Raw genomic sequence first — 72089 nt, forward strand, 5'->3', positions numbered from 1 at the left:
CACACAATGGGCATAAATAGCATGAAATGTAATGTAAAACAATGTACTAAGTACGCACACAATGGGCATACATAGCATGAAATGTAATGTGAAACAATGTACTAAGTACGCACACAATGGGCATACATAGCATGAAATGTAATGTAAAGCAATGTACTAAGTACGCACACAATGGGCATACATAGCATGAAATGTAATGAAATCATGTACTATAATGTACTAATGAACATAGTAGGTATATGATGTGAAATATGGAAAGCATGAAAGTAACAAGTAGGCCCATGTGTTTCACCCCAAAACAGTTTAGAAAACAGTAAAAGATGGGGTTCAATGTACTCACCTGAGATTGCTTTGAAGTTCTTGTGTAATAATCACACAATACTAGAGATCACGGAATATCAAACGGCACCTAATAGGTAGCTAAACTAATATACCGGACCAAAATCGGAAGATTGGATAGAATGAGGGTTCGTAAACCAAATGAGTATGGAGACTCGTGTAATATGGTTTATCAAAGCCTACATTCTAAAATGAAACCTAACCTAAGTGCTTACGACCTATTACGACCCGTTTAGGTAGCTTATGCTACCTTAACGCGTCGTTCGCGTAGAACGCGTTTGGAACGCCTAACGTCGTGACCACAAGGTATAACCTCGGAAGGTTACAGCTATGGTCACCTAACCTAATGATCGACCAAATGGGTCGGGTTCGAAAGTATAAGTGATGGTTTAGATCGCTTACCTTACGACCCTATATAAGCACTAAACTAAAAGTGACGAGCTAAGCATGCTAACACATGCTTAACTAAGTTTAGAAAACAGGTTTGGCATCAAAACAAACGGTTTTGATGCTCACGAGTAGTTTGGTTACAAAACACGCAAGAATGCGCATTTTGGCCGAAACTACGACTCGTCACTTAGCCTAGATAACGTGGTAATCAGTAGGTATAGTCACTACGGACTATAACCATCGTGATCACGCTCACGTTATGAAGTTCCAACGAACTTCGTGTTGACCATAGGCTGGTCAACGCAGAAAGTCAAACAAAACTTTGACTTTCGGACTCGAAAAGCGAATAAAAGAACGAAAGAACACTTACGAAGGGTCCCCGAAAGCTAATCTAGATCCAGGAGCTCAGGTATGAAGCAAAGGCCTCAACTTAGAGCTTTAGATCAGATTTTGTGGGTTTTTAACCAAAAGGGGGGGGGGTATTTATAGGAAAAGCAAGACCGTTAGGATCGTTTCTTGAATATCGTGCCACGATCCAAGCCGTACACTTGTCGTAAAGTTGTGGTGCCTTATTTTGCCCCCACCATAGGAATTTGACACGTGTCGTTGCCCTTTGGGTGATCGAAAGGCCAATGCAAGTGGATCAAACCATTGAATCTGGTCTGCATGTCTGACGCGGCCCGCGTCAGGATACACACAAAACCCAGGCGGGCCGCCTGGCCTTGTCTGATCCGCACAAACTTTCAGCAATTACAGTTTTAGTCCCTGTTGTTTATTTAAGCCATTTCCGACACTTCTAAGGCCCGTAAAGCCAACTTTAAGGCCCTAAAACGATGCCTAAACATTGTGGACATGAAACATGCTCAAAAATATGTCGGATGTTGGTTCGTTTGGCCGTACGATCGCGATGTTCGGTTAATTACGACGGAATGCGCATAAGCGCGAAAATGATCCAAATGACGCGACGAATGGATTTTTCTCATGCCAAACACTAAGGCATAATATAAGGATGCTTACATAAATTTTTGGATGTCCGGATGTATTCAGAACGTAAGTTATGCGCGGAAGTGCAAACTTGTGCACTTTTTGACACTTTTAGCCCCTGAATGATCCAAAAGTTTATTTTAGCATACCAAACCCCTCAAAGCCAATTTCTAAGCTATGTAAAGGATATTTATGGTATGTTTAACTTATGGACATGTTCCGGAATGTTTGTTACAGTTCAAATTGGCATACTTTCGCAGTTTGTCAAGCTTAGTCCCTGTAAGCGAATTAACTTGTTTTTGCCATACCAAAGCCTTCAAAACTTATTTCTAAGTTATGTAAAGGTTATTTAAGGTATGTTGAGTATATGTTGATGTTCTGGAGTATTTATCGCATTAAACTGAGTACGTTTACGCACCAGTTTGCGTATAATTCTCTAGAAAGCGATGTAGAGTTTGAAATCGAACAAAAGTCAAAACATGAAAAATGTAAAACACAACCAAACAAACATTGGGATCAAATAACATTGTTTTATTGATAATTGAACTGTTCATAATGATTTGAGCACAAATGTTACAATCTCCCCTACTTGTGGAAATTTCGTCCCGAAATTTATTTAGAGGAAACTCGTGGAAAAAGATGTGGATATTTCGCCTTCATTTGATCTTCACGTTCCCAAGTAAACTCGGGTACACGTTTAGATTCCCAGCGAACCTTGACCAAAGGAATGCGCTTGCGTTTAAGCCACTTGACTTCACGTTCCATGATTTCTACCGGTTTCTCAACAAATTTCAGTGTTTTATCAACACGAATTTCGTCAAGCGGTATGTGGAGGTTCTCATCAGCTAAACACCTCTTGAGATTGGACACGTGAAAGGTTGGATGAACATTTCCAAGTTCAGGAGGTAACTCAAGTCTGTAGGCTACCTTACCGATTCTTTCGACGATCTTGAATGGTCCAACGTATCTAGGTGCAAGTTTTCCTTTCTTTCCAAATCTGATCACACCTTTCCAAGGTGAGACCTTAAGTAATACACGATCACCGACTTGAAAATCCAAGGGCTTGCGTTTTAGGTCCGCGTAACTCTTTTGACGGCTTCTAGCTATCTGAAGGTTATCACGAACTTTCTTAACCTTATCTGTTGTCTCTAAAATGAGGGCAGGTCCAGTAAGTTGGGCCTCGCCGATCTCATTCCAGCAGACTGGTGAACGACATTTTCGACCATAGAGAGCCTCGAAAGGAGCCATGTTGATGCTGGAGTGATAACTGTTGTTGTAGGAGAATTCAATCAACGGAAGATGTGAATCCCAACTACCACCAAAATCGATCACACAAGCTCTAAGCATATCCTCCAGTGTCTGGATTGTTCTTTCAGATTGACCATCCGTTTGCGGATGATAAGCTGTGCTCATATTAAGTTGGGACCCCATAGCAGATTGCATGGTTCTCCAAAAATGAGAAGTGAAACGAGCATCTCTGTCAGAAATGATGTTCAAAGGAACACCATGTCGAGCTACAATTTCATCCACGTAGATTTGAGCAAGTTTGTCAGCCGAAAAATCCTCACGGATTGGCAAGAAATGCGCTGATTTGGTAAGACGATCAACAACTACCCAGATGGCATCGTGACCTTTCTTTGTACGCGGGAGTTTAGTAATGAGATCCATGGTAATGTTTTCCCATTTCCAAACTGGGATCTCTGGTTGTTCCAATAAACCGGAAGGACGCTGATGTTCAGCCTTCACCTTAAGACAAGTAAGGCATTTTGATACATATAAGGCAATGTCTTTCTTCATACCAGGCCACCAATACTGAATACGAAGATCCTTATACATCTTATCTGAGCCAGGATGAATAGAATAACGAGACTTATGGGCTTCATCCATAAGCAAGGTACGAAGATTATCTTGGCTTGGGACCCACAAACGGTCCATGAAGTAATACGATCCATTGTCCTTTAGTTCAAGAGCAGGTGTTATGTGATAAGGAAATTCCTTATCCATCAAACCTTGCGAAACACAAGATTGTTGAGCCTGAGAAATACGGGTTTGGATATCAGTTTGCGCTTGAATAACAGATTGGACACGAACACAATGAAGCTTAGTACGTTCCTTGCGACTCAAAGCATCGGCCACGACATTCGCCTTACCAGGATGGTAGCGAATTTCGCAGTCATAGTCGTTGAGAAGTTCAACCCAACGTCGCTGTCTCATGTTTAGTTCTTTCTGATTGAAGATATGCTGGAGACTTTTGTGGTCTGTGAAAACCACACATTTTGTACCATACAAATAGTGTCTCCAGATTTTAAGAGCGAAGACAACTGCACCCAACTCCAGATCATGAGTGGTGTAGTTCTTCTCGTGTATCTTCAACTGCCTTGATGAGTATGCTATGACTTTGTTTCTTTGCATCAGGACGCAGCCAAGACCTAATTTAGACGCATCGCAATAAACGACGAAATCATCATTGCCCTCGGGCAAAGTTAGGACAGGCGCGTCACAAAGCTTTTGTTTCAAAGTCAGAAACGCTTCCTCTTGTTTGACTCCCCAATCAAATGGCTTGTTCTTCTGAGTTAGAGCAGTTAGAGGAACTGCAATCTTTGAGAAGTTCTCAATGAAGCGGCGGTAATAACCCGCTAGACCAAGAAAAGAACGAACTTCAGTAGGAGTAGTAGGTGTATCCCAATCCTTAATCGCACTGATCTTGGAGGGATCTACATGAATACCTTGTTCGTTGACAATATGTCCTAAGAATTGAACCTCTTTAAGCCAGAATTCACACTTGGAGAATTTGGCGAAAAGTTGCTCTTTCTTTAGGAGTTCCAAAGTAAGACGAAGATGTTGCTCATGATCAGTTCGCGTCTTAGAATAAATCAAGATGTCATCAATGAAAACAATGATGAACTTATCCAAATAAGGTTTGCAGACCCTATTCATCAAGTCCATGAAAACAGCAGGAGCATTAGTCAAACCGAATGGCATGACTGTGAACTCATAATGTCCATAACGAGTGCGGAACGCTGTCTTGGGAATATCTTCTTCATGCACACGAAGCTGATGATATCCAGATCGGAGATCAATCTTTGAAAAATAAGAAGCGCCTTGCAATTGATCAAAGGGATCATCAATGCGAGGTAGGGGATATCGATTCTTGATGGTAAGCTTGTTAAGCTCATGATAATCGATACACATCCTAAAAGATCCATCCTTCTTCTTGACAAAGAGAACGGGAGCACCCCAAGGTGAAAAGCTAGGACGGATAAAACCTTTGTCAGAGAGCTCCTGAAGCTGCTTAGACAACTCTTGCATCTCAGACGGTGCAAGACGATATGGAGCTCTGGCGATGGGATTTGCACCAGGTACGAGATCAATACGGAACTCGACTTGGCGTGCTGGGGGTAGACCAGGTAACTCTTCAGGAAAGATTTCAGAATAATCCCGAACGACAGGAATATCTGAAATAGACTTACCCTTGCCTTTATCTGCTGTAACATGTGCTAAGAAAGCCACATAGTTTTTCCGTAGATACTTTCGTGCTTTAAAACAAGACATGAGTTTGAGACCACCGGCAGGCTTCTCACCACGAACCTGTAGGATCTCGCCTGTCGACAGCGGCACACGAACAATCTTCTCAGAACAAACTATCTCTGCGCGATGCTTAGATAACCAATCCATACCAACTATAACGTCGAAGCTTTCAAGTTGCATTGGCGTGAGGTCAATAGGAAAAATATGGTCGTTAAGGTTCAACTGGTAGTTGCGGAGAACAGAATTTAGAACAATGGGTTCACCACTGGCAACCTCTACTGTCAAAGGTTTACCTAGTTTCGTTCTAGACACGCGAAGCATTGGCTCAAAAGACAATGACACAAAACTCTTGTCGGCACCCGAATCAAAAAGAACAGATGCAGGCTGATTATTAATAAAGAACGTACCGTTCACCACTTCATTGTCTGCTTGTGCCTCTTGAGCATTCATGTTGAAGACTCGCCCTCGAGCCTGAGCCTGATTCTGGTTTGCATTCTGATTCTGGTTGGCTAGTCTTGGGCACCGGTTTCTGTAATGGGTCAGATCCCCACAGTTATAACAAGCACCTGGTGGGTATTGTGGTCGTGCAACTTGACCATGTTGCTGAGCAGGAGGCTGAGCAACTTGTTGAGCAGGGTTCTGAACTGCGCGATTTTGAGCAAACCGACAAACATCGGCAAGATGACCTGACTTCCCACAGTTAGTACAGAAACGGCACTGATGTTGCGGCTGATTGTGACTGTTGCATCGATTGCACAAAGGTGCACTTCCTGAATAGGGTTTCTTTGCTGGAGGCTGTGCGGGTTGGTTGGGAGCTGCCTGGTTAGCTTGGGCAGTGACAGCATAGTTTTGGGAAGCCTTACGCTTCTTTGCCCTTTTCTATGAACCAGAATCCTTTCCATTCTTGTTTTGACCTTTCTTGCTATCTTCTTTGTCAGACGACTGTTTCTTGCCCTTGTCACCCTTCCTGTGTAATTTATTCTTTCGAATCTGCGACTCAGTCAGTGTCGCTGATAACTCGATTGCCTGACGGAGTGTGGTAGGGTTGCTACCAGTAATAATGTCTTGTACCGAGTCAGGCAGGCCGTCGATGTACCTTTTGATAGCCTTGTCGAGTGGGGCGACCATAGTCGGGCAAAGCAGACTCAACTCCTCAAACCTATCAGTATATGCCCTGTGCTCGCCACTATCTTGCTTCAAATCATCAAACTTTTTCTCCAGCGCTCGTTGCTCATGACGAGGACAAAACTCCCTCATCATAAGAGCTCTCAGTTCAGCCCATGTCTGTGCTAGAACAACATCTGCACCACGGTCTCTCATTACCCCATTCCACCATGTAAGAGCCCTCTTTTGAAACACGCTCGAAGAAAACTCGACCTTGCGATTATCCGGACACTGAACGTGGCGAAAAGTATTCTCAATGCTCTCGAACCATTGAAGAAGCCCAGTTGCTCCCTCATAACCACTAAACTTGAGTGGTTTAGCCGAGTTAAAATTCTTGAAATTGCATGTACCATTGTTGTTGTTGTTGGCTTGGTTCCATTGAGCAAAGAGATTTGGGAATTGAGCAGCCATCTGCTGCGCAATAATTTCTGCCAGCTCGGCAGTTGCTATCTGGTGTTCGCGTCGAGGAGGCAATCTAAAAGAGGAAAACATGAAAGGAAACGAGTGAGATGATTGGATGAAGAGAATGAGATGAAACAGAATCAACAAAAGCAAAGATGGTGGTTACGCATAGCAAAGCAAACAAGCGACACGAAATGTCTAGTCAAAGTAAGTGGGTCAAAAATAATGTATCACGAAGACATGTTCGCCTATAAGTGAACACTCACCCCAAGAGTTCCCAGGTAAGAGTGACTAGTCCGATTATGTGGATTTGTACGAACACTCTAGCCTTAGACAGAAAACTCAGGGTACAGGCATTCACTCTTCCAGTTCGCACGTGTTCACACTATTAAAACCCGAAAACCTTGACGAGATTTTTGAAAATCCAAAGGGGTTCAAAACCTTATAACAGAGGGTTCAAAACCTAGTAATCAATCATCCTCGAACAGACGATTAATTTTCAAAGCGGATTCGGAACTGACGTTCCCGTTGTGGTTATCACCTAAGGATAGGTGAAGTGCATGTTTTAAAATCTAAACACAAGATAACTTGTGTTAGGGTCCTAGAAAGTTATAGTCTAGGTCAAAGCATTACTAATAACCTAATTCCCTATAACCATTGGCTCTGATACCAACTCTTCTGTCACACCCCGGCGTTTCCGCCGCGGTTGCATGTTATACGCGGCCGGGGTGTGACATCCTCAGCTCGACGAACTTATTGTCAACATAAGGGACAATATATTTTAAGAGTAATCAGATATCATACCGTAATAGACTAACAGATGATCACAAAAGGATTGTCGGACCCATCATGAGAGACATGTAAATGGGAGTCCTTTCTCTTTATAACGGAAGGAAAATGTCTGTGTTACTTGACAAAATGTCATCATTGGTTATTTTATTGGTTTTTTATAAAATCAAAAATTTGTGTAACACATCAATCACTATTAATTCTTACAGCTTTAAATTTATAAAATCAAAAATTTGTATAAAACTATTAATTCTTACAGCTTTAAAGGATAAAAATACACTCAAATTGTATCTTTTATAACCCGTCTTTTCCATATATAGAAACATATATACATTATCACATAAAGTACTTTTAGTAAAAATAGGGGTTTTGATACGTTACATGTATGAGAATTTATTTGACATAATAATTTCATTAGCAACTACATATTTATCATGGAAACATTTCATATAAAAGATATATTGTCTTATCATAATTATATAAAAGATTTCATCATCTTTAATAATATTTTTTGTAAAGAAAAAACAAACATAATTGACAATTTGACAAACGAGCTAATAATAAGGGCCTTGAACTCCATAAACAATTTTGAAACATAAACATCATGAAGAAGCATCAACCATGGCCTGGTCATGACCACCTCTTCCCGGCCATTTATCGATCCACGTTTAACTTTAGTTAACGCGACGGCAAAGAGTAATTCCATCGCCAACAGGAAGCTGGCAGATCTCAACCCTCGTATCAGCAGCCAATGCTTTGTTAAGTTCCAACACGAAGTCTCTATAATACCGAACATATTTCCTAAGAGGTGCATCCGGTGGTGCCACCAACGATCCATTCCAAAGGGTGTTGTCATAGCCAATCACTCCACCAATCTTGACAAGATCAATTAATCTTTTGTGATAGTTAAGATAGTTGTCTTTATCAGCATCCACAAAAATAAAATCAAAACTCCCATGGAATTTTTCCTGTAATTAACAAAAACATAAATACAATTTGGTTCATAACAAATACATAGATATATTAAATAGGGGCACGTTCTTTTCAAAACCAGTATTATGTTACATGTAAATATACTTACATCTTTGATCATCTCGTCAAGAAGAGGAAGCGCAGGACCTTCTCTAAAATCGATCTTGTGAGCAACACCAGCCTTTTGAATGATGGGAAGACCGATTTCATAATTTTCACGGTTGATGTCCAAAGCCAATATCTAAAATACAATAAAAGAAACATATATTTAGCATTTAAAATATTATTATAAATAATATAAAAAATTAAAAATACATCATAAGTTCATAACTACTATCTTACAACCTTTCCATCATCAGGGAGAGCTAGAGCAGTGGACAAAAGTGAATAGCCGGTATAGACACCAATCTCCATGGTGTTCTTGGCATTGATGAGCTTAAGAAGCATGTTCAAAAATTGTCCTTCATCGGCTGATGTCGTCATAAGGTTCCTATTTCATATCACAAAGAAATAAAACCTTAAAAAATTCAAAAAATCATCATAAGGTAATTAAATAGGATACTTTAATTTATTAAAATTCTAAATTTATATAACCTCAAACCTTTTTACAACATTAGACTTGTATAATAATTAATCGCAAATGATAGAGTTAACCCAAATTAAGTATAATATAATTGAAAGAGTCTCAATTGACAAATATAACCCAAACCCTAAAACAATAAAATTTCCTTGTGTTTTGTGTGTGGGAGGCAACGTAAGAAACAGAACGTCACGGAATTACAATGTGCTAGAACGATTTCAAGCTATGAAAAAAAAAGAGGACAAATCTATTAGGTATTTGTTTTACTTTATTTATTATCGTTTTTTACTATTGTATGACTGCACGATAAAAAGTTTTTTTTTTTGGATACCTCTAAATTAATGAGTTTGTGTTTCTTACCACGGGTGTTTAGCGGTGACCTCGCGTAGCTCTTTCATGGGTTCGGGTTCTCTTGGGTAGACACTAGTCTCAAGAATGTATTGGTAAAGAGCATCACTTTGAAGAAGACTCTTGTGGCCAACTTCTTGGTGTTTTGCCGGTTGACTATCACTGCTGCTATTGACCGCCGCCATGTGATCGGATGTTTTGTAGCTTGAAATAAACAAACTTGTGTTAGAAAATGTGAAGTAGTGAGCCTGATATGAAAATAGAAGAGAAAATGTATTTATAAGAGGAGACTATGGAGCGGGTAGACAAAGGTTGGGTTGTTGGTTGGTGAAGTGGGAGGGACTTTCCTTTCTATGGTGGGCAAGAAGTTGGTGATACACCTTCCCTTTTTACTTACTTTGAACTATTCAACTATTCTATTTTATTTTGCTATTTTAACAAAAATATATACAATTTTATATTTTAGAAATAGTTTAAGTAAACATAACACGTATGTTACAAGGGTGGCTAAAACAAAATATCTTCGTTTTCATTGTTGACAAAAATATAATAATTTTATATACGTTAAAGTACTAACGCAAATATTAGAATACACCAATAATTTGAAATATATGAATATGCTACAATCACAATTCCTTAAAGATCTTTTTGTAAACCACATTAGTTGTTTTATCATTAGGTTTGTCGTTGTTGTCAGTTATTAGTAATTTGACTCCATCTCATATTTGTACCCTCCTATTTTGTTATTTAAACAAAATTAGAATATGTTTCTAACCACGAGAATCACTATGGGAAAATTCACAAGATATAATAACTATACCCTACTACACGGGATGAGGTAAATCATAGCTTGTGTTGTGCATATGATATTCAAGAGATCAAGGTAAGAAATCAGTGAAAACAAGATTGAGATCTTTGTAAAAGAGAATCAAATGTCTAGCATTGCATTACGCAGTTAGAACATATATACTTATAAATAATTACTTATTTAATTTGTACAAGAAAAAATGTAACATGTGTGTAAGTCATGAAGAAACAACTAATATTTGATAAGAAGTTGCATAAATTTGGCCTTTTTAGGAAGGGTGACGACTTGCATGTCATAAAAAGTTTTTTTTTTTTTTTTTTTAATGGCTTACAAAAAGATATAATAAGTGGGTTGTGGTTGGTGAAGGGCAATGAAAAAAGCAAGACAAAATGAACAACGTTTTTTATATGTTTTAAGGACCCGTTCACCAACTTTTATTCGCTGCCCCATGCGGTGACTTTCACCCGATTTCTGGATGGTTATTCTTGTTTTTATATAAAAGAATAATGAATATATTGATAGCAAGAAAAAACTTGTTTTCATAACTTTGTTTTTATGTAATTAAAAAAAACAAGTTTAATCTACTCGAAGACTGAAGCACATTTCTATTTAATGAGTCTCAAAAATAAAACAAGCTAGGAAGTGATTTTATATTATAAATGTATAAGATACGATATGATATAAGATAGGGACGTTCATTTTTACAAGGATTTATGATAAAACATAGAGAACACATATAATATATTAAAATCGAATATCATTTATTTGCATCTGTCATAAAACAATAACCTTCGAATACTCGGATTAACCCAGTGATTGGACAACCCTAAATCCTGGAATAGATGCTTCGAATCGGCAAGTGACAGGCCAGAATAGTCATGAAAAACCACCACTGAATGTATAAGGGGGTCAATGGCCAGAATTACCAAATCCCACAACCTGTGCCAGTGAAAGGAAGACTTCACCAACTACTTGATCGAACAAATGTAAGGCCCTAGATCACATTGAAATAAAAGTAATAAATAGGTTGAACGTCCATTTAGAGTGTTTGAAAGCCCTGAATCCTTACACTATGCGGAGCAGTAGGCGTTAGAGCCTCTATCCATACCGTACTACTTGCCTTGAGTAGGAAATAGTGTTATATCTACTTTTTAGCCGGTCATTGGTAGCGCGCGGGGTTGGCAATACAGTAGTGAACTTGTAACTGTTTACTTATAGGATTAGTATAGAGTAAATTGCACATATTTGTGACAAACAATGCTTTCCGGTAACTTTCGTACAATTAGATAATTGTTTATTTGTTGCAACTATGTGTTTTAAAAGTCAATATAGCATGTATGCATATCATACATTTAGAAATATTGCGAAATACATTTTAATTACACATGTCGTTTATTTTACTCGTCACATTTTGAAGCAATTGAAACAATGTGCCTAAACAACTAGTAAACTTACCGTTTAGACTAGCTGTGTCAGCACAACTCCGGTACTTAGCTAAACGATAGATTTAGGACCTAGATGTAAGTCCGGCATAAAAAATATATCAAATCCCAAGTGGTAAAACAAGGATATCGTTAACACTTTCCAATAAATAAACTAGCTTTAAAAGTCTCTAATTTGGACCATAACTAACAATTGTCCGCAAAAATTCAACATTTACTAGTTATACAATAATCAGAAATGATGTTAGACATCATGAACAACTTAAAAAGTATCGGGAATATCACTAAGACACAAGAATACGTCATACGATATAAGTTACACAACTAACCTTTTAACAAACCGACAACAAAACAAGCATCGAACAATATCCGAACTACATCCGAACATAAAATATGAACTAGTTAACCATACTTTGACATCATAAGACTAGTTTAAGTCATTAAACACCTTAACACACTTAAAAGTCCCTAATACACTTAACCCCCTAACTTAACACCCTAAATCCTAACCATGTAAACTAACTAGAATTGAAACTCAACCAAGACCCCCCTCCCCCACTAGTAGACGGTCAACACGAGGACCCCACAAGCCCTCATGTTGTCTAGATTATGTTGGATGTGGGTTCGTTGGATAAAAGGCCTGTTTGATGGTAGAAGGATTAGTATGTAGTTATAAAGAACCTTATCCCCCAACATCATCACTTCATTTTCCGACTCCGAAAATTCAAACATATCTCCCTTTATTCTTCCTCCCTACATTCGGCCACACCCCCACCCACATTCACCTCCATTCTTCTTTGATCTTACAAGTATTTCAAGCAATCCTTGTAACGCCCGGCTCTTTTGTACCTTCCATTTATAGAAAGTTTTGTTCGTATTTCTATTTTTGGAAACCTTGTATTCTTGCAATCGTTCCCTTCTTTGTAATCATTATCAAACCGAGACTTGGATCATTAATGAAGCTTGTATTTCGTTACATTTATGTTATACACATTCTATGTATGCTCGTATGTTCGACTTCGTGAATCAATCGATGTTTAATCGTTATTCTTGGAAACTATGTGCGAAACTTGTAATTAATCTAAACTTATGCATTGAACGTATTTTGAATGAGAACGACACTTGATTTGATACTTATACGCTTGATTATACTTGGTTTATACTCCTCATACTTGATCACATCTTAAACTATGCCTTTATGGCAAATATGGCCCTTAAAATACCTTAAACGCATCAAACACACAACTCCAGGGGCCAAATTGTAAAAAAATGAAACTTATCCGGAACCACAAAGGGCTCGCGACCCGCGTGGACTTAGCCTGATACCTCAGGTGGGCCGCATGGACCTCATGTCTGCAGAATAGTTGGACAGTCGCGACCAGCTTCGTTTTTGGGCGGGATTCTTTGGTTTAAACCGAGTTTTAGCACTAGTTAACCCCCCCAAATCAACCCTAATCACTCTCCTATAAGTACCCAAGGTCCTCCAAGCACTTGGACACTTTCAACACACTCAAATCTCTCAAAAACACTCTCAAGTTCCAGCAAGAATCTGCATTTTCGGACAGATTCATACCCTTGCACTAAACTTGGTATAACTTGCTCATTTATTAACGAAATTACTTGATTCTTCTTCCTACTTGCTTGGTTAATTATGGAGTTTGATTCCTTGACTTCTCCTTGGAGAAATCAGACCTGGAATTGCTCTGAAATTGACCAAAAACTTTCTGTTTTGTTACATACTTGTTTAAACTTCATCCAACTTGTGTCTAACACATCTCACACCAATGTCCTAATGCTTACAACCCCTCTTATGGTTGGTTAAGCTTAAAAACATGGTTAAGACACTTAAATCAGAGGATTAAACCTCATAAACTTTCTCTTTTGTTAGGGTATTTAACCCACAAGTCATGTCAAGCTTAGACTTTGATGAATGAGTGATTGTGGAACAACTTGGGTTGTTCCAACATAAAATCCTCACATGATTTGATGATTTCTTTTAGTTTAGATTATTTACATACTTGTATTAGTCCTAGTTCTTGACCCTCCTTGGTTGTCTTTACATCAAGTGAAGTGGTGAACATTCAAGGGGTCCCTAAATGGAAGCATGTTCTTCCTACCCCATACATGACATTCATGAATAACTCGAGGTGCCTAAACAAAGATCTTAATCTTCTACCTCCTACTTGAATTATTGAACTTAATAATATGTAATACTAAACTTAAATATATATATATATATACTCATTCGAACCTTTAATATTAAACTTGTGTTTATATGTTAAGGTAGTAGAATACCATCTAAGACTTAACACTCCAAGTATGATTCTAATGGGCATACTACCCATGAAATACAATATAACCCTAGTGGTTACGTAGTGTCATATAAGAGTGTAAGTTAAAGATGATTATTTTGATATCATACTTTATGTTATGTTAAACTCCAAATTTATAATCTTCCGTTGTACGCCAAACTCATACGCCTACGTTTCCTTGTGTAGAAGGACTAGGTGCTCCAACTTAATCCATCCACCAAACTCGCTCGCGGGATTTCAAGTGGGAAAGCTTGCAACCACTGTGAGTATACTCGATCCCTTTTTCCCCTTTACACTTTGGGATGCAACATGTATAATTATGCAAACATCTTTAAACTAAACTAAACATACTCAATCCTTGTACAAACATGAAATTAATGTGCTTTACTTATGATTCTTGTATGCTCTATTTGAACGATTTGGAACGTATATGCTCATTAACTTTGCTAGCCCACCTTAACAATTATAGCGCTATAGGATTTACGCACCGCCCGTTAGACTTGGGGTATTGTTAAGTTAAACATTTACCATCCTGCTATCAATTGTGATTTGGTTATTTTATGCGTTGGATTCTTGGGTTTGATCATAGTGTACGCCAAAAATTGCATACTAGTAATTCACATATTATGAATCATGTTGGATTTGAGCCTTTTATTCTATTATGCTATGTAAACAAACTTGTATACTCGCTCATGCTTTTGCATTGAAACTCTATTTTAATACATGTTTCAGGTTGATTATTGAAGTACGGATGAATGATGAAACAAGTTTAGGGTGGACTAGATACACACCTAGATTTATCTGTCTTTTGTTTGTTATGTTATTTGTTGAAACAATGTTGTTATTTCCTTTTGAATTTTTTGACATTTAGTTTTGAAATGAAATTTGAATTTAATTAAATATTGTCACATAGTGTTATGACGTCTCTAGCAATCTATACACACTTCGTCTCATCCCGATGTTTCCGCCATCGGTTGGGTGTGACAGATTGGTATCAGAGCCATAATTATAGGGAATTAGGAAAAATTGCCATGCTTTTGCCCTAATCTATAGTTCTAGGAATTTTGCCTCTTATTTGTTGTTTAAAACTTTTGTACTCTACCATGCATGCTTCCTAGCTATACTTCTTGTTGATTAAATTTATGTGCCTTTCCTAAGGCTAACACGAATACACTTATGCTACTTTTATGCTCTTGTAACACCAACGAGAAGAATTTACCAAAATAGGCGTGAAACCCACAATTTGGTAAACGACTCTCATTCTACCTTTAATCTATTTTGTCCGAAATTTCACCATTAAGCTAGGAGTGACATCCACAACTTAATGGTAATTTCCATTTCAACTCTAGTGGACCCTCGTCAAGGTGTCAAAATTTTATTTTGATCGACGAGTATCAACCACATTTAGGGTACGAAATCGTCAAGTTAGGGGTGAAACCCGCATCTCGTCGATTAAGTCCCATTCCTCGATTTTTATTCCCGCCAAAGTCCCGAATGTTTCAATCATTTAGAGATGTGTAGTAACCGGAAGGGTAAGATACCGTTAATCGCTTCTCGACGAGAGTATCTTACTTATAGGCCAAAGCACAATATCTCTAATTCGAAAGAACTTTCGACCCACTTTGGAATAGTCGACGTTTCTCTACCCGAAACAATCCAATGTTTTATTGAGCCTCTCTTTTATGTATCTCAATTTATATGTGATTTCATACTTGAACGTTCATTCATTTCCAAATGTCGTTTTAATCATTTCGCACGTTATCGCAATCACAAACAATAATAATCCCTCGTGAACAAACTAAATTTACAATGCTTTCGTTTATTCATGTTATGCTATGTGGAATTCATGACTATGCTATATGAAACGTTTAAACTTTTATGCTATGTAAATCAAGTTGAACCTTTTATGCTGTGTGAACCTTTATGCTATGTGATCAATTTCGTTTTCTTAAACAAACATTATGACCAAGTCTCACCTATTCGTTCTTTTGAATCTTAGATGTCTTCTCGTCACTCCAACGCGTCTAAGAAGTCAAAGTCTCGCTCCACAAAGAAGATGATGGCTTTCATGGCCGATTAATTTGCTTGCGTCGTCCCAAAGGTCATTTCCGAGATTCGAGCCTCTGAAACTCCTCACTCTTCCGTCGACTCTAAGGTTGAAGCACGCAAGCCCGTCTCGTTCAACTTCAAGCACTTTTCATCGTGCAATCCAAAGCCATTCACTGGAAATGATGGGGTGACCGCCATGCTCGAGTGGTTTGACAGCATAGAGGTCACATTCATCAATAGCGAGTACCCCGATGAGCTCAAGACGCGCAGCGCGACTGGGGTATTCCAAGCCCGAGCTCTCGAGTGGTGGACGAATGAAAGAAACATCCGTTCGAACGAGCTGGCATATGCTTTGACATGGGAAGAGACTAAGGCCCTGATGATGGATGAGTTTTGTCCTCCGCATGAGCAACGAAAGTTGGAGGAAGAATTTTGGGTATTAAAGCAGATTGGTGATGACAACCTAGCCTACACCACCCGTTTCAAACAACTCTGTTTCATTGTCCCTCACCTTGTCTCGACCCCTGATCGCAAGAAAAGCAAGTATATCAATGGTCTACCCCCTAGCATGCGTGATACGATCGAGGCAGCCAAACTCGATAGCATCGAAGACATTTACCGTTTGGCCGCGTCCTTGAACAACAACCGTGTTCGCGATAAGCAAGCCGCAAACCTCGTTCCTTCGAAGCCATCCCATCAAATCACCCAACAATCGAATAACAATAGGGGAAAGAAGCGAAAGCAATCCAACCCCGTTTGTAACGCGATTGTGCCGCCTGTTAACCCGAACCCTGTTGCTCCTGATAACACCCAAAAGTCGTACACTGGGATTCACCCCAAGTGTGCTACTTGTAACTACCATCATCCCGTCAATGCTAGGTGCCGTCGTTGTGACAATTGCAACCGTTATGGTCATACTATCAATTTTTGTCGCAATCAGCAACAATAAGCACCACCAGCTCAGCAAGCCCTACCTGCTCCTCAAAACGCAAGACCCGCTAGAGCTTGTTTCAAATGTGGGGATGCTAATCATCTTCGTCCTCAATGCCCACAATGGAATCAAGAGCAGCAACAACCTCCTCGTGGACGCGCCTTCAACCTGAACGCGAATCAAGCGCGCAACGACAATGATGTCGTTAACGGTACGTTTCTTGTTAACCATCTTTATGCTTCGATACTATTTGATACTGGTGCAGACAAAAGCTTTGTGTCCTTAGAATTCGAATCATTGTTAAATTGCACACGCTCTAAGCTACCTAAGTCGTTTTCCGTTGAAGTCGCCAATGGCAAGTCTATCTTAGTCGATTCCATTCTCCTCGATTGTCGTCTTACTCTTAACGAGCATGTTTTCTCTATCGATCTTATACCCATGCAATTGGGTAGTTTCGACGTCATCATAGGCATGGATTGGCTTCAAAAGAATCATGCTGAAATCGCTTATCACGAGAAATTCGTTCGCTTACCTCTTCCATCCGGAGACGTTTTGCACGTTTATGGAGACCGACCTTCAAAGGGACTAAAGTTGATGTCCTGCACACAAGCGAACAAGTACTTACGCAAACAGTACTTTGCCTTTTTAGCCCACGTTGTGGAAGAAAAGGGCAAGGGAAAAAGTTTAAGTGATGTTCCAGTGGTGCGCGACTTCCCTGACGTCTTTCCTGAAGATCTACCCGGTCCTCCTCCTCCTCGATCTGTTGATTTTCGTATTGACCTCGTACCTGGTGCGACTCCTGTTGCCAAGGCTCCTTATCATCTTGCACCTTCCGAGATGCAAGAATTGTCTTCTCAGCTTCAAGAACTCCTCGATAAGGGTTTCATTCGTCCAAGTACCTCTCCTTGGGGTGCTCCTGTGCTTTTCGTTAAAAAGAAAGATGGTTCTTTCCGCATGTGTATCGACTATCGTGAGCTCAACAAACTCACCGTTAAGAATCGTTATCCTCTTCCGCGTATCGACGACCTCTTTGATCAACTTCAAGGCGCTACCTGTTTCTCCAAAATCGATCTTCGTTCTGGTTATCACCAACTTCGAGTCCTCGAAGAGGACGTTCCCAAAACCGCTTTTCGCACACGCTATGGAGATTACGAGTTCGTGGTTATGCCTTTTGGCTAGACCAACGCACCCGCTGTGTTCATGGATCTCATGAATCGTATTTGTAAGCCTTACTTGGATCGCTTTGTGATCGTCTTCATTGATGATATTCTCATTTATTCTAAATCTCGAGCCGATCATGAGCGTCATCTCCGCCTTATACTCGAACTTTTGCGTGCTGAACGTTTATATGCTAAGTTTTCTAAATGCGAGTTTTGGATCAAAGAAGTTCAATTCCTTGGGCACGTTGTTAGTGAAAAAGGAATCCATGTCGACCCTTCAAAAATCGAAGCCGTGAAGAATTGGACCACGCCTAAATCTCCTTCTGAAATCCGTTCCTTCTTAGGATTGGCGGGTTATTACCGTCGATTCATCTCGAACTTTTCAAAAATCGCCGTTCCTCTCACTTCGTTGACTCAAAAGGAGAAACCTTTTGCTTGGGGTCCTGAGCAAGAGGAATCTTTTCAAACTCTCAAGGACTTGCTTTGCAACGCTCCTATCCTCGCTCTCCCTGATGGGAATGATGATTTCGTGGTGTATTGTGATGCATCGAACCGTGGTCTTGGTTGTGTGCTCATGCAACGAGACAAGGTCATCGCTTACGCCTCTCGCCAACTCAAAATACATGAGAAAAATTATACTACCCACGACCTCGAGCTTGGCGCAGTTGTTTTTGCGTTAAAGATTTGGAGACACTACCTATATGGTACTAAGTGTGTGGTTTTCACTGACCATAAGAGCCTACAACACATCTTTGACCAAAAAGAACTCAATATGCGACAGTGACGTTGGGTGGAGTTGCTCAACGACTACGACTGCGAGATTCGCTACCACCCTGGTAAGGCGAATGTCGTGGGCGATGCACTTAGTCGTAAGGCTCATGTAGATGTCATTCGTTGTTTTCATATCTCGAGCGATCTTCACAATCGCATTCGTGAAGCGTAGTACTCGTCTATCAATGAAGGTTCCATGGCTGTAGAAATACGTGGAGCATCTGAAAGTCAACTCGTTTCGAAACCTGATGGCCTCCTCTATTGTTGTGGTCGCGTCTGGATCCCAGATCGCGACAATCTTCGTGACCTTATCATGAATGAAGCACACAAATCTAGGTACTCAATTCATCCTGGCGCTGACAAGATGTACCATAATCTACGTACATCCTATTGGTGGCCCGGTATGAAGAAAGACATTGCTGTGTACGTTTCCAAGTGTCTTACCTGTTCGAAAGTCAAAGCCGAGCACCAACGACCTTCTGGTCTACTCGAACAACCTAAAATCCCCGTTTGGAAATGGGATAGCATTGCGATGGACTTTATAACTAAACTCCCACGTACACCTTCTGGTTACGATAGCATTTGGGTAGTCATTGATCGTTTGACTAAGTCCACACAATTCATTCCCATTCGCGAAGATTTCAAGGTTGAACGACTTGCTCGTATCTATACCAATGAAGTCATACGCCATCATGGTGTTCCTCTCGACATCATTTCTGATCGTGATGGTCGATTTACTTCGCGTCTCTGGCAAACTTTTCAGTCCGCTATGGGTACTCACTTGAATCTCAGTACGTCTTTTCATCCTCAAACGGATGGACAGACTGAACGTACTATCCAAACCCCAGAGGACATGCTCCGTTCTTGTGTCATCGACTTTGGTGGTAGTTGGGATGTGCATTTACCTTTGATCTAGTTCTCGTACAACAATAGCTATCACTCCAGTATTCAAATGGCTCCTTTCGAGGCATTGTATGGTCGCAAATGCCGATCTCCCTTAAGCTGGCACGAGATTGGTGACAAACATTTTACTGGCCCTGAGATCATACAAGAAGCAACAGATAAGATTCTTCAAATCCGTGACAATCTACTCAAGGCTCGAAGTCGTCAAAAGAGCTACGCTGACAAGGGACGCAAACCTATGGAATTCAACGTTGGTGACCATGTCCTTCTCAAGGTGTCTCCTTGGAAAGGAGTGGTTCGTTTTGGTAAAAAGGGAAAACTTGCCCCTCGCTATGTTGGTCCTTTCAAGATACTCGAAAGGATTGGTAAAGTGGCTTATCGACTCGATTTACCTCAAGAGCTCAACAACGTTCATCCAACGTTCCACGTCTCTAACCTAAAGAAATGTCTCGCTGATGAAGGACTTCAAGTTCCTCTCGAAGATCTTCAAATCAACGATACTATGCATTTTGTGGAAAAGTCGGTGGAAATCGTAGAGCAAGAAGTCAAGTTATTAAGGCGCAGTAAAATTCCTATCGTCAAGGTTAGATGGGAAGGAAAACGTGGCGCCGAATTTACTTGGGAACTCAAAAAGGATATGAAATCAAAGTATCCTCATCTTTTCCCTACGTCTTCCTAAATTTCGGGATGAAATTTCCTAAAGGAGGGGAGACTGTAACGCCCGGCTCTTTTGTACCTTCCATTTACAGAAAGTTTTGTTCATATTTCTATTTTTGGAAACCTTGTATTCTTGCAATCGTTCCCTTCTTTGTAATCATAATCAAACCGAGACTTGGATCATTAATGAAGCTTGTATTTTGTTACATTTATGTTATACACATTCTATGTATGCTCGTATGTTCGACTTCGTGAATCAATCGATGTTTAATCGTTATTCTTGGAAACTATGTGCGAAACTTGTAATTAATCTAAACTTATGCATTGAACGTATTTTGAATGAGAACGACACTTGATTTGATACTTATACGCTTGATTATACTTGGTTTATACTCCTCATACTTGATCACATCTTAAACTATGCCTTTATGGCAAATATGGCCCTTAAAATACCTTAAACGCATCAAACACACAACTCCAGGGGCCAAATTGTAAAAAAATGAAACTTATCCGGAACCACAAAGGGCTCGCGGCCCGCGTGGACTTAGCCTGATACCTCAGGCGGGCCGCATGGACCTCATGTCTGCAGAATAGTTGGACAGTCGCGACCAGCTTCGTTTTTGGGCGGGATTCTTTGGCTTAAACCGAGTTTTAGCACTAGTTAACCCCCCAAATCAACCCTAATCACTCTCCTATAAGTACCCAAGGTCCTCCAAGCACTTGGACACTTTCAACACACTCAAATCTCTCAAAAACACTCTCAAGTTCCAGCAAGAATCTGCATTTTCGGACAGATTCATACCCTTGCACTAAACTTGGTATAACTTGCTCATTTCTTAACGAAATTACTTGATTCTTCTTCCTACTTGCTTGGTTAATCACGGAGTTTGATTCCTTGACTTCTCCTTGGAGAAATCAAACCTGGAATTGCTCTGAAATTGACCAAAAACTTTCTGTTTTGTTACATACTTGTTTAAACTTCATCCAACTTGTGTCTAACACATCTCACACCAATGTCCTAATGCTTACAACCCCTCTTATGGTTGGTTAAGCTTAAAAACATGGTTAAGACACTTAAATCAGAGGATTAAACCTCATAAACTTTCTCTTTTGTTAGGGTATTTAACCCACAAGTCATGTCAAGCTTAGACTTTGATGAATGAGTGATTGTGGAACAACTTGGGTTGTTCCAACATAAAATCCTCACATGATTTGATGATTTCTTTTAGTTTAGATTATTTACATACTTGTATTAGTCCTAGTTCTTGACCCTCCTTGGTTGTCTTTACATCAAGTGAAGTGGTGAACATTCAAGGGGTCCCTAAATGGAAGCATGTTCTTCCTACCCCATACATGACATTCATGAATAACTCGAGGTGCCTAAACGAAGATCTTAATCTTCTACCTCCTACTTGAATTATTGAACTTAATAATATGTAATACTAAACTTAAATATATATATATATATACTCATTCGAACCTTTAATATTAAACTTGTGTTTATATGTTAAGGTAGTAGAATACCATCTAAGACTTAACACTCCAAGTATGATTCTAATGGGCATACTACCCATGAAATACAATATAACCCTAGTGGTTACGTAGTGTCATATAAGGTTGTAAGTTAAAGATGATTATTTTGATATCATACTTTATGTTATGTTAAACTCCAAATTTATAATCTTCCGTTGTACGCCAAACTCATACGCCTACGTTTCCTTGTGTAGAAGGACTAGGTGCTCCAACTTAATCCATCCACCAAACTCGCTCGCGGGATTTCAAGTGGGAAAGCTTGCAACCACTGTGAGTATACTCGATCCCTTTTTCCCCTTTACACTTTGGGATGCAACATGTATAATTATGCAAACATCTTTAAACTAAACTAAACATACTCAATCCTTGTACAAACATGAAATTAATGTGCTTTACTTATGATTCTTGTATGCTCTATTTGAACGATTTGGAACGTATATGCTCATTAACTTTGCTAGCCCACCTTAACAATTATAGCGCTATAGGATTTACGCACCGCCCGTTAGACTTGGGGTATTGTTAAGTTAAACATTTACCATCCTGCTATCAATTGGGATTTGGTTATTTTATGCGTTGGATTCTTGGGTTTATCATAGTGTACGCCAAAAATTGCATACTAGTAATTCACATATTATGAATCATGTTGGATTTGAGCCTTTTATTCTATTATGCTATGTAAACAAACTTGTATACTCGCTCATGCTTTTGCATTGAAACTCTATTTTAATACATGTTGCAGGTTGATTATTGAAGTACGGATGAATGATGAAACAAGTTTAGGGTGGACTAGATACACACCTAGATTTATCTATCTTTTGTTTGTTATGTTATTTGTTGAAACAATGTTGTTATTTCCTTTTGAATTTCGTATGACATTTAGTTTTGAAATGAAATTTGAATTTAATTAAATATTGTCACATAGTGTTATGACGTCTCTAGCAATCTATACACACTTCGTCTCATCCCGATGTTTCCGCCATCGGTTGGGGTGTGACAATCCTAAAGGTGTATCTAGGCTAGCAAAGAAGGGTTCAAGACTTGGAAGCTCAAGGACTACCTCTTGGAGATTTTATCCACCAACTTTGTCTCATCTTCATCTTCTTGTTCTTGATCTTTCTTCCCTAGCCACAAGTGCTAGTAGTATGTCCACTAACACTTTTTTCATCTCCCCATTTCATGGCTAAAACCTAAATTAAGCTCTTTGTTACCCTTCTACGTGAAACTCCACCGTTCTCTGAATAACTATCCCCAACTACTAATACATCAGTGTGAACATTTCGACACACCTGTCTCATATATAGGGGTGGACCCAACGCATGCGTGCCGAGGTCACATGACCATGGTGTTTTTATATGTAATTTATAATACCAATGTGAAGGTGAAAATCTTTTGTGGGGGTCTCAAGAGTAAACCCTTGCACCACAAGTGGCCTACCTCCTTCATGTTGGTTGTAGGACCGGTCGGTAGGGGGTGCCTAGTGGTGGCGTCCACAAAAGGGGAGTGGCATCGTAGGTGTTTAGATTATGACCATGTTTACAATTTGTGTGATTGAATCAAATGATACCATATGTTGAAGTGGTTAATAGGGTCGACTCGTAAGGTGACGGGGGGATGGCTTACGCAGTGGCGGATCTAGACTGAAACTATAGGGGTAACGTTCAAAAAAAATTTTTACCATACTTTATACGATATAAATGAAACAAAAGAAAATACGATAATAAATTAAGTTAAAGACATACCTAATATATTTCTCCTCTTTTGGTTTTTGAATGATTGAAATCGAGTCATTACATCATTTTTTTTACTTTATCAAAAGTTTCTCTACACAAACGTAATAATTTTATCAAAAGTTTCTCTACGCAAACGTACTAATCTTATTTCTCCTCATTTTTTTCTAAATATAGCCTTTACGATTGCTCTCTAAGCAAATGTAATAATTTTATTTAGAGTAAACTGCAATTTTACCCCCTGGGGTTTAAGCCAATTGGCACTCTGACCCCCTTCATGAAAATAATTGCAATTTTTATTAACATACTATATTACCTTTTTTATGTATTTTATTTTTCCTCTTTCAATATTCATTGGGAATAGATATATGATTATTAATAAGTCTTCTTCTCCTTCATACAACACAACTTCAAAACAAAAGTTGTAGGTATACGTCTCTTCACAAAAACACTAGGTAAGAGTTCATCACCAACAAAAAAAATTGTGAAGGGGTAGCATAATATTATTTTAGGGATAGCGGAATACAAAAAAATGTCAAAACACATATAATTTTTGCACTTCGGCCGAAAAGTTAAGGGGTAGCGGGGGTTACCCCTACCAAAGAGGTAGGTCCGTCCCTGGGCTTAGGGCTCAAACCCTTCGGGGCCCGAAATTTTTTTTAATGAACTTTACGTTGTAGAACTTAGAATATATAAGTACAAAATCGAAAAATGGCATGATGAGGCGCTTGATCTAGTGGTTTTCATATCACTCATATTATACATTTTACAGACTCAGTTTACATTTACTCAAATTACATTATTTTCAAGTAAAAACACGTCATACTAATAATATAAGTTGTTGATTTAAAACAAGTCCAAATGGTTCATCACCACCCACAATCTTTGCTTGTCTCCATCATTCGCTCATTGTACTACCTCCATCGCCTTCACCCATCCCATTATGGTTGTTCAACATGCTCAATGCTCAAAGCTTGCTTGAAACTGACTTGGAAAGAGCTCAGAAATAGCTCGCTCAAAATCGACTAGGTTGTAAATAAGCTAGTTTGGCTTGGCTCGATTTATCAAACGAAATGAGTTCGAGTTAATCCTGACTCCATTTGGTTCAACTCACATGGAACATATAAGTTAACCCTAAATTTTCATGTTTTACATTCGAAGTGCCAACCCCAAGCTTTACAGCCCCAATACTTTCTTCTTTCTTCATTGTTCCACTAATTTAGCGACCTGGTTTCGACCGATTGCTCACTGCTCAGGTGTTTTAACGTGAAGATCGGCGCCCTAACTCCATATATAGCCCGTTATAATTGACTACTTGTAATTTCCCTACTCGTTTAAGTCTACAGTAGAAACTCTATAAAATAATACACTTGGGACCACCAAAATTTATTAATTAAAAGAGTTATTAATTAATCGATAAATTAATAATTATTAATTTATATATTAATTAATATTTTATTAATTTATAGTAGAATACTTAGTTTACAAACACCTTTCAAGCTTCCACTTAATTATTGTATACAATGCATGTATATCAAATGAACGGCCCAATTTGAAAGAAACCTTCAATCTCCCACCTTATTATGCTTCTTGTGTTCAATGTATCACTCTATGGACATTAAAAATATTTTCTATATAAATACAAGATCAAAATAGGTTAACACAAACAAATCATACACACAACATGGCTTCCCATCTTAAACGTGTGAAAAAAAAAACAATAATGACAGACGAGATTCGAAGAGCATTATGCAAGCACAACAAGGATAATCCAAGTCTCACTCAAAAGCAATTGCAAGAATGGGTTCATAGTAACTATGGTTTGCAGGTGAGTCAAGCGACAATATCGAATACAGTTAAGCGGTCTTTAGAGTATCTCTCACTTGCTCCCGAAAGAGGCGATGTTAAGCGACACAAACCGGCAAAATTTCCTGACCTAGAAAAATCTTTCTATGAATGGATTCTTCAATATCAAGAACATGTGAATATGACAGGTGAACTAATCATCGAGAAGGCGAAAAAGTTCATGAAAGATATGTATCCAGTGGATACTCCAGACTTTACTTTTTCTATTGGTTGGCTTGGAAAGTTCAAAGCAAGATATGGAATTAAAAATTTCCGACGTTTTTGAGAGAGTGGATCTGTTGAAATGGAGGGCATGGAGGACAAATTAAAATCCATAAGAGACAAAGTTGATCAGTTTGAAATGAAACACAATTGAGTCATTTTTCAATAAACCTTCATAAATCATTCATGTAATATGCTATATATAAGGAATTATTAATTTATATTTTATATGGTGTCTAAACAAATTATCAAAAATGTATTATCTTATAATTTTAGCGAATTATAAATTTAGCACCCTATCCCCGAGTCGGGACCGGCAAAAAATATTATCTTAGAGAGTTTATTAAATAATCGAGTATTAATTTATCGAGTTTCTACTGTACTTCTTGAGTAATTTGTTAAACGTTAGTACTGTATATATTTTAAATTGAACATAATTTTAATTTTAGTTTAGTCATGTTACAAATTCGGTAGCATAATTAGTTTTAATCTTGAAATGTTGATTGGATTTATTTCGTAGAGATTTATATCTCTAGTTCTTTTTATGACAATGTAGAATTCTTCTCACAAAATAAATTGGTGAAACCGAGACCCTTAAGTAATAATCATGTTGAGCTAGGGTTCAAGCTCAAAAATAGCTAGCTAAAACAGGCTTAATTGTAAACGAGCCAGCTCGCTAAGTTATGTTTGAAACAAGCCAAGTTCGAGTTGACCTTGGCTTGGTTTTAGCAGTATGAGCTAACTTTTTTCTCTAAAATCTTCTACATCAAAGATTCGCCCAGACCTACCTTGGGACTGGGCCCATATCTCTTCAATAAATATTTGTAAAACTTGTCACAAACACAATCAAACGAGAACATAGATAAAATTATCTGATTTACTCATATTATATTTTATACGTCCCGCTTGCGGTATGCGCATATAATGTATATATGTGTGGGCGCTCGGGGGGGGGCAAAAGTGAAAGTTTACTAATTTTAACGTTATTTTACTAATTTCGTGAAAATAATGTTAAAAGAGAGTGATGGTTAATCATGCATCATGTGGTGGCGTTGATAGCCGAAAGACAGGGGAGTACATGCATTAATTGGCCTTTGTCATTAATTGCCGAGTGTTATGTGCCTTATGTCCAAGGCTTGATGCAAAACTACCATCGAGCCGGGAGTCTCACTGGAAGTAGCCACTCTATTCCTACAGGGTAGAGGTAAGGCTGTCTACATCTTACCCTCCTTAGACCCTGCCTTAACTTTGCTACCGGTGGGATTTACTGAGTATGATGATGATGATGATATGTCAATACAATTTATGTCTTCTCAAATTATATAGCACGTAAAAACATGCCATACTGATAAAATTTCTTGGTTAAAATCGGTTCCAAATGGTTCACCACCACCCATGACTATGGCTTGTCGCCATCACCCACTCATCATCACTGACACCACCCCCGCAACCTTCACCAATCACACTATGCTTGTTCAAATAGCTCAATGATCAAAGCTTGCTTGAAACTCATTCGAAAAAAAGCTTGGAAATAGCTCGCTCAAATCGACTAGGTTGTAAATGGCTTAACTCGGTTTGTAAACGAATCTGGTTCGAGCTAATCCTGGCTCAGTTCGGTTTTAAATTCTAGTGCATTCTTATTACACTTTTCACTCCTCATTACATTCCAAGTGCCTACCCCAAACTTTACATCCCAAGTGCCCAACCCAGTACTCCTATATTAATTTTGTTACAAACTAGCAAAATTCCCCCGGTTACGTGGCGAGGATTCGGTCAATGACTATTCATTTCGTTACGATATCAGTAAGGTAGCGACACTCAATAAAGCAACCAAAAGAGAAAATTCAAATTATTTCTCTAATATATATCATAGATCAAAAGTTCTAAACGACTATACCAATAATATAAACATTTCAAATTGAAGTGAAGAAAAAATTTAACGCAACCGTGTATTTAGTATTTATAAAAAAAATGAATGAACGAAAGTCATGAGAAAAAACAAAACTATAGGGTTAAAAACTTATATTTTTTTAGTACAAGGTGTGTAATAGAAACTTATAAAAAAAGTCAAAGTTACCGTTCACGCAAGTTGGTAACTATTGTAAACTATAAGGTTAAAATCGGATATTATTTATAGCATAAGGTGTGTAACTAGAACTAAAAAAAGGTCAAAGTCACTATTCACAAAAGTTGATAATTGTTATACCCTGTATTGATAAGTAGTACGAAAACGGCGACCAAAATTGGAAAAAATTATAAAACAAAAACACGAATACCACGTGATGTAAAACGTAAACAAGAGATACTACAAGATGGTGTAAAACACAGGCAATTCACCACAAGACAAAAAATGAAAGAAATAAATTATCACAACACAAAAATTATAAAAGTAAAAAAAAAAAAAAAACACTATGCGTAAGGTGTTTCAACATTTGTTATATACACAAATTTGGGAGTATAATATGTTTAAATCTTGAAATGTTGATCAGACTTATTTTGTGAAGATCTATATCTTATTTAATGTTCTAGTTCTTTTATATTTTGTAGAATTCTTCTAAAAAATGGTGAAATTTTGACTTACGTAATGATCATGTTAAGGTCCAAGTTCAAAAATAACTCGCTAGAAATTGGCTTGGTTGTAAACGAGTCTGCTCGGCTTGGCTACGTTTGAAACGAGCCGAGTTCGAGTTGACCCTAGCTTGATTCGGTTCACGAATGTCCCTACATCCCACCCGGCCACCAGTGTTCTAAAACTCCTAAGGCCATCACTATAGACATTTAATCTGTAGTGGAGTTTGCTACAGATCCTAGCTTCATCTTTGTAGGTGTATAAATATGTAGGTGTTGACCAAAAAAGTTGACTTAATGATTTCATGTATGTAATGTTTGCAGAAGTTGAAGACGCTAAGGGTAAATCAAGACTTCATACTTTTCTTCAGCTTATCGTCATCATTTCTCTATCAATTCTAGCATCATGTTTAGTTTCATGGTGCATATTACAGGTTGCTATGGATTCAGCTGCACCTGTGATGATGGCAGCTCAAGCGGCGGCAACCACTAAATGGCACCATGCGACAAGTATTCTAGGCCAAACTACTAATTATGGTTTCATGAACAACAAACCAAACTGGCTTGGTATGGTTAGGTCAAACATCCAATTTTAATGATGTGACAATTTTGGTTTTAGCAGTATTTGCTCATTTTTTTCTCTAAACAAAGATTGTTCATAATTATTACATATACATATATGCATATTCCCGAAACGAAAAAAAAAATAATAATAATAAACTTTAAACCGCTAAATCCAAACCATGAACGGAACCATATAAATTTCAAACCAGACAGTTCTTCAGTTTGGGCGGCTTAAGCAGTTTCGAGTTTCGACTGTTTATAAAGAACACATGATTCTTTAATCTTTTAGGCATCCTGCTAAGAAGGCAATCATTTTCGATACTCTTTTCTTAAAAATTGGCAATTTTGATCCATTTCCAAGGTGCGGGTACAACAGACTATAATCGCACTACATCAGTAATCACAGTTTCACTCATGTTATGTGGAGATTACAAAGCATGAATTCAAACACCTGCGCTTACAATAGCAGGTATATCATTCATGTACCTTGCTCCAATGACGCATATTGGATCTAACATATTTACCCTCTTTTCTATCTTCCAAAACTGAGGACCATTTGACTTCTAGATTATGGTTTAAGAGCTGATCTTACACGTACTAGGATCCATGATGATGGAAGCAGCCTTTGAGAGAATTTGGGACAAATCTACGTAAGCTCTTGAATTTGCGGGAAGTTCTTGGAGAAACATCCTCTGACATGTTCCTTCTCATTTCATCGGCTTTCATTTGCGCAGCTCTATGTTTGTTCAATATTTTATCCAAAGACGCCGACTTTTTCTTTTCCAGTTTCATCTGATCAAACAAATAAAGCAAATATTTTTTTAAGCCGGATGTAAGACAATGGATTAATTACGTTTGGATAGTAAGAGTAGGTATGCGGTATACTTTTTACCAAACGTACCTCAAGTTTCCGGATCGATGCCTCGGCTTTAGCATTTTGCAGATTCTCCCAAGCCGTGATCCTTGCTTCCTCTTTCTCGAGCCTGCAAGTTACAAGACAACAAATAGGGGTGAGCAAAAAACCGAAAAAAAACCGAATAATCTAAAAAATCATTTTTCTTTAATTTTTGTTTATATACTGATTTAGGAATTATTAAATTTATTCTTGAATGTTAAGTATTTATAATAAGAACAAATGTTTATTTATCATTGAAATGATTTATCCATTGTCTCCAAGAAATAACAAAATTTAACATAAAAATTAAATGAGTTTCAAAGTGTTATAAAAGAAAACGTCTTAATAAAAACTTTGGAGGAACCTTAAAATAGATTAGAAGGTTAGGTTTATGTGAACAATATTAATTAAAAAGATTATATTAACTTAGATGTCAACATCTAAAAAAGCTTCTTAAACTTTGAATTATACTTTTTTTTATTTTTTAATCTTATGTAATTTGTTTCAAAAACCGAAAAACCAAACCATTGCTAAAATCGTAACCGAACAGTTTTCAAAATCGAAAACCAAACTTTCGGTTACGACTTCGGTTTTACCCTGAAACCGAACCAAACCGTGCACACCCCTACAACAAAACCATGATTCTTGTCATATATAAATATCAATATGCACGCGCTTGTGCTTGTGTGTGTGTGTTTTGAATCGAAACTGTAATTACGTACTTTGACACTTTCATTGCTCCTTCTGTAGTATTCCATGTCAAAGCTAAGTCATTAACCTCTGGTGATCGAGTATTCTTGATTTTCGTTTTGTGTCTTTTTGATTGCTTAATCGTAGTGGTTCCTTTGTCCACCTGGACATCCCGGACTTCCAATCTTGCCGAATGGTGGTTGTTGGGTTCCACCGGTGGTGGAGGTATATGTGTAGGGGACGTTTCAGGACTGCTCATCTGGGTTGCCATATCCCGCCGTGAAGCCACACGCGATACACCATTTTCATCTTCCTTCTCATCTGCATGTCGGTAGATCAGCCACAATTCACAAGCAGCCATCAAACAGGCAAAAGAGATTACAAAAGTTTTGTATTAAATAAGAAATTAGAGTAAAATACCATTTCTTTGGCCAGTTTTGCGACTTTCGTCCAATGGTTTGTTTTTCCGCATCTGGATCCAAACGGTCAGAATTCTTGCATTTTCATCCGGCTTGTTAGTTCCATCCATTTTTATCCGTTAAGTCAGGGGTATTTCCGTCTTTTTTGTTAACTTAAAGGAAAAGTTGGTCCTTTTCAGGGGTATTCGGTCTTTTTACATAGAGTGAAAAAGACTGAATTGCCTTTTAAGTTAGCAAAAAAGACGAAAATACCTCTGACTTAACGGAGAAAAATGGATGGAGTTAACAAGGCGGATGAAAATGGCAAGGTTTCAAACCTTTTGGATCCAGATGCGGAAAAACAAACATTTGGACGAATGTCGCAAAACTGGCCAAACCTCAGGGATGAAAATAGCATTTTACTCAAGAAATTATTATATACCTTGAGAATCAGGATATGCAGACTCAATTAACAACTCAGACCAACCAGGTGCATTAGTAGATTGAATCATTCCATACTGCTGAGCAGCATTCACTACACCCGCATTACGAAGCTGTAACCCATCCGGCACTAAAACTCCGGTTGTAAGCGGAGAACCTGCAAGAAAACTCATGTTACTCCCACCTTCAAGCACTGGGACAGCGGGCGAGTAGTTTGAAAAGTAAGCAACACCAGGCGACCCACCCAACGGTCCACTCTTAGCCTTGGCCCGTCTCTGCGGCGGCGTTGCTAACGCCTTGCAACCCCCGAAACCAGACACCGGACTCGTAATCCACCTCTCGGCATCGTCCCATTTCGACGGTAGTGTTCTTTGACTGTTGAACGGCATCAGTGCTGCCGCACTGATATGCCTCCGGCTACTATTGCTCAATGGTACTCTTTCTGAACACCATCCCTTTTGAAACCCTAACATAGTGTTATCTCCATAATCAGGAGTTCCGGGACTAGTGTATGCACCGGAATTACGGAACGAAGATGAATTCTTGTTTCCAGATCCTAACTGTGGTGAATAGTAGACCTGCATTGCATCGTCTGGCTCTACTAAATCCTAGTTTCTTCCAAAAACACTGCACTTCAAATTAAATTACGATTAGAACGATAATTTTATGTCAAACACGTAATAATTTTGGTACTTAAACCCTAATTTCTTCCAAATACGCTGCACTTCAAGTTAAACTACGATTCGAACGATAAATTTAGGTCAAACATGTAATGATTTTGGTACTTCAACCTTAATTTCTTCCAAAATCACTGCACTTCTAATTGCACTACTAGTATAAAGAAAATTTTATATCAAACAAGTAACGATTTCGGTACTTTAACCCAAATTTCTTCAACAAAAACACTGCATTTCAAGTTAAACTACGATTAGACCGATAATTTTATATCAAACACGTAACGATTTTGGTACTTCAACCGTAATCTATTCCAAAAACACTGAACTTCAAATTGCACTACTAGAAGAACGATAATTTTATATCAAACACGTATCGATTTCGGTACTTCAACCCTAATTTCTTCATAAAACACTGCACCTCAATTGGAACTACGACTAGAACGATAATTTTAGGTCAAACACATAACGATTTTGTTCTACTAAACCCTAACTTCTTCCCAAAACACTACACTTCAAATTGAACTACGAGCAGAACAATAATATTATATCAAACACGTGACGATTTCGGTACCTAAACCCTAATTTCTTCCAAAAATACTGCACTTTACTTCAACAAACAGAACGATAACTTAAATCAAACACGTAACAATTTCGGTACTTAAACCCTAACAAAACAAGCTCAGATTCAAACACATTCCACACAAAAATAGCCGGTGAAGGAGTCTGTGAAACAGGAACTTAAAAGCTTATAGATCGTGTAGATTTATACCTGAATCGAACGGTGTTTGTTACTTGTCAGTTGAGTTGTGTGTGTGTGTGTGTGTGTGTGTGTGTGAAAACACGTAGACTGAAGAAGAATGGTAGATTCCAGAAGCTGTTAGTTGAAATGAGATCGGTGTAGTAGCGAATAGATCTTCTTCTTCGTCTTCCGGGAAATCAGAGATTGCAGACAGGATCCATGTGATATTGGCCTCAAGTACGGAGAGGGTCTCCCACCGTCTCACTCATTTATGGTGGTCAACACCTTTGAATAAACTATATATACACATACATGTATGTATTTTATGTGTGTGTAAATATATATTAAATGTATTTTTGAACGGCAAATAATAAATAAATATTGAATGAATGGTTGGGAAAATCGACTTCATATGTATGCCATCCTGTATTATTTTCGTGACCTCCAATGTCCAATGTGAATGTCCAACCAGCAAAATTGTAAGTACCGAATGGTGTGAGCATGGGTGTCCATTGAGTCATTCTTAGGTGTAATAATAATTTGAATTTTTTTAAATAAATTCATAATTGTGAAGAAATTTGAGAGACTTGCTGCAATTCAAAAATTTCACAAGAAAAATAGAGATATAGAAATAAAAATGTACATGACAGGTAGAAATATATGTATATACACGGATTCGAATCGAATATCTATGTTGACTCTTTTCACAACTCGTTATAATTTAGAATTCGGTTCAAATACTAGCAAGGTTTCTGAAACTCGAAAAACTGAATTTGAATTCGTGACTTGAATTGTCTTAGTTTGAATTCATATTTTCAATGTGAGTTTTCAATTCGTGATTTTGAATTCATATACATGCATATGCATTAGTGCCCGTCTTATTAGCGAGGCATTGTGATGTTTATCATTTCTCTGTTGAGTGTCGACTTAGACAAACGATTATAATGAAAGCAAAGTTGAAACCAAGAAGTGAACTTAAGATGAATTAGTTAATATTCATTTAAGCTATTATAAGTCATTGTTTGTTCTGATTTTCTCAGTTTCATTTATGTTATCAAAATTATTATAAAGAAATGAAAATTGTTTTATAGCCCAAGTGTTTTAGTTGGGGCAACTTTTCTATCTATCTATTATACTAAATGAATTCTCTTAGGCCACAAGGGCTATTCTTAGCCAATCATTTTGATAATGTGGACATGCTCTAAAGGCTGATAATTCCCTATGGGCGGCAATCTCTTTTCCTTTATACTCCATCAATCCTTCTCACGTACGTTTCTTCAAACCACCGTCTCTCTCTCTCTCTCTATTCTTTTTCCATTTTATTTCATCTTCCATACACGCTCATTATTCACATTCATCTTCCACCACTTTCTCTCTCATCTTGATTTTAAGAAAATACTGATTCCAATTTTAGGGTTCTTCCATTCCAGTATTGTTGATTGCATCTATGGCGATTTTCAGAAAACCCTCATTCCTTTGGTTTAGGCGTTAAAAATCTATTCCTTTTATCATACGCTTTTGAGCGGATGATCTCTGTAACCAGACTTTCTTTTTTTACTTCTCCCCTTTTCTTTCAATCATCTTACAATCACCAAATCTAAACCTCAGCCGTATCCTACTTTGGCGCCTTCATATGACAATTTCAAATACATCGATTTCATCTTCAAAGAAACCAAGTAAGTTTATAAATGAAATCTTGAATGTGTTCAGAAATTAGGGTTTTTTTTATGATGGTGATGATTATGATAATATGAGAACTTGGAATTTGATTCTTCAATCTTGATTCGTCTGATTTTGTTTATCTTTCACGTGCTTTAAACTGAGTTTGACGGGTCTGGTACTGGTAGTCGCCGGTGTGTTTGGTTTTGTTTGTTGGCTATTGTTCTGATTGAAGAAGGATGAAGAGAAAGAAACACTTTGGTAGTTGCACCATTAGAAATTGCAAGTCAGTGAAACACTTTGGTAGTTACATCTATACTATGCGATTCTCATCAAAGTGATTATCGAAACCCTAAATTGGAACCAGTCGAGGCAAATCTAGGTAACTTTACTCTTATTTACATCGATATTACACGTGATTTTAATCGTTTACTCTTATTTGTTGTTTTGGAGATTATGTTTTGTTTTGTGTAAAATAAGATGTTTTCAATGATTTATGTTCATATGTGTCATATGGGGTGTGTAAATTTCAAAACTTTTGGGGTTTTTATTCTCAGGTGGTGTTTGCAATTGAAAATCTTGCTAAATTTCAAAACAATATGGTACGATAATTTTCCACCAAGCACTCTTTAACTAATTATCTAATTATTTTCGTATCCTCTCTCTCAAAGTCTATTTTCTGAAGTTAATTATTTGACTTTACTTACTGCCAATTACATGATCACTCTCAAAATGCATTTCTTTTTATTAATATTCATTTGTTTTTTTTTAATTGGACTCAGAATTTACCTTTCTTTTATGGTGTGTAGGCGAATAGTCATGTGATTCTTCAACAAGATCTGAAGGATGTCAAACTATGGCAGGTGATTCTTTTAACCTCTAATCAGAAAAGAAATCGTTTTAATTAGTATTATATATTTTTTTAATAATGCCAGTGTGTTTATAACTTCATATGATATTTCAGGTTCACACTCTGTTAAAGGGTTTAGAAAATATAGCTGCCAGTTCAGATATGCCAATGTTAGTTTGTGGGGACTTTAATTCTATTCCTGGAAGGTTTGTTATTTATTTTTTGATTTAATATATAAGAATCATATTAGTTTTATAGAATATTGATTGTTAAAACTGGATTGCAGTGCTCCTCATGCGCTTTTAACAATTGGGAAAGTTGACCCATTGCATCCTAATTTAGTAGTTGACCCTCTCGGAATTCTTCGTCCCACTACAAAGTTGACTCACACTCTGCCCTTGGTAATTTAAGTCTTCAATTATTTCTTAAAAGTTATTGAGTAAAATGTTTTTGAATAATCTCATATGAGTAATGTTAGATCTAGATATTCTTTTGATTTTATTTGTTAATCTGCGATGTTTGTTTGAGATCATAATTTCGCTTTTAAATCAAAACTGATGAATTGTGTTTTAGATTGGTATGTTTTTTGGATATTAATTTAGTTAATTTTTAGGATTTTACTTGTGATTTATGGATTTAGGCATCATAATTTTTAGGATAGTCGCAACAACGAGAAGTGGTTGTGCATATCTCCAATGAACAAGAAGAAGAGGATGTGCTTCTCTTTAGTCAATAAGAAGAAGAGGTTGTGGTTCTCTTCAATATAGTTCAGCGGCAAAAGAAGGTACTTATTTCATTTTTTCATTCTTTCAAATGAATTTATTTTTTTGATTGATTACATAACTAAATGTACGTGGTTTTCTAATTTGTGTTATTGTTGATGGATCAATAAGAAGAATAAGATGCCAGCATCTTCAACATATAAGAAGAGAAAGGTAAGAATACTTTTTGACCATATCTGGAGCATGTACGCCTTTATTCAGGTTGAAAAAAGCCAATATTACTTTTTTTGCTTTATTTGCTTATGCAATTAGTTTTTGTTTTGTATAGGTTTGACAAGCGAATCACGTCTTTTGCAGAAGAAAAGTTTCACAGAGATCGTAATAATATCTGATGACAAGGGTGATGGTTGTGAAAGTTTCGTATAAAGAAATTTCACCCATGACCACATACCGATTCGACTCTTTGGAGTTTCAACTGGATCCATTGCTTAGAGCAACATGTCATGCTGATGGTGATGTTAATTATGAAACTGGCTATTTTTCATACCACCCTTGAAACATAAACCAAGTATATTTCAGGTATTGTGACATTCTTTTCCATGTGTGTTATTTTGTTGTTTTCTTTTCATGGTCTTGATTTTATTGTTACATTTCATTGCAGTTGATTTTTGAGCTTGGTCCTTACATTGATGAGCTATCAAAAAACTGGTGGCGCTATAAAGGAGTTCGGTAACCCCAAGTAACTAATTTTCTATATTTTCCCTAATATTCTATAGGTTATGAGTTTTGTTAGTTTGACCATAAATGTCAAAATAGCGATTCAAAATCCTTACATAATCAAATACAACGGAACTACTCAGTGACTAAAATGTATATGGAGAAGGGACAGTTTGAAAGGAATGTTTAAAGGAAATGGCACCAATTGTGCACGCATCGTCCCAAACACTGTTGTCAGGTTCTTTAGCTATGAAGAGGCATCCAAGTAAGTTACCTGCTGGTCAACATGTTTTTTTCTTCAAAGTTGATTACTTTTAATATCTATGGTTCAAATGGCACTCTTTTATACATGAACAGGGGAATCTTGGGCTATATCGACGGCAACCTGGAAATGGTACTAATATATCTTGTGCCTTTTCTTATAATAATCAGCTTACTCGGTTAACTCACCCATTTTAAATAAAATTATGTGTATTAAAAACATGTTTATATCTTTTGTTCCAGAGGATACTGAACTCATCCCTCTATTACGCTCGGAGCTAGCGTTTGCGCTGGAATAATTGCCATGTCAACAACCTTCTTATAATGGACTTGGTTCGACGATGTCTTACTGTCAAGGTATACTTTACAATCTTCTGGTTCATTGAAATTTTGTATTTTTTTTTTGTTTATGTCAGTTAGATTCTACGTTGTCAAAGGCACTCTGGGCGCGCGCCTAGGCGCTCAGTCGAGACAAGGCAAGGGTAAAGCGCCTGGTGGTGACCAAAGTGACCATCTGCAACTTTCTTAAGAAAGCAAAGCTCAGGCGCTCAGCCTGGTGCCAGGCACAGGCGCAAAGAGGCGATGGTTTCAAACAAATTAGGCGCCATTTGATTTTTCAGACCAAGAATCTGCAGAAAAGGTTCCTCCTCCACTGTTCACTGCCGAAAAAAGTTCCTGACTTACTGTCCTTTGTAAATTTTACTTCATTGCTTTTGGGTTTTCTTCATTATATTTTCACTGCAATAAAATTATTTTAGTATACATAGGGTTTAAAAGGTGTACAAGTAGATATTATGTTGATCTATTAATCACATTATTTAAAACGGGTTCTAAAGTTTTTGATATAGGTTAGATGATTATAATTTTTAATTATATTAGTTTTTTTTAAATATGTTTAGGGAGTAATAACAGTTTTATATACGTAATATATATATATATACACATATATTATTGCGCCTTACTTATCTCGGGCGTGCGCTTTTCTTGCATCGTGTGTCTAGGCTCCAGGCAAGGCCTATTCGCCTTGAGTTCGCCTTGCGCCTTTGACAACATAGGTTAGATTAAGTTTTTTCACTATATTTTTTTAATTGCAGACTTATAAATCTCCTAGCCACTAGCAAGTATGGAGGAATTGCACATGCTCTTGCTACAGTACTCCGTGAAGAAGGCTTGCATGCATTATACAAAGGATGGCTTCCTTCTATCATTAGTGTTGTAAGTTTAAGTTCTAATGTTTTTAATAATGGTCTTAACATGTTATATGTTGGATTTAGGTTTTTATTGTAGATTTCTTATATAAATAACAAATTAGGTGCTGGCTAACTTGGTTTAAAAAAAAGGTTGCCTTAGACATGTGAGGCGATTGAAAAAATGCTTTCGATCAATATTTATCCATTTTTATATATTTTTAAAACATTTTCTCCAGTTTAAGAAAAAAACTTGACTGGTGATTGCATGAGGCAAAGCTCAAAATGGCATGAGACGCGCACATCGGGAGTGCCTCTTGCATATAGTTTACAGGTTGTATATAGAGGTTATTATATTTAATAGTATATAGAGGTTTTAGTATCTAAATTATGTGCATGTGATGATATAACCGACCAGAAATATAAAAAGTATTACATAAATACCTTAGCGCCTCACGTATGTGATGTTTGCGTGTTCACATCTGGTCTCGCGTCACTGCTCCTGTCTATAAATGGGTGGACCGAGGTTGTACAACTGTTGTGTTTGCTGAAAATATGTTGATCTTCACGATGATATCTTTCCAAAGCTTTTTAGGTAAGAGGTTTATACTACTTTCAAAGTGTTCGATGAAATGTCAAGCTGAATGATTGTTTTGCTTTCTATAATGCTCTTTTTTTATTTTCTTTTTCGATTTTTGTGTTTGAGGTGTGGAATGATATAGAAGCTTTATGAATAATATTTTTTATTCTTATATATTAATTTTGTTGTCGGGGTATTGGCAGATCTTTAGCTGTTGGTTTGATGGTTTACAACTGAGACGAACACTAGCTAACTGATGTAGGGTTTCGGAAATGGTCGGATGTCCAGTTTTGGTTCCGGCAACTCCGATGCAGGTCTGTAGTCAAATTTTTAAACCACAACATTGGTCTGAACAATAGGTATATCCAATTGCGTTCATTTTAGTTTATGGTTCTTGAGTTGTGTTTCCAGATTTTATATGGTGGACTTACAATTGCGTGGTTTACCTCTGTACTATTTTGTAGATTTGATTGTTTGGGATGATAGCCCTCATAGGGTTTCTGTGATTGGGGTTAAATGTAGTGCAACAACATGACAACGGCAGTGGCAAGCTAGGGTTTGTTTACTTTTATTAGTGAGGTAATATACTGCTTAGACCTATTATTTTTGTGGTTCATCTTCACCAAGTAGTTTTATCTAAAGATAAATTTTTTGAACATGTTATTTCCAAGTTTAAAAAATTGAAGACAAAGTCATTTTAGTTTATAGACTGCACTTGCACAATTAATCAAACGGCAATGTTAATTGTCAAAAATTGTTGCTATGACCATCATGTAAGTAACTATTACTTAAAATATTGTACAGTGGTTCGACTGAAGATGCTTTGCTGAAGCGATAGCAAATCATTAGTTAGAAGTTGATCGTTGCTTCATGGAAGTCAATTGGCAAAGGTACATAAAAAGTCCATCTTATCATGTCAAGAAAAGTGTTTACGGGTCAATTCAACCCGGTACAACCTATTTTAATATGTATTAGAAAATGACTATTTCTAACCTGTCAAGTGACCGCCCCGTCCATCTTACCACCTCTCCTAAAACTAAATATGCTAATATCACAAATTACTCTTTCAATGATATTACACTTCCAACTAAAATTCATTTATCCTCTATGCAGTTAGTGCGGTAAAATATCGGATATCTTGACCGAATTTGAGATATAGGTTATCTCGGAGAGATATTGGTGGGGTATGGTGATTTTAATATAATAAGGAATTTATATATATAGCAATTTAACACTAATAATTGAGTGATATATCGGCTATATCGGTCAAACATCGGTGATATCGGTCAATATCGCCTATAATATCAGTACCGATATTTTGACTGATATTTTACTAGAGGACCGATATGACCGATTTAACCGATATTAACTGCATAGCTTATCCTTTAATATTGTTTTTTTTTTTTGAATTTAGCCTTTCTACAACCTGGGAAGTTTTTTATTTTCAAACGTAGAACTCATTATTGTGTAGTAGGATAAAGGGGGTGTTTGAATATGTTGGTGTGAAGCAAATTTCTCATTGGTATCACTGAACCTAAAAAGATTTGCATCCTTGCTGAAAGGGTACTTCTTTCCTTTTTGTATTTATCTTGGGCGTTTCATTCGTTGATTTCAAGTAATTAAAATATGTGTTGCATTTGATTGAAAAAATAATAATGTCACTTTGTTTTGCGCAATCTTTGTGGCAATTAATTTCACAGTGGTGCAAGATACCCTCATTTTATGCTTTCCGTGTGAAGGATTTGTTAGGAATGCACAGGTACTTCAAAGTGTCGAAGAAGAAAGCGAGTACATGCTATCGTTTTATAATTATTGTTTTTCGTCATACCTATTTATAATTACATTTGATGAGTTATCATTTTGAATCATTTAAATGTCAATTTTTTTTCTTTTGTTGCGGCAGTCTATGAACGTTGTGTTGTAATTCGGGTCGTGATAAAACTGTGCGTACATGTTTGGTCTACTTTGTACACATATTGTATATAACACACGTACAGTGGGGTTATGGGTTTCGAGCCACGGTGGTTGTGGTCTATAGACACCGATCTGTGGCAAATGGGCTTGGTCATGTAATGGGTCATAAAAAGAAATAAACCCGATGAGCCGAAGCCATAACGTCCAAGTCACATTTCATATTCATTTATTTTAATTAAGTGTAATTTTATATTTACTTTAGTACTAATACTGAAACAAATCTTTCATTAAAATATTTATGAAAACACCATTAAATAATATTTTTTTTGAGACCACCCGTGTAACACACGGAGTCTTAAGCTAGTTCTCAAATAAAACAGAGCTAAGGGTGTAAGGAGTGGTTAAACACTTTGGAGTGGCAAACCAAAAAACCGACCAATCAGAGCGCACCATGTCAATCAGTCAAAAGTGTTTAAACTTTGGTGAAAAGTGTTGACAATGGTTTAGACACTTGGAGAAGTGGTAAACTATTTAAAAAAAAAGAAAAAATTGTGATTGATTGAGATAGGAATGGACCCCACCCACAATACCCCCTCTCTCTCTCTCCTTCCTCCCTTCCCCGAATCGGCTAACCTTCACCGAATTGGTGAAATTTGATGACTAAAGTTTTGTTGGTGGTGGTGTTACCGAGTGACAAACTCACTTTGCCAAGTGAGTTTGCCGCCCACTCCTTACACCCTAAGGTTTGTACTCAACAAATCATCCTTATGCCTTGTAAATAATTTTATTGTGAAACCATCCTTATGTCCTATAAATAATTTTATTATGAATATGATTATAGAGTTAACGTTTTGTTTGTTTGCAAATTTTCATTAAAAAAAAAAAAAAAAAAAAAACAGTTTCTTAAACAAAAAATGAATTTTGGAAGTATCAATTAATTCAGGTTACTAAACGCACGATTAACCTTTATTCACCGAATAAAAGTAATTTGAGGTCCACATGTATAAACGATTTATGATATTATTTTCTAAAATAATAGGTAAAGTTACAAGGTCTCTTTGGAGACAACCTCCTTTCACATTTGATATCAAACAAAAATTGCCTCGAGAAATGTGGCTCCTACCACATGCTTGTCTCGAGACCATCGCCATTTAATATTTGATTTTTATAATTAACTAACATTTAAATTGTTTTTAACAAAAGAAAACATCATATAGTATTTCGGGGATTCTATTGGCACACCGCCACCGGCCCCTCTAGTCGCACATCTTGAAAGTCCAATACGAATAGTATAGACCTATACGATCTGTATTGGATAAAGTTAAGACATGGCAAACTGACAGGTGCAGGGCTTGTCTGGTTGCTAGCCTATACCTAACGTATAGGTCTATACGATGCTATTAAAGCCCTGAATTTTTGAGGTTGAATTTTGGTGTGTTGTGTTTGGTTTTTGGTGTTTTGGGTTTGGTTATTGGTGTTTATTATTGGTTATTTTTGTTTTAATGAGTTTTAAAATCTTTATTATTTTTTTATCGTTAAGTATCGTGTTGTATCGTATCACATTTTTAACTTAATATCGTATTATACCGTATCGTGGCGTATCGTATCACATCTTTATTATTTTTTTATTCGTTAATTAAGTATCGTATTATAGCGTGTCGTGGTGATCTGTATTATAGCGTATCGTGGCGATCTGTATCACAAGCTTCTGCCTTTGGAACCACAAACTACATCTTTGATGATCAAAAATGTTCCAAATAGATATACGTACGTAACTCTTCATTTATGACGTGTCGTATGATATCATATCATCCTTGTACCGTATCGTGCCGTATCGTAGTTGTATTTTGTATTATTTTTTATGTTGATGTATTCACGATGTGTGATATTATACATTATACGTAACAAAGCAAACCAATATAAACAGCTAAAATAAACAATCATAAATACAAATAAATTGAACCTCCAAATTTAATTACATAACAAGTTTGTATATATACATGGCATCGTCCAAAATATATAAACTGTCAAAATACAAAAAAGTAAAGCGATCCTAAACCGCTGGATCCTGACCCTCCTGACTGGTGTCTGAGGCCCTCGCCCCTTGAGTCGCACCTGAGGGCCCCACCTCCTGATCCGTATCCTGTCCAGGACAAGGCGACAACATATATTATAATCCACTTGCAGTGAATATTTTATATGGAAATTAGATATTTTATTATATTTTTAACTTTAAACATGTTTTAAATATCAGTGAATAAAGATGTAAAGCTTAGACAAAGTCCTCGTAGACAACATAAAATAGGTTTTGCAAATATGATACACTATAGAATGGTGAGAAGAGATACATTTACATTCCACTCGCTATAATTAGAGATACCGTTGTTTCTGGTTCAAAAGTTTCTATAAAAATGGGAAATGCCCTACCTTTGAGTGTGGTTTGAACTATTGATTCACCTAATTGGAGGTAATCAATTAGGTTTATGACAAAACCTAAAAATCGATCACTAATCTAATTTAAGTACCTCTACTTTGAGTAATGGTTAAATGCACTAAAATTTGGTATGTGTTATTTTTTTGTTATTATACATACCATGCTTTACTTTTTTTTCTAGTTATTTGTAACATATTAATATTATTGTATGTATGTAATTGTAACATCTTAATATTATTGTATGTAAATCGGTTGCATTGGAGATTTGGAGTAATATCACTATGTTACAATCAGTGGCGGATCTAGGATTCCGACTAAGCGAGAACGTTTTATAAATAGGCGGTAACGAAATCGAAAAAATGTCAAATTTTTCCAAAATTTACACTAAAAACGTCAAAAATTTTCCGACCAAGCGGTAGCGGAGGCTACCCCTTGATACAAGGTGCATCCGCCCCTGGTTACAATACGTAGAATATTAATTTATAATTCTGGAAAAAAGTGGACAAAAGAGTATATTAATAGGGGTCGGGACTCGGGAGGAAAACCCATTTGTGCACATGTTTAAATGTTACCCGTTTTGACTGCCACTCGTTTTTTTTTTTTTTTTTGAACGGCAAATTTGGATCACTGGGATTTCATTAACAGACGGTCTTCCTGCAGATGATGTGCTTGTCTTATGGAGCCGCCCCCACCAGGCAGGCGGCCACGGGTCATAACGCACTCTTCGCACAACAAATCCAATCTCCACTAGACAATAATGCCTATACACCAATTCAGGAGGAAACCCAATAAATCTGGGAAAACCCCCTTTATGGGAATCGAACCCATGACCTAATGGTCATAAGCCTTAACCCATCACCAAGATACCACTAGGCTATAATGCCATGGGTTGCCACTCGTTTTAAACACAGGAATTGTTGGGATTAATGCCGGTAGGGGTTGAGTACTACTTCTGCCACAAGTTCCCTAAACTGTTGATGGTTGGTTGTATATGATGTTATGCATCTACACTGCAAGGAAGAAGGATGGTTCCGTATCTACCTTGAAAATTAAATTTAATATATAATAGTTATTAATATTTATATATTTAATTTGAAATACTAAAACACAAGGTATTTCAGACCCAACTCGATGCTAATGGGCATTTTTATGTTGTGTGTGCGCATATCCATAACAGATTAACAGTATATTAAAGCAAAACAAGTTTATGCCACTTGTCTGATTTTTAAACCTATAATTGCCACGTGACATTATGCTAATCTGTAGCGAAAATTTTTGAGCGGCAAATCAATGTGAGATGTTCCACTCCTTTTTTCCTCGCCCGGTGTACAATCATATGTATCATTCACAAACCCTAATCTCATACAGCTGTTTCAGCGTTTCTCTAGACACCCTAATTCAGACGATTCTTAGACATAGGCAGGGGATAATGAAGGATGAAGACGGCGGACCTATGGCATTGTCTTCTCAGCGTCGTCGATTGGTCTACCTCTCCCATTTTCTAAGAAAGGTCGAGATGAAGAAGAAAGAAAGAGATCGTTCCTCATCGGTGTCGTTGAGGTGAGTTTCTACAGCTTTTCGTTTCGTCTCTGTCGTGCCTCCTTTCTTCGGCGCCTTCACTTCTGGCATATGAGTGGGGCGAAATTATCTTAATTATTGAGCGAAATTGGGTTCGAAGGTTACGATGCACTTGATCCAAACAGATTCGAGTGGCCGTTTCGGTACGAAGATGGTCGTCCGAATCCCTTGCATATCCACTTTCGCACCCCTGAACTGCATTTTTACATTATCTCGAACTACAATGTTACGATAAAAGAAGAAGACAGAACTTTAGAGAGGAAAAGGCTAATTCATTTCATCGATGATCTACAACCGTTACAAACTGACTAATATACAGAATAACAACCTAACGACTTCACAACAATAACAACCTTCAACTATTACAGAATTACAAAATACCCCCTCGACTTATTTTTGACTATAACAACGCAACAATACTTTCCCCATATAGAGATTCTTGACCTCAAGAATCTACAGGAAAAGAAGGAAATTGCAGCATAAAGTCAGCTAAATTTATCCAAGTTGCATCATGGAAAGGGTGGTCTTGCCACTTAACCAAGAATTTGACGATAGCTCGATTGCCTTGTTTAGCTATCTTCCGATCAAGGATCTTCATAGGTTGTAATTCCTGAACTGGAGCAGTGGGTAGATCAATGATTCGAGCAGGAGGACCGGCATTACGTTTCAATAAGGAAACATGATGTAACACCCCCAAAATTCCACCTGCGGAAACCTCGCGAGGCGTGTTACGCATCAGAGTTCGAGCCACCAATCACATTGAACCAATGATAGATATTAAATAAGTCGTGACATTAACTACTATTATAAAATGTCAATATGTTATCAATTCTCAAAAGTTGTGTAGCGGAAGCATGTATTAATTCGTTTAGTAATAGTTTCATGATAACATTCAAAATCAATGTAACGTTTATAAATCCAGCACTCCCAGATAGCAAGTCCATGTTCCAAACAATAATGACCTACAAGCATGCAAACAAGTGTGTCAGACTACGCTGGTGAGTTCAAAGTGTTGCTTACGTGTTGTGTTACCAGTTATATGTTAATGCGATTCAATGGTGCGTTACGATGTTGCTCAAGTTAGTTACCCTAGGGACTACGCCCTTACGTAACCGAGGAGTGTGCCTCTTAGCAACCCACTATGTTGTCCAGTTAGTTACCCTAGGGGAACCGCCCTTACGTAACCGAGGAGTGTGCCTCTAAACAACCATAGTGAAACCCAGATAATTAGTACCTAATAGCGCTATCAACTAATTGCCCCCATTGCCCTCCAGGCAATAACCAAAACCGATTAAGTTGTTTACCCAATGTTTTCCCTTCCAAATGTTTACCAGTTGTCCCAAACCACCGGGACGCATGCTTGAGAAAATGCAATGAACTCACCTGGGGTTGCTCGGTAAGATTATCTACGAGTCTACCAGTTAATCAAGTACGCCCTAAAGAAGTTACCGATATCAGTCATTTTTACGTACATATGATCCATAGTTCTTATATTCAAGTAATTCACGTACTCATTGATCACATAAAACACATTCACGGTACATGTAACGCACGCCCGTAATTCAAAGCATGACAGTTATACATTCCTCTAGAGCCACCGAGCATTTGCTTAACATGTAATCTCTCAAACATGCCACATAAATACACACATAATTTACTAGTATTCACCTCAAGCCCAGTTGTTAAACATGTGTGGCCCAACGGTTTAAATGGGTTCATTACAAGTGTTCTCTACAATATCATGTCTCAATACCTATTTAATAATTTAACTCCTTAGACACTTACCCATGTGGTCCGGTTGCAATCTGTGGCCCAATCAACACACAGGCCCAAGTTATGAATGAAAACAAATTAATAGATCTGATATGGGCGAAGGTGTGGGCTTGGCTGATGACCCGAAGTCATGCAGCCCAGCCATGTTCGAAAGAATTTAAGCAGGCCTTCCCCCACTCTTCGGCCCCCATGTTTCAAATATTTTCAGCCAACCAATTGCAACAGTTTACAACTCTAAATAAATTTCCTACTTTCCATGACTTATTATATATTTCTTGTGCATCATCAAAGTATCATAATAACCATTCGAACTGTTATACCTTTAACATTAGATCACAGCTCATACATCATACAGTTCAACCAATATCAATAAAGTTTAGCGTTAACATCAGCATTTAACTAATCAGTCGCACACTATACCAAGAATTATGTAACTGTAATATATCGTTACGCATTACCGACTAATATTTCTAGCAGATTTCCCCCGCATCCGATCATTATTATGAAATCATGAATTCAAGTATCACAAATATTCACATACAGTTATGCAAGCACCAATCATTCATTATTAAAACACCACTTACAATTCACATAAAATCATGAGTTCAAACACATAAACGTCTCGTCTGTTTTAGTGACCGATTAATATGTTATCGACTTGCGATTCACAAGAAAATCCTATATTCATGATCGCTAACATACATCCCGTTCCTAAGCAATTCCCAAATCGCAGCACCATATATCAATAATATATATATTATCGTTAGCATTCGATCGATATCACGTACGAATCACAATATGCAAAAAAAAGAATAATCATCAACCAGGAAGTACTAACCAGAGTTTGGGTCGAACAAGATGAAAGGAGGGGGGGGGGAATTTACTGCCGTCGTGCCACAAGTGGGGAAGTAGGGTTTTATAAAATTGTGTTGTTTGCTCCTTACCATCTACGTACATATGCATATATAAAAGAAGGATAGGAAAAGTTGGGCTGAATGCACATGAGTTGGGCCGAGACCCCATGCTAACACAGAATAGTGATTAGGCTATTTTTTTTTTATATCCATAACTTAAAAGTGATAATACTCCTATCATGCATTCTCGGGTCTGGTTATGATGTGGGCCTAAGGAAAGAGAGGCCCAAGTGGCCATGGAGTGTGATACGAATAGTTTTGCGGCCCAATTCGAAGAACTAAACAATTCGCCTAATGAGTTCGTAATTTAAGTATGCCATGACTATCTCCTATTCAGATAATGAGTTCATGAGTTACTACACACCCGCACACGAGCATTTATCAAATTGAACGTAATTACACCGGTTAACATTTGTGAGATTGGTGTAGTGCTAACCTGAGGATTCGGGATGTCACATCATCCCCAACTTGAAAGAAATTTCGTCCCGAAATTTGATATGCACTCACTGAGAAAGCTAGATAAGTTAGAGTTAGGTAAGTTATATCGTTTGCCGGTTTTCCTGGGGTGTCACATCCTCCCCAACTTGAAGGAAATTTCGTCCCGAAATTCACCAGTGATATCAAGAGTTGGTTCAATCCCTTGAACAATTTGAGTACATTGAAGTTTTAACATATCCTTTTGTTCCTATGTGAACTTCAGTCCACGCAACGAAGTTTAACAAGCTCTCACGATTGTCATATGACTCATGCTAGCGGACCTTGACTTCTTAGCCCATGCTTTCGATAGATTCTCTGATATATACAACTGATCTGATGACCTCAAATTCCGGTGAGGGTATCGCTAAGGTTTCATCGGGCCACCACTGCCTTAAACCTAGGGTGTACATACCATTACAATAGATATTCCGTTTCATCAATTAGCCTGAGTTTGTGAGCCAAGTCCCCGTTTGTTCCAGTAATCCGAATGTCTCGCGCGTCGTAAAGTAAGCTTGCCAAAGAATGGGACCCAAATGTGTCCAGTTATGTAGTAAGCGTCGTCTGCCTTCTGTTCTAATCGCTGTCGTGAGCCACGTATGGCTTCGGCTTTGACATTTTCGGGTTTCAGTGCTTCCACCTGAGCACTTCGTATTTGTGCTGGAAGGCTAGGCTGAATCGTAAGCTGTAGCACTCGCACGCGCCGAGGTAAAGTGTCCTTCCGACTGAGGGCGTCAGCCACATCATTGGCCTTTGCCTGGATGGTACTTGATAACGCATTCGTAATCGTTCAGTAGTTCAACCCATCGTCGTTGACGCATGTTTGAATCCTTCTGCTTGAGAATACGCTCGAGACTCCTGTGGTTGGTGTAAATCGTGCACTGGGTACCGTACAGGTAGTGTCGCCATATCCTAAGCGCGAAAACTGCGGCTCCCAGCTCTAAATCGTGTGTCGTGTAGTTCCGTTCGTGATTTTTAAGTTGGCGCGGAGCGTAAGCAATGACCTTGTCACACCGCATTAATACACATCCGAGATCTTGGATGGATGTGTCACAATATACTACGAAATCGTTTGTGCCCTCTGGCAAATAGGGAATAAGTGCGCTGCAAGGCCTATCCTTCAGGTGCTGAAAAGCAGTCTCCTGGGGCTCTCCCCAACGATAGGTGACACCCTTCTGTGCCAGTAGTGTAAGTGGCTGCGCAATCTTCGAGAAATCCTTGATATACCGTCCGTAGTAACCTGCTAAACCCAAGAATTGGCGTATCTCCGTTGGCGTACGTGGTGCAGGCCAGTTCCTGATCGAGTCTACCTTGGATGGATTGACATGGATCCCATCCTTGTTCACTACGTGGCCTAAGAAGTGGACTTCACGAAGCCAGAAGTCACATTTCGAAAACTTGGCGTACAGCTGTTCCTTTCGAAGAAGCTCCAAAATAAGGCGTAGATGCTGCTCGTGTTCCTCCTGACTCTTGGAGTAGATCAGAATGTTGTCGATGAAGACTGGTCAAGATAGGGTTTGCACACCCTGTTCACAAGGTTCATAAATACGGCAGGTGCGTTCGATAATATCAAACCATTCACCACATTAAATATAAAGTATAGTAGTTAAAATAATTCATAAAACCCGATACGATTGATGTTTAAACCAAACTTTGTCTGAGTAGCGAAAACATAATAATGAAAACCCAAAATAAGTTATAAGTTCAAATATCGTTCATCGCGTCCCCTTGTCCTAACACGAAAGCTCGTCCTCTTGCCTCGTTGCCATTGCTGTTGTTTCCAGCATTGTCGTTATTCTGGCGGTTGTTGTTGTTGGCGTTCTGGTTTAACTGAGGGCAATCCCGTTTAAAGTGACCCTCATCACCACACTGATAGCACCCCTTCCTGAAGCCCTGGTTCTGCTGGGGTGGTTGCCCCTGTTGTCTTTGGTTTTGCTGGTTCTGTTGCTGCTGGTGTTTGGGTTGTGAGGCCCTACAATCCCTGGCCTCATGGCCTGCCTTACCACATTTGTTACACGTCCGACCACACGGCCCCTAATGATGATAGCCACACCTGTTGCATCGTGGTTTCCTCCCTGCATACGAACCCTGGCTGTGGTCGCTTCCCTGGCCTGGATTGACAGAAGACGACTGGCTGATGTTGCGGCTGCTGTTGTCTGGCCTTTTCTGAGTCTGGCCAGCACCAGATGCTTTGTCATGATCACTCCACTTTCGCTTGTTATCATTAGTGGATGCAGTGGCAGTGGGTGTAGCAGCTTTAGTGGCCGAGATACGCGGGGGTAACGAATCGCTTTCCACCTCTTGATCCACAATCTTGTGAGTCAGACGAACGATCTGTGTCAAATCATTGAGATGGGCTGCAGTGACCAAGCTCTTCACATGCGGAGGCAACCCTTTGATAAATAACTCAATCCTCCGGGACATAGGCCGAGACAAGTTCGGGCACATGTCGGCCAGTTCATACGATCGTTTCACATACGCTTCGACTTCAGATCCAACCATCTTCAAGTTGTAGTATTCGTTTTCCAACTTCTGGACCTCGTCCCGAGGACAGTACTCTTCCCTGATCAGCTCTTTGAAGTCTTCCCAAGTTGTGGCATTCGCGGCCTCAATGCCCAACAACTGCACTTGGGCGTTCTACCATGTTAGGGCACCATCAGCCAAGGTACCCGCAGCATATTTCACCCTGTCCCCAGCGGGACAGTTACAGATAGCGAACACAGACTCTGCTTTCTCGAACCATCTTAGAAGTCCCACAGCCCCTTCAGTCCCGGTGAAGGTCTGTGGCTTACAGTCCATAAACATTTTGAATGTACACGCAGGCTGGTTAGGTTGAGGTTGCGCTTGTTGACCTAATTAACGGGAGGAAACACATTATAGGAATGAAAAGACGTGTACGTGGTATAAGAGTAAAAAGTACTTGGTACATTCCGTACCAGCTTGATAGGCTGCTAAAGCCTCAGCCACGCGAGTATTGATTAGGTCAGTCAACTCAGCCTGAGTCATGGTGATGTTACCACGTCCGTGTCCTCGTCCACTCATGTTTCTATAGTTGGGAATAAACCGATTTAGGAATCGAAACGAGATAGGAGTCAAGTATCATACTGATATTTACGTACTACCAAGTTCACACATAGTAAGGCAGAACCCTTCTCACGCTCGATAAGCCTCACTGGGACTTGCATGCACCCCGCGTTATTATTAAGTGTGCACCCATAATAATAAGGCAATTTGCATGCTTATCTCAGTGCCTCTTAGCTTGCGCTCGAAGTTTCCCCCGTTCAAACAACACAACAGATGATATCACAGTTCTATGGTTTACATGAGTCGAAGAGTAGTGTCACACTATCAAGTCACTTATGGTGTTAAACGTTTCAGTTCATGTATGCTGTGAGTGTGTGACTACTAAGCAAGCAATGCATAAAGTGAGAGAGAGACGAACCTTGCAATCTGGAGCTGAGTGTCATGATCGGTTTTCAAAGTGGTTCGGTTATAGTCTGGTTTTACAAAACGTTTTAAAACCTAGTTCACTATAACCAGTGGCTCTGATACCAACTGTAACACCCCCAAAATTCCACCTGCGGAAACCTCGCGAGGCGTGTTACGCATCAGAGTTCGAGCCACCAATCACATTGAACCAATGATAGATATTAAATAAGTCATGACATTAACTACTATTATAAAATGTCAACATGTTATCAATTCTCAAAAGTTGTGTAGCGGAAGCATGTATTAATTCGTTTAGTAATAGTTTCATGATAACATTCAAAATCAATGTAACGTTTATAAATCACCCAAGAGTCTCGATCCATGACCACTCCAGCACTCCCAGATAGCAAGTCCATGTTCCAAACGATAATGACCTACAAGCATGCAAACAAGTGCGTCAGACTACGCTGGTGAGTTCAAAGTGTTGCTTACGTGTTGTGTTACCAGTTATATGTTAATGCGATTCAATGGTGCGTTACGATGTTGCTCAAGTTAGTTACCCTAGGGACTACGCCCTTACGTAACCGAGGAGTGTGCCTCTTAGCAACCCACTATGTTGTCCAGTTAGTTACCCTAGGGGAACCGCCCTTACGTAACCGAGGAGTGTGCCTCTAAACAACCATAGTGAAACCCAGATAATTAGTACCTAATAGCGCTATCAACTAATTGCCCCCATTGCCCTCCAGGCAATAACCAAAACCGATTAAGTTGTTTACCCAATGTTTTCCCTTCCAAATGTTTACCAGTTGTCCCAAACCACCGGGACGCATGCTTGAGAAAATGCAATGAACTCACCTGGGGTTGCTCGGTAAGATTATCTACGAGTCTACCAGTTAATCAAGTACGCCCTAAAGAAGTTACCGATATCAGTCATTTTTACGTACATATGATCCATAGTTCTTATATTCAAGTAATTCACGTACTCATTGATCACATAAAACACATTCACGGTACATGTAACGCACGCCCGTAATTCAAAGCATGACAGTTATACATTCCTCTAGAGCCACCGAGCATTTGCTTAACATGTAATCTCTCAAACATGCCACATAAATACACACATAATTTACTAGTATTCACCTCAAGCCCAGTTGTTAAACATGTGTGGCCCAACGGTTTAAATGGGTTCATTACAAGTGTTCTCTACAATATCATGTCTCAATACCTATTTAATAATTTAACTCCTTAGACACTTACCCATGTGGTCCGGTTGCAATCTGTGGCCCAATCAACACACAGGCCCAAGTTATGAATGAAAACAAATTAATAGATCTGATATGGGCGAAGGTGTGGGCTTGGCTGATGACCCGAAGTCATGCAGCCCAGCCATGTTCGAAAGAATTTAAGCAGGCCTTCCCCCACTCTTCGGCCCCCATGTTTCAAATATTTTCAGCCAACCAATTGCAACAGTTTACAACTCTAAATAAATTTCCTACTTTCCATGACTTATTATATATTTCTTGTGCATCATCAAAGTATCATAATAACCATTCGAACTGTTATACCTTTAACATTAGATCACAGCTCATACATCATACAGTTCAACCAATATCAATAAAGTTTAGCGTTAACATCAGCATTTAACTAATCAGTCGCACACTATACCAAGAATTATGTAACTGTAATATATCGTTACGCATTACCGACTAATATTTCTAGCAGATTTCCCCCGCATCCGATCATTATTATGAAATCATGAATTCAAGTATCACAAATATTCACATACAGTTATGCAAGCACCAATCATTCATTATTAAAACACCACTTACAATTCACATAAAATCATGAGTTCAAACACATAAACGTCCCGTCTGTTTTAGTGACCGATTAATATGTTATCGACTTGCGATTCACAAGAAAATCCTATATTCATGATCGCTAACATACATCCCGTTCCTAAGCAATTCCCAAATCGCAGCACCATATATCAATAATATATATATTATCGTTAGCATTCGATCGATATCACGTACGAATCACAATATGCAAAAAAAAGAATAATCATCAACCAGGAAGTACTAACCAGAGTTTGGGTCGAACAAGATGAAAGGAGGGGGGGGGGGGGGGAATTTACTGCCGTCGTGCCACAAGTGGGGAAGTAGGGTTTTATAAAATTGTGTTGTTTGCTCCTTACCATCTACGTACATATGCATATATAAAAGAAGGATAGGAAAAGTTGGGCTGAATGCACATGAGTTGGGCCGAGACCCCTTGCTAACACAGAATAGTGATTAGGCTATTTTTTTTTTATATCCATAACTTAAAAGTGATAATACTCCTATCATGCATTCTCGGGTCTGGTTATGATGTGGGCCTAAGGAAAGAGAGGCCCAAGTGGCCATGGAGTGTGATACGAATAGTTTTGCGGCCCAATTCGAAGAACTAAACAATTCGCCTAATGAGTTCGTAATTTAAGTATGCCATGACTATCTCCTATTCAGATAATGAGTTCATGAGTTACTACACACCCGCACACGAGCATTTATCAAATTGAACGTAATTACACCGGTTAACATTTGTGAGATTGGTGTAGTGCTAACCTGAGGATTCGGGATGTCACACATGAAATGTATGATGAATCAATGATCCAGCAGGTAAATCCAATTTATAGGCTGCAGCTCCAATTTAGAAAACATAGGAACACAAATTCTTTTACTTTCTCACTTCTTTTATTTAGAAAGGACTCAAGGAACACAATGTTTAAAGTTTTAAGGAGGAAAAACAAAGATGTTAATGGTAGAAGGTTAAATCTAAAATAATGGCATCTTCTCATTATATGGATCAAGAGAAAAGGAAAGAAAGATCAATCATTTTGGTTTGGACATGCGCAATAGCAAAAGAAAGAAGTTGACGGTTCGCTTCCAAGGAAAAAGAAAAAATATGGGCTCATGTAAAATATAATGATGGGTCAAGTAATTATTTATGTGGGCTGGGAATTAATTTGGAGCAAAAGCCCACATAAACGTTTTGATTGAACAATGATATTCAAAAGTAACAGTGAGGACTAGGGGTGTTCAAAAAAATCCGAATCCGAAATATCCGAAAACCCGTATCTGAAATATCCGAATTTTCGGATATCCAAATTTTCGGATATCCGAAAATCGGATAATCCGAAAATTCGGATTCGGATTCGGATAGTGATTTTGAGAATTTTCGGATAATCGGATTATCCGAAAATATCCGAAAATTTAATTTTTATTTTTTTCGGATATCCGAATATCCGAAAATTACCGAAGTATCCGAAAAATATCCGAAGTATCCGAAAAATATCCGAAGTATCCGAAAAAATATCCGAAATATCCGAAAAATATCCGAAATTTATATTCGGATATCCGAAACTATCCGAAAAAATCTGGTTCCAAATATTAACAAATAATAAAAAAATAAAAATTAAATAAAAAAATGGATATTCGGATATCCGATTAGATATCCGAACCCGAATCCGAAATTTCGGATATCCGAAAATCGGATATCCGAAATTTTGGATTCGGGTTCGGATGTCAATATTTCACTATCCGAAATTTCGGATATCCGATTTTCGGATATCCGAAAACCGGATTATCCGATCTTGAACACCCCTAGTGAGGACCTATGGGTTGTTGTGGATCCAAAGTAGTGGTGCACAAATCGGTTTTTTTTTTAAAAACCGGTTTTGGGTATGGAACCAGGTTCGGGTAGGATCGGGTTTTACAAAATCGGGTTTTTTTAAAAAACCGGGTCGGGTCCGGGTTTTCTACCAAAAATGTATACCCTATATACCCGGGGTTCGGGTCGGGTTTTATAAAACCCGGGTATTATAATACCCTATTTTCGGGTTCGGGTATTCATCGGGTAGGGTTCGGGTATGCATCGGGTTGGGAAAAAACCCGCACCGGGTATTAAAAAAACCCGACCGGGTATTAATGCTTCTCGCACATTCAAAGAAGGGATCCGCATCGGCATTGTTGGACGGACAGGGAGCGGAAAAACAACATTAATAACTGCACTTTTCCGTCTGGTAGAACCTGATAGTGGAACAATTCATATGGCACCTTTCGGTTGACTGAAGCCACTTCCTCTGCATTTTGCATGTAAACTAATCAAATTAATAAAATTGTGTTATGTGCCAAAGATGCATCTACTTAAAACTATAGGTAGCTATATAATCGGGTATAAAAAAACCCGGTTCCGGGTATTTATAAAACCCGGTTCCGGGTATTTATAAAAATCGGTTCCGGGTATTTATAAAAACCGGGTTTCGGGTATAAACCGGGTATAAAAAAAACCCGGTTCCGGGTTCGGGTTTTAGATCAAATATGAATACCCGGTCCCTACCCTATGGGTAGGGTCGGGTTCGGGTTCGGTTATAGAAAACCCGGTTTTTATAATACCCGGTTCCGGGTTTTTTTTCCGGGATCGGGTTTTTTGTGCACCACTAATCCAAAGATGTACATGTCATATGGACCAAAGTAACTAGTTTAATACCTATCCGGTAGACGGGTTACGTTAAACAGCGTAACAAACAAAGATAATCTATATTAACTGGACACAGATCTAAACAACATTACTGACAAAAGCACCATTCGTTAAATTATAAAAGAAAAACGAACGTCAACAGTTTACAACCATAAAACGATAGACAATAAAATTGAAATAGTAAAATATGAAATGATATCATTTTAGTGCAAAAGTAAACGGTAGACAAAACATATATATTATATATATTGTAACGTACAACAACATGGGCGAGGAGTGAGTCGGGGCTTGGAATAAGCAATCAGGAGGCATGTATCTACGTGAAGCAACAACCCATATCTAACATATACTTTTAAAAATATTCATGGGCCCTAGCAAGTTTTTTTTTTCTAATGTGCATATGGGCCGACCTAAGACCCACGGCCACCCCTTATCATAAAAATGACAACATGATAAGTAATTGTGTTCGCCCTTAATTACCACATATGATAACTAATTGTGTTCGAATTTAATTACTACGTAACTCTATTTGTTTGATATTTCAAATTGTAATAGCGTATATATATAGTAAATTCCATTTATAACAAAGTTACTCGAATATATGTCCATCCAAATTTGTTAAGAGAATTATAAAATAATAGCGATGTCACAAAATTCAAAAGCAAAAAGAATGTGATTCTAAACCCAAATTTCAAAAGTAAGTGAACTCCAGATGTTTCGATTTCGATTAAAGGTTCTCATTCTTTAGGCACTATATAATTTTCATCATCTCTAACCCTCATTTAAAGTTCACTATCATCTTCATTCTTTAACAAAAAAGACTAAGCATATGGCGATCATGCGATGCATACGATTGGATCCAAACCGAACCATGACTGTCGATGAATTTAAAGCATGGTTGCGTACTTATGATGATAACCATGATGGTCGTATCAGCCAAGAAGAACTGAAAGAGGCGCTTCACGGTCTTAGGATATGGTTTGGAAGGTGGAAGACGGAAAAGGCAATGAAATCAGTCGATACCAATCGCAGCAGTACCATTGACAGTGCCTCGGAAATGGAGAAGTTGGTGAAATTTGCTCAAAAGCATTTGCATATGAAGATATATGAATCATGAGTGATATAAATGATTCATTTTCTTGTTCATTTGGTATGTATAGCCTATGTGTGTTTACAAAATGTAATATTACTCTTAAATATTTCAATGATGGTATGATACTGAGTTGATTTGATAATTAACAAACTCATATATTGACCGGTTGATTAACAATTAACACACCCGTATATCAAGATTTGCATGGTGAAAAATTCTTATTACCTTTATTGGAAGATATTCACTTCCCCAACTTAATAATGGAGAAGAACAAATACTCTTTATCACAAATAGAAAGTGCAAATACCAATTATTATATTACACTGATTAATGGACATCCAAAATTATAAAGTTAAAAAAAATTATTATTGCCTATGGCTTTATATCCTAGTGGCATCTTAGGATGGGATAAGGCTTTGGAACCAATAGGTCATGAGTTCAATTCCCACAAGGGGGTTTTCCTTTTCCCATATTTATTGGGTTTCCTCCTGAATTGGTGTATAGGCATTATGCCTAGTGGAGATGGATATGATCGGGTGGTACCGCTGGTGGCACGATGATACTCCAGTGGTTCGTCAGTGATCCAAATTTGCCGTTAATATATATATATATATATATATATATATATATATATATATATATATATATATATATATATATATATATATATATATATATATATATATATATATATTACAGTGATTAATGAACATTCAAAATCTCTATACATATAAATAAGAGTAAAATGCACGGATAGTCCCTGTGGTTTTACAAAATAACACATATAGTCCCTAACTTTTGGAAATTACACCGGTGCTCCCTGTGGTTTGACAGTTTATTACTCGGATAGTCCCTGGAGTGGATAACGGTTAGTTTTCTCCGTTAAATGGATATGAAATGTCAAATTTACCCTTCATCTTCTCCACTCTATAAAAACAAAACAACCTCACCCTAACCCTACCCACCCCCCACATTTCTCTTTGTTTCCCCCCACCATTAACCACCAACCACCACCCACCTCCCACCTACACCACAAGTAACCACCCTTCACCGTCTTCTCCTAAATCAGAAGACTCTATCCCTAGAAGCTTGTCATGAACCCATCCACCCGCAACACGAAGCTTGGTTTCAAGACTGAAATGACGAAGAACTGCACACAACCGATCAAATATCTGTTTTTCTTTATCAGTTAGATCAAAGTTTTCCTTCACCATAACGGGGCGATTTGATGACAATGTTCTGTTTGTCTTTGACATTGCTCTGCAACACCGGTACAAGACTTGAGTTCTAGAAAAGGTAGATAACAGGTTGTCTAATTTGACGGTGGTTTTATGCGCAGGAACAAGGGGCTTCCTTGTAAAGGTTGCTATCAAATAAGATCCATAAAACCACCCAAGTTGTGTTATTTTCTCACTAATCTTAGCCATACCCACGGTGAAGGTGGTTACTTGTGGTGTAGGTGGGAGGTAGGTGGTGGTTGGTGGTTAATGGTGGGGGAAACAGAGAGAAAGGTGGGGGTGTGGGTGAGGTTGTTTTGTTTTTATAAAGTGAAGAAGATGAAGGGTAAATTTGTCATTTCACATCCACTTAACGGAGAAAACTAACCGTCATCCACTCCAGGGACTATCCGAGTAACAAACTATCAAACCACAGGGAGCACCGGTGTAATTTTCAAAAATTGGGGACTACAGGTGTTATTTTACAATACACGTGGCTGGTGTTCAGTCCTTTCTCCTTTATTGTTTCAGCCTAAAACTGTCTACTATACTCGCGACACATGGCAGCTGTTAAAACAATTGAGATCTTTTAAGGTAATATAATCTTTTTTTCCCTTTGATGGCGTTATACTTTTTGATCCTGACGTTTCCTTCCTAGAAATTATGAAATAATCGTTGGCCAACTGTCGGGTTATGTCATTACACATTTCAAACAACTGTATGGTGGGGCGGGGGTTTGAGGCATGGGTTGACACGTGGCTTGGGTGGGCTTCGCTGGGCTGAACCACATTGAAGACGGTATGGTGGGGCGGGGGGTTGGGGCGTGGCCAGCCCAAACTGCAATATTTAATATTTTTAAAGCAAATTTAAATTTTTTAATAATGTTTTTTAAATAAATAAAATTACATAAAAAAATTCCTAATGCTTGTAATATTTTTTCTTTATCTCTTCTCTCGTCTCCAACATTAGTTCCAACTCTTCACCTGATAGGTGATCGATGGGTTGTGCTAGAAATTCCATATCATCTCGTCTTTGTTTCATGGCATCCCTAGCTTCTTTGTTCTTTCGAATTTCAGCCCTTTTGTTGTTGGAATACGTTGAATATTGTATCTAACATGCATGCAATGTCTTCCAACTGATCGCTGTATACTCCCCTACGCGAGCCCGAACTCCCAACTGAAGGCGATGTCGTACCCGATCTTGATTTTTGAGCGCGCCTTTTTGCGGCATCTCTTCCGTATTCTGGCCGGTTTGGCGAATCATCCATAAAGTCCTCCAACTCTTGATCTCGTGCATCCGATTGGGCTTGGGATGAAGGTGTCCTTGACCTTTTGGAAGACGTGTTAGTTTCGTTACCACTGGGGATATTCGCCCACTTGGGATGGAACTTACAAATGTCCCAACAATGCATGAAACGGAAGTCGCTCCCCACATTCATTTTGTATGTAACCAATGCATTTGTCACAAAGTCGGCTTCGGTTTCACCACTTTTTGGGTTTTGCTTTGCCTTATGTAAATAACCACTAAATTTGGTGAGTTTCCCGCTTATCTCGGTCCACTTCGATGATAAGCAATCATTTTCACGATAAAGCTCCCTTTCCATTTTTTCATGGAATGCTTTACTGATCACTTCTTACAAATGGTTTCTATGTTGAGAATTTCCTATTTTAATAAAAACAAAATTTAATATATTACAAAGTTATATAAAAAAACATGAATATTAAAATAAGGGCTACAAAATTTTTAAAAGTACCTAAAGTTGGATGTAGAGATTGTTGAACCTAAGCCCCTCGCCAATGCAACTTCTTCATTAAGGACCCATCTTTGTTGTTTTCATGTGGCGCTTTCAAGTGCTTTCTCGGCCTCGGTTTTTTTCTTGTGACTTCTCTTCTTGATGGGTTTTGATGCGGAAGGACCATCGATGGGGGGTTGAGTTTCGGGGACCGTTTCGGTTTAGGAAAGGTTGATGGACGTTTGTGAAAGGTTGATGGGCGTTTGTGGAAACGGGCTAGGTATAAAATCGACGGTGTGAGGGAAGTTAGTATACACACGATTCAAGAGATACAATGCGTAACCCGCTATATCGGGCATAGTGTAATGTATTAAAAATGAAGGAGGAATTGGACGATTGGGTGGTGGGCTAGGATTTTCTTGTAATGCCCGCGGGTTGTTCGGGTCATAACCACGATTATGAGGATTCATTTTTCGTATAGTGGTTGGATAAGATTTTTTTAAAAAAATAAGATAGAGATGATTATAGAAGAGGGGAGTAGTTTTGGTAAAAAAAAATGAATAGAAATGAGTTTTTATAGTGAAAAAATCAATTTCTTTTTACACATAGCCGGGGGCCAACGGCTAGTTATCTTGGCCAATCAGCTCCCGCCATGTCACCTTGATAAACTTGCCCAACGCCCGGGCTGAATCTCCCGCCCAAGGGGCCACGCCGAAACCCAAGCCCACCCGGGGTGGTGACTTGGGCGTTTATGGCCAACCCACGCCCCAACCCCCGCCCCATACCCCATAGTCTAAACGGTCATCACGAAATATGAAAAGAGAGAACACGGGAGGCTCATGTCATAGTAAATGTTATGCAAAGGCAGTTGACCCATAGACCATTTACTTGGCCTGAAGACCGTTCATGTGGCTTAGGCCTTGGATGATGATTATGGATAGATTTGAGCCTACGACCCCCTCTGGCTCAGCCTTTGATGGAACTAGTCGTGTCTAATATGTGTTGTTACGTCATAGCCATAGACCTGGTCATTTGCTTTGACATCCGTTCATGGGCTTACGCCATTGACGATAATTATGGATGCATTTGAGTCAGCTATGACCTCACCCGGCGGGTTATACGGATTAGAGATGATATCCCGTCTAGACGTATAGGTAATTAGATATAACAAAGGGGAAATTACCAAAAATGTTGTTTGACCAACATGATTTACCAAAATTTCACCTTCAAGCGTCCTTGGAATGGCGCCTCAAGCATGGGATGCGTCGATAAGTCAGCTATTGCGTCCATTAAGGTGGTGCTGACACGTGTCAAGTGTCACACCCCAACCGATGGCGGAATCATCGGGGCATGGCACTGAGCGAAACAGATTGTCCAGAAGTTTCCATAACAATTATCATACCATTCAATTTAAATTAATACGTCCCATACCGTATCTCAAATAGCAATTAAATTATTACAGACAAAATCCAGGCAAATATTCTGTTCCGACAACTCAGATTTTTAAATACAGCAATTGTTTATCTGCTTCTAGAGACCCATAATTTGACCATTACAGACAACTATTTGTTGGGCTCTAGAGCTTTATTCTAGCCTCGCTTTCCTAGCAGATAAGCATCTTAAACACTTGTCACATACGTTAAAATAATGTCAGTACATAAAATGTAAAGGTGAGCATACAAGTTTGATATAGCATATAGAGTTCGAAATAGTTTACGCATAACCAGCACGTACACAGAGGAAAACGAAGCATGTTAATTATCGACATGGATCTATCGATACCAATGACTGCGGGCTGACTGCCCGAGGCAGTTCACGATACATGATTACCACCGTAATCCATGCAAGTAATTGTCCTTAACAACCCCCGTGTGGACGGGTGCTGAGTCCAAACTATAGTACTATCGTCGTTAAGGCAGGCAGACAGCGTTCCACGTGTAAACATAACAACAAGCATTCATTTAGTCACGTAATACATGCGGTAACGGTTAGCGTTTAAAGTAATTTAATAGTGTGTTCGATTGTGATTTAGAATAAGTAACGTATGTAACACCCAAAAGTGCTAAAACAAAAAGGGTTCGAGTATACTCACAGCGATTGATGGATTGAAGGGAGCACTTGAGAGTAGGGTTAGCCTGAATAGTTTGATAGCATAACGATAAGCAACGCGTAAAACGGAAAACAAGTGTTGGAGGGTTGGACAGCTGGTCAATCGGATGGTAGTCCGATCGGACGGCAGATCGTTCGGCTGACAGTCCGTTCGGACAACTGTCCGGTCGGTCAGTAGGCCGATCGGATGGCTGTTCGAGTGGATTTTTCTTCCTTTGAGAAGGATGTGTTTGTGTATGATGGTTTGACTTTTGAAGTTTTCGATGTAGCATTTGAAAACATTGAAGTATCTTTACCTTTCAGGTCGGTCGATCAGACGGTTATTCGATCGGCCGGCAGCCCGATCGGTTAGGTACTTCTAGCAAGACAAGTTCTCAGCAGGGTGTCACCTGATCGGACGACTGTTCGATCGGGTGGCACTCCTAGTGCATTGAACACGTTGAAAATCGACTAAGTGTTGAAGTATAGTATCTCATGATCCGAAGAGTAATCCGATCGGACGGTAGTCCGATCGAACAACTGTTCGTTCAATACTAGTCTTCAAAAATTGATTAAGTGTAGGGCCATGTGTTAGCCGATCGGCTGGCCAGTCGATCGGCTGACTGTCCGATCGGCTGGCTGTCCGTTCGGACAGCAGTCCGATCGGTCAGCATCCTGACCTGGTCAGCCTGTTCGTCTAACACTTGGCTGTTCTGATTGCTTTGTCGTTATATCGAGGCGTTTTGACAACGAGTCGAACCATAGAACCCTCGTTCTTACTTGTTCCTCCTGATCGGACAGGAATCACCCAAAATCCGGCCGGTGAACTGTTTGGATCGGAGTTTAACGTTTAACCCGAAATCGGTGAACCTCGTGGATAGAATCCAGATCTTGATTCATGCAACCACCGGAGTGATTTGTAAGTCGGCACAAGCTCCGTTTCTATCGGTTTTGAAGGCATTGAGTGTAAACGAGTTGAAAGAAAGTTGGAATAACCATCTTTCAATCCTTTTCACTGTGTAAATGTTTAGATCCATGAAAGATCTTTGTTTGTTTATGTGGAAATCGGCTAGATCCAAGTTATTCTTGGTGGATTGAGGCCAAAACATGAAGTTCTTCAAGAACACCATGATGACATCATCCTAAAACACTTGAATCTTGATGATTTCACGGTTAGAAATCAAGATTTGAAAGATAGAAAGGTGTAGGAGTGCGTGTAGATCAAGAAAGTACAAGATTTAGGATGAAATCTTACCGGAATCGGAAGGAATCTGAGAAAAAGAGGGGAGCACGAGCTGGTCGGACAGAGGTTTCCAAAAGTAGAAAGTTTGAGAGTGACAAGGGGTATTTATAGGATGCCATAAGAGGAAAGGGTTGGCCGATCGGTCGGTCTGCATGATCGGACAGCCTGTCCGATCGGACAGCAGTCCGATCAGCTGGTAGCCTACTCGATCAGTAGCCTGATTCGAGTATTTGATGCGATGATTTTTTATATTTCGATTTCGATTGAGGACGATGCGAGTACGATAGAGTTTCCTATTCAAATTACTTTTAATCCCAACCACTATATCTAACATACAATCATCTATATCTCGCGCTATCTCTTCTCCACCAATTATCATGATTCGATTGCGTTTCGATTGCGATTCGATTGCTCACCACATATAACATAAATAAACATGCACAAGTAACATATAAGGTACACACACACACGTATATTAACACCAAAATTCGCGTAATTCGAGTCTCGAGTTCGATGATGATTAGGTTAGTTCGATTACTGATTAATTGACTTTATCGCAGTGTTACTTCGTATTATTCACAGTCGTAAAGCGGTTCACATTGATAAATAAACTTCGATTGTACTTTAACACTCCACATAATACAACTAACGTAAACATAAAATAGACTAACTACGGTCAAAGAAGTCAATCTTAACTTTGACTTTGACTTTCGAAAACACGGGGTGTTACAGCCTCCCTTCGTTTAGGTAATTTCGTCCCGCAATTAGGCTGAAAGGTGCGCAACACCGTGAATCACCTTTCGCTACTTTCTCTCTCTAGACTTTCACTTAAACAACTGCGGGTACTTCGCCTTCTTGTCGCTTTCGAGTTCCCAAGTGAACTCTGCGCCCCGTTTGCCTTCCCATCGGACTTTCACAATAGGAATGCGCGAGCGTTTGAGTTGCTTGGTTTGGCGATCCATGATTTCGATAGGTTTCTCCACGAAGTGTAGCGTTTTGTTTATTTGAAGGTCGTCGAGAGGTAAAATCAGATCATGCTCAGCCAGGCATTTTCGGAGGTTTGACACATGGAAAGTCGGGTGGACGTTACTAAGTTCCTCTGGTAGTTCGAGTCTGTAGGCGACTTTTCCGATCGTTTACAGAATCTTAAAAGGTCCAACATATCGAGGCGCTTGTTTCCCTTTCTTTCCGAATTTGACCACACCCTTCTAAGGTGATACCTTTAGGAGTACTTAGTCACCAACGTCAAATTCCAGGGGCTTGCGTCTTCTATCGGCGTAACTTTTCTGTCTACTTCGAGCTTTCAACAAGTTGTCTCGAATTTGGAGGACTTTGTCAGTCGTTTCTTGCAATAGCTCAGGACCGGTTAATTGCGAGTGACCGATCTCGTGCCACACAATAGGCGATCGACATCTTCTTCCATATAAAGCCTCGAATGGTGCCATCTGGATGCTGGTATGATAACTGTTATTGTACGAGAATTCGACTAGCGACAGGTATTTATTCCAATTGCCACCGAAGTCTATGACACACGCACGGAGCATGTCTTCAAGAGTACGGATCGTTCTTTCATTCTGTCCATCGGTTTGAGGATGGAATGCGGTACTTAAGTTAAGCGACGTACCGAGAGCTGCTTGAAACGTTTCCCACAATCGCGACGTAAACCGGGCATCACGGTCAGAGATGATGTCATGAGGCGTACCATGATTACAAATGATCTCGTCGGTGTAGATTCGGGCTAATCATTCTACCTTGTAGTCTTCCCGTATTGGCAAAAAGTGGGCTGATTTGGTCAAACGATCAACGACAACCCAAATGCTGTCATGACCTGATGACGTGGGTGGAAGTTTGGTTATGAAATCGATAGCTATACTCTCCCACTTCTATATAGGAATTGGGGGTTGTTCGAGTAAGCCAGAGGGCCTTTAATGTTCAGCCTTGAATCTTGCACAAGTCAAGCATCTTCCAACATAGAGCGCGGTATCCCTTTTCATGCCCGGCCACTAGTACTTGTAACAAAGGTCCTGGTACATTTTATCGGCACCGGAATGAATAGAATATCGGGATTTGTGAGCTTCGTCCATTAAAATCTTTTGCAATTTGGTCCCCTTAGGGATCCAAATTCGGTCCAGTAAATAGAAGATCCCATTTGATTTGCTGACAAGCTGAGCTCCATCGTAATAGATTCTCTCCCTCTTCAAGGTGCGTTCATTAAAGCAAGCATGTTGGGCTTCGCGGATGAGGGTTTCAAGATTGTGTTGGGCTTGGGTATTACGAATGCTGAGCAAATAGCCCCGTCTGCTGAGCGCGTTGGCAACGACATTTGCCTTGCCTGGGTGATAACGAATATCATAGTCATAATTGTTGAGGAGTTCTACCCATCGGCATTGACGCATATTAAGTTCTTTCTGATCAAAGATGTGTTGTAAACTCCTGTGATCGGTGAAGATCGTACACTTGGTACCATACAGGTGGTGTCGCCAAATCTTTAATGCAAAAACTGTCACACCCCCAAAATCCACCATGCGGAGTACCACCGCTTGGAGGCGTGACATGACCAGGATCGAGCCACCAATCATATCGAACAACATAATTAAGTAATTAAAACCAAACACAATACGATTGGTGACCAAAAGGAAGTAAACCGATTTTAGTTAAACAGCGGAAGCATAAAACGTAAGTTCAAAACATAGTCCATAGTTCATAAGTTTAAAGTCCAAAACGTAGGTTTAATAAGTTCATAAAGTTTATTTATTAAATACGGGACATATCAGCCCGCATCCCACAACGACCACCTCCATATGCAAGCTCCAAGCATTTAACGACCTGTAAGGCATGTAACAACGAGTCAACAACAAAGTTGAGTGAATTCACAGTTGGTTGTTTAGTTATAGCATTTGTTTCGTAAATTATCTGTTCGTTTTGAAAACCATGTATCGTATGAGTTTGCATCGCGGTCTTTCTGACATGTTTGCGAAGATTAGTGGGGGTTTCCCATGTGTTACTAGACCACGCGTATCGACTGCTACGAAAATATAAGAGGTGCCCTAAGTCAATGTCTATCAGCATTGACCCTTTGCCCATAGTCCATTAGTACACGCCCGTCCGACTGGCACGGTGTGAGGTTTGTTAAACCTAATAGCGCTATTAACTAATGACCCGCTCGCCATAGGCCTCGGCGATTAAGTCGATAAATGAGGGACTTAAAGTGATAGAGTTGATGGTCTTATGATCGTGTATGTAGGTTTTACGTACGTGCCCTTCAATCCGAGGACAGTAAAAAGTAGTTTAATAGTAATGATAGTACAAGTAGTTAATCAATCCCATTCCCAAACCCCTGGGAATCCCATGCCTTAGAAAGAGTGTGAACTCACCTCGGTTTGCTCGGTTAGATTCTCAATATAGCTAACAGTCAAGGTCGGTCAATCACGTCCTAGTATGATTTACCAGTTAGTCATTTAGTGGCTTTCAAATAGAACACAAAGTTCTTACACGTATCTATCACATAACATGCATCACTTTAACGGTTTATGCCCTCTAAGTTTCCCATCCATTCCCCACTCAAAATCAAACATACGATAATGCACATAACATATATAACATGTTAGATCATTCACGGATAGCATACCCGACATTTAGACACGCAAGTCACAACTTATCTCAATTCAGCATTTATATTCAAAACCGGCTGTTTTCGGACATTTAAATAAAATAGTTAAATTATTCCAAAAATTCCCAAATTTTTATAGAATGTCTTAAACGTTCCAAATTTAATTGTGTAAAAATACGGGGGTCCGGTTCACTACCAATATTTTATAAAAATTCATCTTCCGGACTGAACTCAGATTTATGTATTTCTGACCACAGTCCACGGAACAATTTATTAAAAATTCATCGGGTGTCCGATTTACGAAATTCCAGTGGGGTAATTACACATGCATCGGTTGTCATCTTTTGTACAAATTTCATGGTCCGATTCTACACAGAATACAAGTTACAACAGAAAATACAATGCTCATTTATTGCTGTAAAAACTCAGCCTAAGCTGCTGTTACGAATCGGTTCTTTAAAAATAGTAAACGAAGTCCAAAAATTACGATTCCGGTGCCATTAGAACCGTATTTCATAATGAAATATTTTAGATTCAAAATATCGGTTTTTCGTTGAGTTTATGACCTGTTTACAGCCAACTGAAGTTGGCTGTAAAGTATGGACAGATTGCTGTTTTTGGTCTCTAGCTTACTAGTTTGTGTTCGGTTGATCCCGTTAATTATGTTTAGTGATCGTAACAACATCAAACATCCATATAATCCAGCAACACATCAGATAATCAACCAATAATCATAATCACACAAGATCTACATGCTTTACACTAATATTCATCCATTAACCACCTTGTTCATCATTTTAGTAGACTTTTAGACTTTGATCTTATATGTTCATAATTTTTAACCGACAAATCTCTTATTAACCATATCAAACATGAACAAGAAGTTGATTAGAAGCACTTACAACTAGCACAAGGCTAGGGAAGATCAAAGGCGTAAAAGTGGTGGATAAAAGCAAGATAACGAGGTCCTTCGCCTTCCGTTAGCTCCAAGACTCCTTATGCGTGACCCGAAAGACTTGTGTATGCTTGGAATGAGGAGATCAAGAGCCGAAAATGGATGTAGTGGCAAGGGGGTGTTCGGCCGTGAGCTAGGGAGGAGAGGAGAGAAAGGGAGTTTTGGTGGAATGGTGGTATTTATAAGATCTTCCATATAGCATATTCCTAGCATATTCCAAGCATATTCCTAGCATATTCCTAGCATATTCCTAGCATATTCCTAGCATATTCCTTAGGATATTCCTTAGCATATTCCTTAGCATATTCCTTAGCATATTCCTTAGCATATTCCTTAGCATATTCCTTAGCATATTCCTAGCATATTCCTTAGGATATTCCTTAGGATATTAACAAATACGTGTAAGCATAACACAGATATCAGAAAGCAGTTAAGTAATTCCACACAGTCGTCAGACACTTTAATTATCATTAATAATTTGTACGGAATACATGGGATTTTGAAGGTTGTCACATTCTCCCCCTGTTAAGAGAATTTCGTCCCGAAATTTAGTGCGTGGTTACTGAGGAAGCTAGTTAAGTTACGTTGTTTTCCTGATTTTCTTGGGGTGTCACATCATCCCCCCGTTGATTTGGAATTTCGTCCCGAAATTCTGCGGTAGCTTCAGCCTCAGTAGTGGTTGCATTTTTCTTAAACAACTGGGGATACTTGAGTTTCATTTGGTCTTCTCGTTCCCAGGTATACTCTGGGCCACGACGGGAATTCCAACGAACTCGGACGAGAGGTATTCTGGTGTGCTTGAGAATCTTAACGTCTTGATCCGTAATCTCTACGGGTTCCTCAACGAATTGCAGCTTGTCGTCGATTGTGAGCTCCTTGAGAGGAACTATGAGGGTCTCATCTGACAGACACTTCTTCAGATTTGACACATGGAAAACATTGTGAACTCCGCTGAGTTCTTCAGGTAGGTTCAGCCTGTAGGCGACTTTGCCAATTCTCTCAATGATCTCGAACGGTCCGACATAACGCGGGTTGAGTTTGCCTCGTTTGCCAAAGCGAACTACACCTTTCCAAGGTGAGACTTTGAGCAGCACTCGATCCCCAACCTGGAACTCAAGTGGCTTTCTTCGCTTATCGGCGTAGCTCTTCTGACGGTCACGGGCTGCCGCCATGCGTTGCCGTATCTGAGCAATCTTCTCGGTTGTATCTACTACGAGTTCTGGACCAGTGATTTGACTGTCACCAACTTCTGCCCAACAAAGAGGTGATCAGCACTTGCGTCCATACAATGCCTCAAACGGAGCGGCCTGGATGCTGGTGTGGTGGCTGTTGTTATATGAAAACTCCACTAACAGGAGATGCTTTTCCCAGCCGTTACCAAAATCGATTACACATGCCCTAAGCATGTCTTCAAGGGTTTGGATGGTGCGTTCAGATTGCCCATCCGTCTGTGGGTGATAGGCGGTGCTCATATCTAAACGTGAGCCAAAAGACTTGTGCATGGCTTGCCACAGTTCAGAGGTGAAACGCGCGTCACGATCAGAAATGATGGAGGTTGGCACTCCGTGCCTTGATACCACTTCTTTTAAGTAGATGTCTGCTAGAGTAGAAAACTTATCCGTTTCTTTGATAGGCAGAAAATGTGCAGACTTGGTCAGTCGATCCACGATCACCCAGATGGTATCGTTTCCGCGTTGAGATCTGGGCAGGCCAGTAACGAAATCCATGGAAATTTGCTCCCATTTCCATTTAGGTATATCTGGTTGTTGGAGTGGGCCTGATGGTTTCTGGTATTCGACCTTGACCCTGGCACAAGTCAAGCATTTACCGACGTAGGTTGCTATGCTGGCTTTCATACCAGGCCACCAGTATGTAGTCTTGAGATCATGGTACATCTTGTCCGAACCAGGATGTACTGAGTAACGAGACTTATGCGCTTCATCCATCACAAGCTCGCGCAAGTCTCCATACAGCGGAACCCAGATGCGTCCGTTAACATAGTAGGCGCCGTTTTCTTTTCGTTCTAGTCGTTGCCTCGATCCTCATAAGGACTCAGCCCTGATGTTCTCTGCCTTCAATGCTTCAACTTGAGCATCGCGAATCTGAGCGGGAAGGTTAGATTGGCTGGTAAGCTGTAACGCACGTACACGCCTAGGTACAGTATCCTTTTGACTGAGGGCGTCAGCCACAACATTGGCCTTGCCCGGATGATACTTGATCGCGTATTCGTAGTCATTCAGGAGTTCGACCCATCGACGTTGACGCATGTTCAACTCCTTTTGCTTGAAGATATGCTCGAGACTCCTGTGATCGGTGTAAATGGTGCACTTGGTACCGTCAGGTAATGTCTCCATATCTTAAGCGCGAAAACAACTGCTCCCAATTCCAAGTCGTGCGTAGTGTAGTTCCTTTCGTGAACCTTAAGTTGGCGTGATGCGTAGGCAATGACCTTGTCACGTTGCATCAACACACAACCAAGGCCTTGGATGGAAGCATCGCAGTAAACCACAAAATCGTCTGTGCCTTCAGGCAATGAGAGGATAGGCGCGCTACAAAGTCTATCCTTCAAGTGCTGAAATGCGGACTCCTGTGCATCACCCCAACGATAGGTGACACCCTTCTGAGTCAGTGAAGTGAGAGGTTGCGCAATCTTGGAGAAATCTTTGATAAACCTTCTGTAATACCCTGCCAGACCTAAGAATTGGCGGATCTCTGTTGGTGTGCGGGGTGCAGGCCAGTTCTTGATCGAGTCAACCTTGGATGGATCAACATGAATCCCATCCTTGTTTACCACATGGCCCAGAAAATAGACTTCGCGAAGCCAGAAGTCACATTTCGAAAACTTGGCATACAGCTGCTCTTTACGAAGTAGTTCCAGAATAAGCCTCAGGTGTTGCTCGTGTTCCTCCTGACTCTTAGAATAGATCAGGATGTCGTCGATGAAGACTATGACAAATTTATCCAAGTAAGGTTTGCACACTCGGTTCATGAGGTCCATGAAGACCGCTGGTGCATTCGTCAATCCGAAAGGCATAACCAGAAACTCGTAATGGCCGTAACGAGTTCTGAATGCTGTTTTAGAGACGTCCTCCTCTCGGACCCTCAGCTGATGGTAGCCTGACCTTAGGTCAATCTTAGAATAGAAACTCGACCCTTGCAATTGATCGAATAAGTCATCGATGCGTGGAAGAGGATAACGATTCTTCACGGTCACCTTGTTGAGTTCGCGGTAGTCAATACACATCCTGAAGGTACCGTCTTTCTTCTTTACGAACAAAACTGGAGCTCCCCATGGCGAAGAGCTAGGACGTATAAAACCCTTTTCCAGAAGTTCCTGTAGTTGCGTAGACAGTTCTTCGAGTTCTGATGGGGCAAGTCGATAAGGCGCACGAGCTATTGGTGCTGCTCCAGGGGCTAGCTCGATTTGAAACTCGACTTGTCGATGAGGCGGAAGGCCAGGTAATTCCTCAGGAAATACCTCGGGAAAGTCACGTACAATAGGAATGTCTTCAATCTTCTTTTCTTCCGCGGATGCATCAGTAACGAGGGCTAGGATAGTGGTGTGGCCCTTTCGTAAACACTTCTGGGCTTTAAGGAAAGAGATGATGCCTACAACAGCACCACTCTTGTCGCCACGAATCACGAGCGATTCTTTACCGGAACGAGGGATACGGACGATTTTTCTTTCCTTGCAAATAATCTCCGCTTGGTGTCGAGATAACCAATCCATTCCAATGACAACGTCGAAACTACCCAGAACGATAGGAATAAGATCGATGGAGAAGGTCTGACCAGCTAGGACGAGGTTACAGCTCTTAACTATGTGTGTGGCTTCAAGACTTTTACCGTTTGCTATTTCTACCGTGTGCTTGGTGTTCAAAAGTGTTGGAGTGCGCTTAAGCATCTGACTAACTAGTATCGGCACTCGAATCAAATAAAACAGTAACAAAGGAATCCTCCAGAAGAAACTTACTTGTCACAACGTTGGGATCGTTCCTTGCATCACCTACATGCGAAGGAGGAATAATTCACCTAGATCCACGAACTTAGATGAGTTTTCGATTTATCAAGTCGGTAAGCAATCAAGTTCGTAGAGTTTCCTTAGGTCGTGTGAATGAATTTAAAAATACGTTTGTGTAATCGTGAGGTTCCAAAGAAAGGACGCGAAAACGCATTCGAGAGAGTATAATCACATCATCACGCTCAAGGTTTCAATAGGTGATCACCAATGATAGAAATTCGAGCCTTCCAAACCCTCTAATCTAGAGTGAGTTCGCATTAGTGTCTGGCGTCACTGTGATAAAGGAATGATGGTT

General features: G+C 39.0%; 3 protein-coding genes and 2 long non-coding RNA genes across 37 annotated transcripts; 3 read left to right on the plus strand and 2 right to left on the minus strand.

Moving 5' to 3' along the window:
• Positions 1-8039: 8039 nt before the first annotated feature.
• On the minus strand, positions 8040-9770 carry LOC110911104 (caffeoyl-CoA O-methyltransferase). The gene is made up of 4 exons (XM_022155680.2): positions 9509-9770; positions 8914-9058; positions 8678-8809; positions 8040-8564 (listed from the first exon to the last, which is right to left on the minus strand). Exons 1-4 carry the CDS (start codon positions 9679-9681, stop codon positions 8271-8273), a joined length of 744 nt encoding a protein of 247 aa, XP_022011372.1. The 5' UTR covers positions 9682-9770; the 3' UTR covers positions 8040-8270.
• Positions 9771-25512: 15742 nt separating this feature from the next.
• Positions 25513-25920, plus strand: LOC110913468 (CENP-B homolog protein 1-like). Its single transcript, XM_022158297.1, has one exon. The coding sequence runs from the start codon at positions 25513-25515 to the stop codon at positions 25918-25920; it is 408 nt and encodes a 135-aa protein (XP_022013989.1).
• A 2609-nt stretch (positions 25921-28529) lies between these two features.
• On the plus strand, positions 28530-29045 carry LOC110911106. The gene is made up of 2 exons (XR_002576777.2): positions 28530-28766; positions 28859-29045. It is a non-coding gene; the product is annotated as an uncharacterized LOC110911106 (long non-coding RNA).
• A 252-nt stretch (positions 29046-29297) lies between these two features.
• Positions 29298-33139, minus strand: LOC110911105 (remorin 1.4). 4 transcript variants are annotated; one of them, XM_022155684.2, is made up of 6 exons: positions 32859-33139; positions 31657-32039; positions 31414-31569; positions 30606-30894; positions 29890-29971; positions 29298-29780 (listed from the first exon to the last, which is right to left on the minus strand). In XM_022155684.2, the coding sequence occupies exons 2-6, from the start codon at positions 31994-31996 to the stop codon at positions 29586-29588; spliced, it is 1062 nt and encodes a 353-aa protein (XP_022011376.1). In that variant the 5' UTR covers positions 31997-32039; positions 32859-33139; the 3' UTR covers positions 29298-29585. The 4 variants fall into 4 exon arrangements, with proteins under 4 accessions (XP_022011376.1, XP_022011375.1, XP_022011374.1 ...); XM_022155683.2 differs by having other exon boundaries at positions 31414-32044; XM_022155682.2 differs by having other exon boundaries at positions 31414-32039; positions 32859-33138.
• Positions 33140-34082: 943 nt separating this feature from the next.
• On the plus strand, positions 34083-40974 carry LOC110911107. Of its 30 annotated transcripts, none has more exons than XR_004880477.1 (17): positions 34087-34869; positions 35297-35350; positions 35452-35543; positions 35624-35738; positions 35994-36121; positions 36234-36272; positions 36417-36638; positions 36721-37041; positions 37134-37170; positions 37281-37394; positions 37475-37677; positions 38132-38252; positions 39008-39163; positions 39269-39383; positions 39609-39694; positions 40276-40367; positions 40505-40974. It is a non-coding gene; the product is annotated as an uncharacterized LOC110911107 (long non-coding RNA). The 30 variants fall into 30 exon arrangements; XR_004880475.1 differs by adding an exon at positions 35045-35089 and having other exon boundaries at positions 34088-34869; positions 36231-36272; positions 36388-36638; ... (1 more) ...; positions 36920-37041; positions 39609-40974; XR_002576789.2 differs by having other exon boundaries at positions 34088-34869; positions 36388-36638; positions 40279-40367.
• The last annotated feature ends 31115 nt before the right edge of the window (positions 40975-72089 follow it).

Source organism: Helianthus annuus, chromosome 15, assembly GCF_002127325.2.
Source record: "Helianthus annuus cultivar XRQ/B chromosome 15, HanXRQr2.0-SUNRISE, whole genome shotgun sequence".
In the NCBI taxonomy this organism is placed as follows: Eukaryota; Viridiplantae; Streptophyta; class Magnoliopsida; order Asterales; family Asteraceae; genus Helianthus; species Helianthus annuus.

Coding starts and splice junctions, on each gene's coding strand:
- LOC110911105 (XM_022155683.2), bottom strand. CDS start 31,996: ATGCAGGTCTACTATTCACCACAGTTAGGATCTGGAAACAAGAATTCA. Junction 30,895..31,413: donor TGCATATCCTGATTCTCAAG/GTATATAATAAT, acceptor ACCGACATGCAG/ATGAGAAGGAAGATGAAAAT. Junction 29,781..29,889: donor CATCGATCCGGAAACTTGAG/GTACGTTTGGTA, acceptor TTGTTTGATCAG/ATGAAACTGGAAAAGAAAAA.
- LOC110913468 (XM_022158297.1), top strand. CDS start 25,513: ATGACAGACGAGATTCGAAGAGCATTATGCAAGCACAACAAGGATAAT.
- LOC110911104 (XM_022155680.2), bottom strand. CDS start 9,681: ATGGCGGCGGTCAATAGCAGCAGTGATAGTCAACCGGCAAAACACCAA. Junction 8,810..8,913: donor CTCTCCCTGATGATGGAAAG/GTTGTAAGATAG, acceptor ATTGTATTTTAG/ATATTGGCTTTGGACATCAA. Junction 8,565..8,677: donor TTGACGAGATGATCAAAGAT/GTAAGTATATTT, acceptor TGTTAATTACAG/GAAAAATTCCATGGGAGTTT.